This window comes from Chlorocebus sabaeus, chromosome X (assembly GCF_047675955.1).
Source record: "Chlorocebus sabaeus isolate Y175 chromosome X, mChlSab1.0.hap1, whole genome shotgun sequence".
NCBI classification, from domain to species: domain Eukaryota; kingdom Metazoa; phylum Chordata; class Mammalia; order Primates; family Cercopithecidae; genus Chlorocebus; species Chlorocebus sabaeus.
Genome location: NC_132933.1, coordinates 124,580,681 through 124,652,769, shown reverse-complemented (window position 1 = coordinate 124,652,769; position 72,089 = coordinate 124,580,681).

Sequence of the window (72,089 nt, the reverse complement as noted above, 5' to 3'; positions counted from 1 at the left end):
TATTAGTGTACTGTTTTTTAAATATTCCCCCAAATTCCCACGCGTGTGACAAGTTGTGTGCCATTGGTAGCAGAGAGAAAGAAGGCAGGGCACAGTTAAGAGGATGCTTTTATGAGAGCATTTTGCATGTTGACAATAAAAAAATTAAAAAGCCAAGTTCATTCATTACAATATAGGTAAGCATTACTGAGAGGTAGAAAATTGGATTCCTCACTCTTGCCAAAAATATTGTAAAAGGTATCCAGATTGCTCCAAAGCAGCAAGAAGACTTTTTGGAGATACTTTTCTGCTTTTCTATATGCTGAGGCTGCCCTCTTAGCAGCACAGCAGATGAAGGAAGAGGAATAGAAATTGCATTGAAAGTTGCTATTCAGCTAAGTTTTGCTTTCTGACCATTTCTTTGTCCTCCAGTGCTCTGAAGTCAACTAAAAGACCAATATACCTTCTCTGTTAATGGAATTCTTTCTTTTTTTTTTATTCTCCCCTTCACCATGAAAAGACATTTTATAGTACCTTGGGTCCCTTTAGCTTTTACTATCTGTGGTCTCCAAAACTCTGCTAACTAGAAAGGTAGCCTAAAGTGTATAGAACTAGGCCTCTACCCCAAGGAATTTTGTAATCCGCAAGGATAGCCAAGTCAAACCTTTCTAACAAAGGGATTAAAAGCCAGAATGGTTATAAGAGTTCATTTAGTCTATTCACACAACAAAATTACCATCTCTATTTTCAGACCACCAAGGATGATGAACCCACAACTGATTTTACCTTTCCAGAGAGTGTAAGTTCAGCTCTATTACAAGGAATCTCCTTTCATTGTTTGGTGTCTTCAATTATTGGAAAACATTAGCTTACACTAAATATAAATTAGTCTTCCTTTAATTTCTACCCGAGAGTACTCTCTGGTATGTAAGAGGATAATTTCCCTCCTCTATAGAATAATATATCCACAAGTATGTATACTCCTGCACACAAATCATGTTAATCACCACCTCAGATGTTTAGTGTCACGGAGTAATATGGCATCAAAATTGTGTGTATTAATTTTTTTAAGAAAAATATTTTAAATCAAGTGAAAATTCAGCATCCTAAATAGAGTATTCTAAATGTAATTTACATTTTGTTCAATAACAACTTTCAATGCAATTTCTATGCCTCTTCCTTTAGATTATCACTATTATTAAAATAAATCATTGTGTTGTTCTCTAATATATTGATGCCTTCAGGATTTGTGGAATTTGGTGGAAAAATGTGTACCTATACTATATGTTCCTAGGATGTTTACCTTTGGGTCTTTGTTTATTTTTTCTATATATATTTTTCCCCATTGTTTCTAAGTATCAGATTTTGAAGTCCTGCCCTTGTCACCTTGTCTGCCTTTGCCTCTGGCTGAAACTCTGTGTTTTTTAAAAAATTTTTTCTTTTGTGGACAGGAATACTTCTTTTCTTTTTCTTTTTAAAAATATATTTAAATGGTTCAAGTACAATTTTGTTACATGGACATACTGCATAGCATTGAAGTCTATGGTTTTATTGTACCCATTACCCAAATAGTGAACACTGTAATTCAAGTAGTTTTTCAACCCTCACCCCACGCGCAACCTCCCTCCTTTTGGGATCTCCAATATCTATTATTCCACTCTGTATGTATGTGTGTACCCATTTTCTAGCTCTCACTTGTATGTAAGAACATGCAGTATTTGACTTTCTGTATCTGAATTATTTCACTTAGGATAATGGCCTCCAGCTCCATCCATGTTGCTTCAAAAGGCACGATTGCATTCTTTTTATGGCTGTATGGTATTCTATGATGTGTGTGTGTGTGTGTGTGTGTGTGTGTGTGTATACATACACACCACATTTTTTAATTCAATTTTCTGTTGCTGGACACTTATCTTGGTTCCGTAACTTTGCTATTGTGAATAGTGCTATAATAAACATATGAATTCAAGTGTCTTTTTGATATAATGATGTCTTTTCTTTTGGGTAGATACCTAGTATTGGGATTGCTGGATCTAATGGTAGTTCTAGTTGTAGGTTCATACTGTTTTCCATAGAGGATGTACCAATTTACATTCTCAGCAAAAGTACATAAGTATTCTCTTTTCTCTGCATCCTTGAAAATGTTAGTTGTTTTTTGACTTCTTGATAATGGTCATTCAGATTGGTGTGAGCTGGTATCTCATTGTGTTTTTAATTTGCATTTGGCTGATGATTAGTGATGTCAAGAATGTTTTATGTCCTTGTTGGCCATTTGTATGTCTTCTTTAGAAAAGTTCCCGTTCATGTCCTTTGCCCACTTTTTAATGGGGTTCTTTGTTTCGGTCTTGTTGAGTTGTTTGAATTGCCTGTAGATTCTGGATGCTAGTCCTTTGTTGCATGCATAGTTCACAAATATTTTCTCCCATTCTGTAGATTTTCTGTTTACCCTGTTGATTATTTGTGCTCTGCAGAAGCTGTTTAGTTAAGTCCCATTTGTCTATTTTTGGTTTTGTTGCATTTAGCTTTGAGGACTTAATCATAAATTATTTGCCTAGGCCAGGGATCAGAAGAGGTTTTCCCTAGGCTTTCTTCTTGGATTTTTATAGTGTCATGTCTTACATCTAAGTCTTTAATCCATTTTGAGTTAATTTTTATATATAGTGAAAGATAGGAGCCCAGTTTTATTGTTTTTCATATGGCTATCCAGTTTTCCCAGGAAAATTTATTGAACAGGGTGCCCTTTTCCCCAGTGTGTATTTGTGTCAACTTTGTCAAAGTTTAGTTGGTTGTAGGTATGTGGCTTTATTGCTGGGTTATCTATTCTGTTCCATTGATCTATGTGTCTATTTTTATACCAATACCATGCTGTTAGGGTTACTATAGCCAGTAATATAGTTTGAAGTCAGGTAATTTGATTCCTCCAAGTTTGTTCTTTCTGCTTAGGATTGCTTTGAATATTCAGCCTCTTTATTGGATCCTTGTGAGGTTTAGGATTTTTTTCCTAATCTATGAAACATGCCATTTGTAATTTGACAGGAATTGCATTGAATCTGTAGGTTGCTTTGATCAATATTGTCATTTTAATGATATTAGTTATTCCAATGCATGAGCATGAGATGTTTTTCCACTTGTTTATGTTATCTACAGTTTCTTTCGGCGTGTTTTGTAATTTCCCTTATACAGATGTTTCACCTCCTTGAGTAAATATATTTCTAGGTATTTTTAATTTTTTTATTTCAATAGTTTTTGGGGAACAGGTGGTGTTTGGTTACATGGATAAGTTCTTTAGTGGTGATTTCTAAGATTTTGGTGCACCCATCACCCAAGCAGTGTACACTGTACCCAATGTGTAGTATTTTATCCCTCAACACCCCTCACCCATCCCCCCAAGTACTTAGTCTGTTGTATCATTTTTATGCCTTTGCATCTTCATAGCTTAGCTCCCACTTATAAGTGGGAACATATGATGTTTGGTTTTCCACTCCTGAGTTACTTCAATTGTAATAATGGCCTCCAACTCCATTCAGGCATTCGCATTGCTGTGAATGCCATTATTTCCTTCCTTTTTATGGCTGAGTAGTATTCATGGTGTGAATACATACATACATACATATATATATATACACACACACACACCCCAAATAGACACCTTATTTTTACATTGCTATTGTAAATGGGATTAACTTCTTAATTTGGCTCTCAGCTTCATTGTTATTGGCATATAGAAATGTAACTGATTTTTGTACATAAATTTTGTATCCTAAAACTTCCGTGAAGTCATTTATCAAATCTGGAATCTTTGGGAGAGTCTTTAGGGTTTTCTAAGTGATACTGACTTCATAGAATGAAGTAGGGAGAATTCCTTCCTCAGTTTTTTGCAACAGTTTCAGTAGGATTGGTAGCAGTTCTTATTTATATATCTAGTAGAATTCGGCTGTGAATCTGTCTGGTGCTGGGCTTTTTCTTGTTGTTGGGAGATTTTTTAAAATCATTGATTACATTTTACTATTCTTTACTGGTCTGTTCATTATTTCTATTTTTTCTGATACAATCTTGGGAGGTTGTGTATTTCCAGGAATTTGTACATTTCCTCTAAGTTTTCTACTTCGTGTGCATAGAGATCCTCAGAGTAGTCTCTGGTGATGTTTTGTATTTCTGTGGTATCAGTTGTAGTAATCTTCTCTTTTTTCTTGGTTAATCTAGCCAGCAGTCTATAAGATTTGTCTTTTCAAAGAACCAGCTTTTCATATCACCGATAATTCGTATTTTTTTCTTGGTTTCAATTTCATTTAATTCTGCCCTGATATTTGTTATTTCTTTTCTTCTGCTAGGTTTGGGTTTTTTCCCTTATTTTTCTAGTTCCTTGAGGTGTGACATTAGGTTGTTAATTTGAGATCTTTCTATCTTTTTAATGTAGGCATTTAATGCGATGAACTTCCCTCTTTGCACTGCTTTTGCTGTATTTCAGAGGTTTGGCATGTTGGGTCTCTACTTTCATTCTTTTCAAAATTTTGTAAAATTTCCACCTTAATTTCATCCTTGAGCCAACAATCATTTTGGAGAAGGTTATTTAGTTTCCTTCTATTTGTATAGTTTTGAGAGTTCCTTTTGATTGATTTCTAGGGTTTTTTTTTTCCACTGTGGTCTGAGAAGGTACTTGATATGATTTCAGGTTTTAAAAAAATTTTTTTTATTATTATTATGCTTTAAGTTCTAGGGTACATGTGCATAACGTGCAGGTTTGTTACATATGTATACTTGTGCCATGTTGCTGTGCTGCACCCATCAACTCGTCAGCACCCATCAACTCATCATTTACATCAGGTATAACTCCCAATGCAATCCCTCCCCCCTCCCCCCTCCCCATGATAGGCCCCGGTGTGTGATGTTCCCCTTCCCGAGTCCAAGTGATCTCATTGTTCAGTTCCCACCTATGAGTGAGAACATGTGGTGTTTGGTTTTCTGTTCTTGTGATAGTTTGCTAAGAATGATGGTTTCCAGCTGCATCCATGTCCCTACAAAGGACACAAACTCATCCTTTTTTATGGCTGCATAGTATTCCATGGTGTATATGTGCCACATTTTCTTAATCCAGTCTGTCACTGATGGACATTTGGGTTGATTCCAAGTCTTTGCTATTGTGAATAGTGCCGCAATAAACATACGTGTGCATGTGTCTTTATAGCAGCATGATTTAGAATCCTTTGGGTATATACCCAGTAGTGGGATGGCTGGGTCATATGGTACATCTAGTTCTAGATCCTTGAGGAATCGCCATACTGTTTTCCATAATGGTTGAACTAGTTTACAATCCCACCAACAGTGTAAAAGTGTTCCTATTTCTCCACATCCTCTCCAGCACCTGTTGTTTCCTGACTTTTGAATGATCGCCATTCTAACTGGTGTGAGATGGTATCTCATTGTGGTTTTGATTTGCATTTCTCTGATGGCCAGTGATGATGAGCATTTTTGCATGTGTCTGTTGGCTGTATGAATGTCTTCTTTTGAGAAATGTCTGTTCATATCCTTTGCCCACTTTTTGATGGGGTTGTTTGTTTTTTTCTTGTAAATTTGTTTGAGTTCTTGGTAGGTTCTGGATATTAGCCCTCAGGTTTTTAAAAATTTATTGAGACTTGCTTTTTGGCCTAGCATATGGTCTATTTTGGAGAATGTTCCATGCACAGGTTAAAAGAATGTATATTCTGTGGTTGTTGGGTAGAATGTTTGGTAAATTTCTGTTAGGTTCATTTAGTCTAGAGTCCAGTTTAAGTCCAGAATTTCTTTGTTGGTTTTCCGTCTCAGTAATAGCTCCAGTGTTGTCAGTGGGGTATTTAAATGCCCCCACTATTATTGTACTGTTGTCTGTCACTTATTTTAGGTCTAGTAGGATTAGTTTTATTAATCTGGCTGCTCTTGTGTTGGGTGCATATATTTATGATTTTATAGCTTCTTGTTGAATTGATCTTTTTGTCATTATACAATGACATTATTTGTCTTTTTGTACTGTTGTTTTGTTGTTATTGTTTTGTTTTGTTTCCTTTGAGATGGAGTTTTGCTCTTGTCACCTAGGCTGGAATGCAATGGCGCAATCTCGGCTCGCTGCAACCTCCGTCTCCCGGGTTCAAGTGATTCTCCTGCCTCAACCTCCCAAGTAGCTGGGATTACAGGCGCCAGCCACCATGCCCGGCTAATTTTTGTATATTTAGTAGAGACAGGTTTTCACCATGTTGGCCAGGCTGGTCTTGAACTCCTGACCTCAGGTGATACACCCACCTCAGCTTCCCAAAGTGCTGGGATTACAGGCGTGAGCCACCGCACCTGGACTATACTGTTGTTAATTTAATATATGTTTTATCTGATGTAGGTATAGCTACTCCCGCTTGTTTTTCGTCTCCATTTGCATGGAATAATATCTTTTTTTACCCCTTTACTTAGAGTCTGTAAATATATTTACCATTTAGGTGGGTTTTTTGTAAGCAACCTGTGGTTGCTTATTGGTTTTTTATCCTTTCCTCCAGTCTATGTCTTTTAAATGGAGCATTTAGTCCATTTACATTCAAGGTTAATATTGATATGTGAGATTTTATTCCTGTCATAATGTTAATTGTTACCTAGTTGCTTTGTAGTCTTAATTGTATCATTGCTTTATAAGACCTGTGAGTTTTATACTTTGAGGTATTTTTTACAGTATCACTCTTTCATTTCCATGTTGAAAACTCCTTTGAGCATTTCTTGCAGAACTAGCCTATTGGTGACAAATTCCCTTCGCATTTTCCTGTCTGGGAAAGAATTTATTTCTCTTTCATTTATAAAGTTTAGTTTATCAGCATGCAAAATTCTTGGCTGAAAGTTTTTTTCTTCTTTAAAAGACTGAAAATAGGACCCCAATCTCATCTGGCTTCTAAGGTTTCCTCTGAGGATTTTGCTGTTAGTCTGATGGGATTTTTTTTTTTTTTTATAGGTGATTAGATGCTTTTTTCATGCTGCTTTTAGGATTTTTAGCTTCATATTGACTTTTGATAGTCTGGTGACTGGATGCCTTGGTGAAGTTCATCTTGCAAAGTATCTTCCAGGTATCCTCTGAGCGTCTTTTATCTGGATGTCTACATCTCTAGCAAAACCATGGAAGTTTTCTGAATTACTTTCTAAAATCAGTTTTTCAGACTTTTACTCTTTTAGCTTCTGCCTCAGCAATACCTGCAACTCAGAGTTTTGATTGCTTTACAAAATCCCGTGTTTCTCAAAATCTTAGTCCATTTTAATTTTTTTTCTTTATTTTTGTCTCACTGGATCAATTCAAAAGACCCATCTTCAAGTTCTGCAATTCTTTATTCTGCTCGGTCAAATGTTAAAGCTTTCAGCCATATTTTGTAATTTCTTCAGTGAATTTATTTCCAGAAGTTCTATTTGGTTTATTTTTTAAATAACTGTCTCTTCAGTAAATTTTTCACTCATATTCTGAATTGGTTTTCTGATTTCCTTGTGTTGGTTTTCAACTTTCTCTTGCGTCTCATTGAGTTTCCTTACAGTCCATATCTTGAATTACTTATCTGTCATTTCAGAATTTTCATTTTGGTTAGGGTCCATTGCTAGAGAGCTAGTGTGATCCTTTGGGGGTGTCAAAACATTCTTTTTACTTGTACTGCCAGAGTTCTTATGTTGGTTTTATCTCATTTGGAGAAACTGTCACTTCTTATTTTTAAATTTACTTTTGTTTTACTAGTACCCCTTGAGGGTTGGATTGTAGTCTATGTTGGGTAAGCTCATTTGGCTTTGCTTCTGGGTGCTTTCAGGAAGCCAAGAGTCTGTAAGAATTCTTTGGTTATTGATAACCTTATTGTGGTGGGTTTTTTTCAAGTGCTGCTTATTTATAGGTTGTAGTAGTGGTGTACTGTGTTTGTGTGCAAGCTTGATTTCTCCTGCAGAGATGGGGAGGTAGAAATCTCAGGAAGCTTATCTCATTCCCTGCTATGTGCATTTCTATCAGCAGGTGTTTTACTGGGTTGTGCGGGTGTGTTTTATTGGGTTGGCCACCTGCTTGGCCATTAGGTGGCGCTTCCAGGAGGGACACAGCTGTGTTGGTGGCAGTGGGACTTAGGCTTGGCCTTTGTTAATCAGGAGAAGTACTTGGATGTCCCAGGCAATGGGTGGGGCTGTGGAACTCCAAAGGTTCCCCATCCGATGCTCTGCCACCAAAACAGGTGGAGGGGGCAAGACTGGGCCTAGCTGGGTTGAACAAGCGAATATCTAGGTTCACTAATGGCAGGCTCAAGTGTTGACCCCAGCATGAGTAGCAGGCAGCTCTCAGGCTGCTAGGGCAAATTTCCAGGGAGAGGCACAGGTGCATCTTCTACACCAAGGAGCCCACACAAGGATAAGGGCAGTCCCGAATCCACAGGCCAACAGGCAGCAGTGGGACCAACCTAGATCCCACGTCCCTGACCCAGGGAGTCCCCCTGTGGTGACCAGCAGCAGACCCAGTCCCAAGCAGTGTGTGTTCAGATCACAAAGCCATCCCAAGACAGGAGACTCCCTTCCCAGGGCAGAAACTGAGGCTCTGAGACCACACTCTTCCTGGTCCAGTCCCACAAAAGGAAGGGCACCCAGCTCCGGCATCACAGCATGAAACTGTCATTTCTTACCTTTTGGGGTTCTGTAGCCACTCCATATCAGGTCACAAATCTCATCCCCATTCCCTTGGACATCATGCTCAAGTCCTGGGAGGATGGGACTAGGCCAGTGGACTTGCCCTCAGACCCTCAGACTCAAGTACTATCTTCAGTAGGGATAGGTGGGCTGGTCCAAGGCCACTAGTGGAACACTAGGGTGGGGCAATGGTAGCAGCACTGTGGGCCTGCCACCAGGAAGGTCAGGCCCCCTTCATGGGAATGGCCACGCAGGCAGATATGGGGGAGGCTGGAACATGTGTGGCACATGGTTCAAATGCTCTGTGGCCCCACAGGAGCCCACAGCAGTGGTGGTGGAACTTGTCCTTGGGGCACATGCGATCACTGGGCCTCCCTGTTCCCTACCTGGCCTGGTATCAGGCAGCGGCAGCAGTGGCCTTATGGCAAGATAAAGAGCCTTGGGGGATGAGCTCCCAGAATGGTACTGTGGTGCAGCTGCCCAGCGCTTAGAAGCCTATGGGACTGGAGCAGTGCCTGTGCATAATCTCCAGGTGACTACCTATACCAGTATGGAGGTCTGAGGGGATTGAGGACCTCTCCTGTAGTTCGTATTGTAAATGTCCATGGCAAGAATGAGGAGCTCGGAGGGTGGGATGGGCGGGGCGGGGAAGTGGGGGGGTTCTCCCACTTAACCCTTTCTTGGGTCCACAGGCTGCTCCTGGCTTCCAGCGACCCTGAGCACATAGCCCTTCTTTTCCTTCCTTTACCCTCAGTGTCTCCTGTTGCTTCTCTTGAATTCCAGTGTTGTTTCTCAGCCAGTCCATTCAATGTGTAAATATCTATTCAATATTTTGGTTTCTCTCTGTGGAAGAGGCATGGCCCAGGTGCATCTAGTCAGCCATCTTGAGCCTCCTCCACCTTTTTAAATTTGTTTAATTTTAAATTTTTATGTTAGTTTTATTTGTTTTACTTAATTTTTGTTTTTAACTGACAATAATTGTATATATTTATGGGACATAATATGATTTTTATATATGTATACATTATGGAATGATTGCATCAAGCTAATTAACATTTATCACCTCACATACTTATCACTCTTTTGTAATAAGAACATTTAAGATCTATCCTTTTAGGAATTTGAAATATACATTATTAACAAGGGGGCTAATAATGTATTAATAATCATGCTGTGCAATAGATCTCAAAAACTCTTTCCTCCTTTCTAACTAAACCTTTGTATCCTTTAGACAACTTCTCTCCATTCCCCACCCCAGTGCCGCATCTTCCAACTTCTGGTAACCACCCTTCTACTCTCTTCTCTTATGAGTTTAAATTTTTTAGATTCTACATATAAGTGAGATCATACAGTATTTGTCTTTCTGTGCCTGGCTAATGCCCTTAACATAATGTCCTTCAGATTCATCCATGTTGTTACAAATGATGGGACTTTCTTCTTCCTTAAGATTGAGTAATATTTTATTGTGAACATATTCTTTATCCATTCATCTGTTGATGGACACTTAAGTTGCTTCTATATCTTGACTGTTGTAAATAGTACTGCAATAAACATGCAAGCGCAAAAATCTCTTTAACATACTGATGAAACCCTGTGGTTCTAATCTTATGTGCTTTTAGAAGTTATATAGCCAAACTCATTACAAAGGTATCTAACAGTGCCACTGAGTGGGAGTTTCTCATCAAAAAAATGTATAAACGTAAATGTATGCTGTGGCGGACAGACCTTGAGGTGGCTTCCATGATTCTTGCCCCATGGTGACCAAGCCTTTTTGTAATCCCCTCCTGAGTATAAGCAGAACTTGTTTCTAAACAACAGACTATGGCAAATATGATGAGATCTCACTCCCTTGATTAGGTTACAATATCTGGCATAGTGAAGGGATTTTGTAGATATGATTAAGGATTGTAAATTAAATAAATTGATTTTGAGCTATCAGAAAGATTATCTGGGTGAGTCTGTCTTAATGAGAAGAAATCCCACTGGGCCCTCCCTAAGGTTAAAGACTCTCTCTCCAATGCTGGCTTTGAATAAGAAAGCTGCCATGTTATGAGAGGGTCTATGATAAGGACCATGTGGCCAGAAACTACTGGAGGTCTCTAGAACCTAAGGGCAGCCAACAGCTGACAGCCAGCAAAAAACTGGGACCCTCAGTCTTATAGCTGTAAGAAAATGAACTTATCCAACAACTTGAAAAACTTGGAAGCAGGTTTTCAGTCAATCTGGTGATGAGCCACAGTCATAGCTGACACTGATTGCAGCCTTGTGAGACCCTGAGCAGAGAACTCAGCTAATTAGAGACATCTGGCCTGCCACAACATCCACCATCTCTCCTGACTCCAAGTTTTATATGGGAGTGCCAAAGGGCTGTTTTATGTGATATCGTGCAAATGCTCTGTCAGTGAATACAAAGTGTCTTCCAAGTTTTCCCTTTCTTGCTTTGGTCCACTTTAATGGCATCTCACCCTAGGCCCAAGATGCTTATTATGTTATATGAACACATATAAGCCACATTCACCGGTGTTGTCTCCTAATGCTGGTCCTGATACCAATCAAAGTGATCAAAAATTGGCATTGTGTGAATGACACAATGAAGAGTGTGTAACTGGGGACCCCACCTGACTCCCAAAGGAGTGCAACCTTATACAAGTCAACATTGGTTCTTAGTACTCTTCTTGCTTTAGAACTCAGTTTCTGATCCATGAAGATTGCCTAAGGCTTTGTCCCCAGGAACATCAGCATCACGCAGGAGTTCGTTAGAAATGCAGACTCTCAGGCCACACTCTGAACCTACAGGATCAGAGCCCAGGTTTTAACAAGTGATGTGTATACGTATTAACATCTGGAGAAAACGGAGCTAAGAAACCAATACCTGAGATATATTAACATCTTCTAAATCTTTCACAAATATATAAGCTGCTGCAAGCTATATTCACCCTATCACTTTAAATCATCCCTGCATCTTCCAGAATTTCACAAACACCCCTTTTGAAGCAAACTTGCATTTCATTTTTCACTACACAAGGTTATACTAGAAGCTATTGAGTTTTTCACTATAATCAGCCCTTTGTATCTAGCATAAAACTGGACATATTACCTCTCATTATAAGTGCAAAACCATTTTTATATCTCTTTAAATTCCTATTAAGAAGATTTAAAATGTGAATACCTTTTAATCCAACAATTATACTTCAAGGAATTTATCCTGAAGATATATTCTCACAAGTGCAAAAGGGCAGATGTTCTTGGATGTTCACTGCAGTACATTGATAATAGTACTGACATCTAAATATTTAAATGTCCATCAATCAGGAACTGGTTAAGATAACTTATGATATATCCATATAATCTGCACCTTCACAAAGTATGAAGAAAATATGCCTGTGTCTGATAAGGAGAGATGTCTAATAAATATTTTAAGGATAAAAAGTAAGTTATAAACTTATATGCTATTATTTGAGTACATAAGTTATATATTTAAATGTATGTATCTACATGTATATAATTTTGTATACATTGAAACTCTGTAGTTGGCATTATATGTTGGCTTATCTAATCTTTATTTTCAACTCTCTTTTCCCCTATCTTCCTCTTCTGTGGAGGCTCTAAAAGGTAAGAACCTGATTTCCCAGACACCCTTCCAGCTAGGATTGACCATGTCAAACCTCTCTGGCTAATGATGTGTTATCGAAAGTCTAGCATTAAAGTCTCTTTCCCTTCTTTTACCCTGCCTGTAATGCAGGGTGAAAACTGGAGGTATAGCAGCCAATTGGTGACCATGAAGCAGCAAATATGAGGCCTAGAACCAACATGCTAGCATGAGGGGAAAAAAGCAATGTGCGGCTGGACGCAGTGGCTCACGCCTGTAATCCCAACACTTTGGGAGACTGAGGCAGGTGGATCACCTGTGGTCCGGAGTTCAAGACCAAACTGGTGAAACCCTGTCTCTACTAAAAAAAATATATATATATATATTAGCTGGGCGTGGTGGCAGGCACCTATAATCCCAGCTACTCAGGAGGCTAAGGCTGGAGAATTGCTTGAACCTGGGAGGCAGAGGTTGCAGTGAGACGAGATGGCGCCATTGCACTCCAGCCTGGGCGACAGAGCGAGACTCCATCTCAAAGGAAAAAAACAAAAACAAAAACAATGTGCTTGAGTCTCTCATGGCATCCTAGGTCAACAACAGCAGCACTAGGATGCCTACCTCTGTGTTTTTTTCAATGAAAGATAATTAAATCCCTGGATATGTAAGCCACTACATGGAGGTTTTTGGTGGTAGTGATAGTGATGATGATTGATGATGATGATTACAATGAAACTAATTTCTAATGGCTACAAGTGTGAATTTTGAAGAATGGGGTAAGAGGCAGAGGAAGTACTTCTACTTTTTAAAATGTTTACTCTTTTGTAATGTTTGACATTTTATTCAAAGAAAATGACACATACATAAAACGAACTGACTTTAAATTTCTGGTATTTATTCAATATGGATAATATGAGAAAACGTTGAATATGTCCTCCCGTAACAGAGTGGTTGCTAAAAGCACAAATATAATTACGTTAGTGATTATACAACTTAGTTGACAAATGAGTGCTCCTCTCAGGGAAAGAAGGTAATTTCGTGTCTCTTGTTTTAAAGGAAATTAGTTAACTATCCCAATTTATAGAATAATGGTAATGATGGGGCTTCATATGGTTGAATGATAATGCCCTTCCCCCTTTTGTTCTTTTTGCAATGTTTGAGGAAAAATGAAAATAGGGCCCTAAAAGAAGAAATGAGCTAAGTATCTAGGGAATTGTTCTTCATGAAGTCTTTTTTTCTCAAGCAGTAGATACAGGTTGTGTTCTGTAAAGGAAAGGGTTAACTCAGCATGTCTGGATTGCTCAAACTCTGCACATTCCCATGAAAGGTCAGGTTTTGGGGTCAGCCTTGGTTGGCTCTTGGGAGCTGAGCTCTGAGCTCTTGGAATGTTCTGCGTATACCAGTCTGACTAAATAGTTTATGCTAACGATGTGATTTATTTTTGCTGTTTTTGCTCTGGGGGTCTGGAGTCTGAGAAGGTGACATTAGTTGTGTATGCCTATATAATTGACCCCAATAACAATCCTGGACAAAAAAGCTTGGAGGAGCTTCCCTGATTGGTATGTGTTGTCTCACATTATTGTTGGGAGAATTCAGTGCATCCTGCATAGCTCCCCTGGGAAGGACACTTGGAAGCTTGTGCCTGGTTTCTCCTGGACTTCACCTCGTGAAAATTCTCCATTTGCTGATTTTAATCTGTATCATTTTGCTATAGTACACCATAACTGTGCCTATAAATGCTTCTGTGTCCTGTGAGTCCTCTAGCAAATAATCTAGCATAAGGGTGGCCATGGGAACCCCTGAGATAGTTACCTAAAGTTAAATACCGAGAGCTGTAAATAACTAATAAGTTGTTTGATGCTAACTAATTGTGAAGGTATAAGTATCCCCTCAAAAGATCCTTTTCTTCCAGAAAATGGATTGAGATATAAAGGCATATTCTGAGAAAATGTATAAATATGTGTGAAGTAGAAATAGAAATCCTAGCAACTAATGATTATTGAGATTGACATGAATTATGTTTTCTAATATTTTGGTTTAACTTTTTAATTAAAGCATTTAATTTGGCATTAGATAAAATAATTGGATTGGAAAATACATTATTCCTCTAGTCAGTCATGTCAATGGGATGTAATAGAGAATCTATAGTCAAGGTCACTAAAACAATAAGACAAAAGTATTCAGGGAGAAACACTCTCAAGAGGTAAAACTTTGTGCCTAAATGAAAAATAACTTCATAGTCTAAAAATATTTCATATGAATAAAGGTTTAGATACCTTTTAGTTTTGTGAATTATTTACCGCTCTTACAGCCCCTCTTTGATTTTGGTTCATAGATTGTCACATCTGTTTTAAAATTATATACATTTAGCAAAAGAAAAGCAGCACAAACATAATCTTAAAATATAGAATAATGTGAATATTAAATGTACCTCCTCCTTAAGCTTAACAAAATTACTTATTTGCTTGTTTTGTTTATGATTTATTTAACTGGCCTTGTTCCAGAAAGTTTAGCAATTGGCTAAAACATTTTCTAAAGGAAAAATTCTATGTTTACTTAGAAAGTGAGGAAACTGAGACATAAGATTGCTTAATGAGACATATTAAAATACCTGGAAAGAATATTACCTTGTTTATAGTAAATTATATAAATAAATAATTTTTAACATATTCTGAGAGGCTGGTATAAAACTAGCAGAGGCCTAGAAATAATTATCTTGGCGGCTCAACACGTAGTGTCATAGTGTACAGGAAAATCAAACTTTTTTTCTCTGTACTCACAACACAGAACACTTCAATTTGGACACTAGATGTGTGAGGCTTTTTTTTTTAAATTTCACATATCAAGCAATTCTCTAATTATCTGCAGACACCAACTGATGTCTTATAATTTCATTCAATTCTGACATTATCTACCTGAAGTTAGTATAGACCCCTCCCATGAGACTTGCCCCCACTTCAGATACCAGTCACAAATGGTGGGTTCTCAACTTCTGTCCAACCTGGCTACAAATTGGTGTTCCCACAATCCACTTCTCAGATTCAGTCATTTGCTAGAATGGCTCACAGAACTCAGGAAAACACTTACTTGTGTTTATTAGAAAGGATATTACAAAAGATACAGATACACAGCAAGAGAAGGAGGTTGGAAGGGTCCCGAGTGCAAGAGCTTCTGTTCCTGTAAAGTTGGGATGTGCCATACCTCTGGCACATAAATGTGTTCACCACCCCAGAAGCTCTATGAGCCACCATACTTTTGAGATTTTTATGGAGATTTCATCAGATAGACATGATCAATTATTAACTTAGTCTCCAACTCCTCTCACCTCCCTGAAGAATAGGGAGTAGGGCTGAAAGTTCCAAGCTTCTAATCATGGATTGGTTTTTCTGGTGACCATCCCCATCCAGGATCTCACCAAGAATGTGTCATTAGAAAAAAACATCCTCCTATCACCTGGGAAATTCCAAAGGATCCAGGAGTTCTCCTTTTGACCTTCAGGAACCAGGGTCAGAAACCAAATAGTAAAGCAAAAGATGGTCCTAGCATTCCTATTGCTTAGAAAATTACAAGAGTTTTAGAAGATCTGTGTCAGGAACTGAGGGGCAGACACCTATATATATATTTTATTATTTCGCACATGGCATATGTAGACATTCATCAGTTCATTTCTTCATTGAATATTTCTTCAGTTCCAATTGTGTGCCAAATCCTGTTCTAGCATTAAAGATACTAACAAAAATATTTTTCTTCATGGAATTTATATTCTATTAGAGGAAACGTCTGGTGAATAACTCCACAAGTAAAACATTCTATATATCACATGGTGCAAAGTGCTACCTAGAAAAATAAAGCAAGAAAGACATTTCAGGACATAGGTCATGTGTTTTACAAATTTAAATAGCATGAAAGTAGACTCAGTCACACTGATGTATATGTGTATACTTGCTTGGTAAGGTTATCAAAACCACATTTGTAGAATCAGTTTAAAACTAACTTGAAATTATGACACATAGTAAATTTGTATCATGTTAGATCAAGTTTGGTATAATATGATTTACCAGTAGAATATGTAATACAAGAATAAAGTGAAAGAAACAGATTTGGTAGAAGGGAGGTTGCTATGGTTTGAATGTTTGTGTCTTCTCCAAAATTCATGTTGAAACTTAATCCCAAATACAACAGTATTATGAGGTGGGACCTTTAGGAGATGCTTAGGCCATAAAAGCTCTACCCACATGGGTAGGATTAGAGCCCTTATAAAAGGCTTCCATCTCTTTTGCCCTTCCATCTCTTCCACAATGTGGACACAACATTCATCTTCTCTGGAGGATGCAGCAAATGGCACCATCTTAGAAGCAGAGACCGGCCCCTCACCAGACATCAAACTTTCCAGAGCCTTGATCTTGGACTTTCTGTCTCCAGACCTGTGAGAAATAAATGTCTGTTGTTTATAAATTATCCAATCTCAGGTATTTTGTTTAGAGTAGCACGTGTGGACTAAGACAGAGGTAGAGAAGTAGTATTTGTTAGAATGATAAGCTTTTTATGTGGTGACTTGTACTGAAATAACATAAAAATGTCTCTTTTTAAATCAGAGGAATGTCTACACATATATCCTCAAATAACAGCTACCTTGCAACTGAATAATTTGGGGGGCAAAGTAATTCATATCAAATTGTGATAAATGGACCAACCTACATTGTTATTCAACTGAAAAAGAGGAATGCATATCTTTGGTAGGCTGCCTTCTAAAATGGCCCCTCTCTCACCTCCTAGAATTTTCACTTTTGTCTAACTTTTTCCCTTTAGTATGAACTGAACCTAGTTATGATGACAAATAGAGAACAGCAAAAGCAATGGCATATGACTTCTAAACTTAGGTTACAAGACTGACTTCTGTCTTGCTGACACTCACTTCTCTTTCACTTGCTCACTTTGAGAAAGCAAGCTGCCATCTTGTGAGCTGTACTGTAGAAAAGAATATGTGGCAAGGAACTGAGGGTGGTCTCTGACCAATATCCTGCAAGGAATTGAGACCATCAGTTCAACAGACTGCAAGGAAATTAATCATGCAAACAACTACTGATTCAGCTTGGAAGTGGATTCTGCTCCTGAGAGACTGTGGTCCCAGCTGAACCTTAATTGCAGCCATGTGAGAGTCTGAGCTGGAGGACCCAACTAAGCCATTCCTGGATTCCTGATACACAAAAGTAGGAGATAAAAAATATTGTCATTTTCAAGTCACTGTGTTTGGGGAAATTTTCAAAGGCACAATAGATAACTAAGACATGATTGTTCTCTTAGATTTCTAAGGCAACGTATATTTTATCACACCTAAAACTTTAATGTGGTATGTGTGCTGCCTATTACAATGGTTCAAATGATCATGTAATTTAAGAGTGCTCAAGATATTGGTATGTACACAGTTGATCAATTAGAACCTGTTGCTGCCACTAAATGATCCAATCACGATTGGAATATTAACAGTTTTAAAGTTTAAAATGCTAAAATGTAAGATTTTTGTCAACTTTCATTAAATACTACAAATTCAGTGATGAAGGGGAGACTAGTACAGGAATAGAGATGAATTGGTAGAAGACTTTCACTTTGTAAAGTCAAAAATAATAGTAACTAATAATCTATAATTTTAATTTTATAAAACCTGCATGATATGCAGTCATTTCAAAGTAGACCTACACTGAGGAAACATTGCACCAATGATAAAAAGAGAAAACAGGAATGATAAAGTAGTTTATATATGCTGCAGACTGCGAAGGTAGAGGAATTAGAAAAGATTTTTTTCCAGAAACAATTACAAAACTGACAAGAATAAGGTATAGTAGTTTTAATTGCTTTAATATGCATAGAGTGCCATTATATATTTTTGAAAGATAATATTGATTTTTTGCTTGGATTCTTATTTATAATATTCTTAACTACATTGCTACCTATGATTTTACCAGGGAAGCAAGTTAGCCCTTTGCACAAAATATATAAAATCTCTCTTACAAGATGAACCTGGTATTTGCCATTCACCCTGTGAACTGTTCATCCTCTGTATCCATTCGTGACTTCTCCTTCCAACTTGTGATATTTTTCAGTCAATAGAAGACCCCATCTGCTACTTTCACTTAACTATTAGCACCTTATCGTCTTTTCTCTTTCATGTCCAAGATTGGAACATTCATTTATACTGGACTTGATTTTCTGCAGTTTACCTTGCTGCTAACAGGGAGAAAAGCATACCTGTATTATATCACCCCTAATTCATGGATGAAGTGTGGAATTCTCATGTAACAAACCTAGAATAATTGAGTCACACCAAAAGCTCCTTGCAGATGGTTATTAACAGGCAATGGTCAGACATTATCTAATAAAGTAAAGCAACTTATTTTTATTTGACTCTATTCTAAGAGGTAGACAGACCTTTAAACCCAGTAACATTCAGGTGAATCTAAGTCAAATCTAAGAGAGCTTACGTAAGACAAACTCCTAGACATCTGCTATATGAGTCATAGAATCATTGTTTATATCCTTTTATTTCAAACTACCAAATCTCATTTTCTGTCAGAAAATGGTGCAGAGGTTTATTTGTAACCCATATAGTCTACAGGGAGGTAAGGCACTCTCAAATGGGAGTCAAATCCACAACATTACAGGCTGAGTAAAAACTTGTGTCTTAGAAATATAAGTTGAAAAAAAAAGCTTATTGCCATTTCCAACAAAACAATCTGTATTAAACATGCTGTTATTTTATTTTTTACTTTCAGAAGTGTGTCATCAATTTTCTAGAATAAATGTACCTGCTGATCCCCTGTGTGGATGCATGAAAATTTATAATATCAACTGTATTAATTTTCTATGACTGCCATAATAAATTACCACAAACTTGGTGGCTTAAAACAACAGAAATTTATTCTCTTGCAATTCTGGAGGCCAGAAGTCTAAAATCAGTATCATTGGGCAGACGTCAAAGTGTTGACTGGGTCACACTCTTTCTAGAGACTCTACATGAGAGTCTGTTCCTTGACTCTTACAGCTTCTTGGCCAGGGGCATTCCTTGGGCATTTCTGGACTTGTGGCTGTATCTTTCCAATCTCTGCCCCTATTGTAACACTCTGTTTCTTCTCTTTGGTCTGTGACAAGCATCCCTCTGCTTAATATCCCTTAAAAGGATATTTGTGATTACATTTAGATTCGACCTGGATAAACCAGGATAATCTCCTCATCTCCACATCCTTAATGTAATTTAATATGCAAAGACTCCTTTTTGCTATATCCAGAGATAAGGAACTGATATCTTTCATTATTCAGCTTACCACATCAACCAACTTTAAATTATAAAGTAGTACTCTTTAACAGTTTGATTCATCACACACCCACATCACTGATTAATAAGATTCATTTGGGAGCTACAAGTTTTAAAATAGATTTGGCTTTCACCAATTCAGGGGGAAAATGAATTCCATAAATGGAAACACTTCATGGGAAACACCTGATATTGAGGGTCATGTCATTATCAACTTAAATACCACAGTTATTTCAACAGCTGAGTCAGTGCCTATGAAACACATTAGCTGGAATGCAACCAAGACCATAAGCTTCTGAATCACTAAATTAAGAGCATCTACTTTTATTAGAATGCGGAAGCAAACAGGTAGCTTCTTCAAAACCCAAAGTGACAAAATAGTGATTAGATGCAATTATCTATATTTTAAAATGTGGCTGTTTGCATTCACCTTTTAGTGAGTCATGTAATGACTCACTACATACTTTCTTTAAATGATAAGTTCCATTAATAATTCCATTCACACATCTTGGATTCATCCACATAATTTTAGGAACAAAGCTATTCTCTATCTCTTACATATATATGTTTATATGTGATTAGTACATTGCCTCTCTCTTCCTTCATCTATGTATTTACATATGTATGTATGTGTCTATCTACCTATCTACCTAGTTACCTACGTAGGCAAACTATACGTGTAGTTCTACAAGTAATGTTTTTAAAAAATTAATATATAATAAACATCTAGGTCTGTTCTTGTAACTAGTACATAGTACAGTATTGCATTTTATATGCTAAAACTCCATTATTTTACCCCATTTTTGATATTACAAACAATGCTAACTCATTTTGATAAATGCCCTTTTGTAAGATGTGTAAATACTCCTGCTATTTTGTAGTTTTTTTTACTTATGATATCTTTTAGCATAAAAGATCTGTTTAAATTTAGGTAGTAATCTTTCTCAAATTCTCTTTTATGTTTTCTGAAACATTTTCTAATTTAAGAATTCATTTCTCACGCTAAATTAGAAAGAAACCCAATCTTTTATATTTTCTAGTAATTTCAAAGTTTTGTTTTCATATTTAGATCTTTAATCTACAAAGTATTTAACTTATAAAGTAAATGATGTGAAGTAGAGATATAATATTCTTTATTCATATGAAGGGCCTGGTCTTAATACCTGGTCTCATACCATGTATACTCTACCCACCAATGTGAAATGCCCCCTGTCTCTTTCATTGATTAATTTGTCATCCATGTGCTGCTAATACCAATGTCTAAAATGAACTTCAGATTTTAGCTCCATTAATATTTCCTCTTGGACCCATATATCAAGATCCAAAGTCTTCTATAATAAGCTCTGATAATTCCAACTACCTCAGCAATATAGCACAGATTATGATTTATTTTTATAAGTTTTTTTAAATTTTTAAATTTTTTATTTTTTTTGAGACGGGTTCTCGCTCTGTTACCCAGGCTGGAGTACAGTGGCTTGATCTCAGCTCACTGCAACCTCCGCTTCCCGGGGTTCAAGCAATTCTCCTGCCTCAGCCTCCCGAGTAGCTGGGACTACAGGCCCACGCCACCATGCCCAGCTAATTTTTGTATTTTTCAGTAGAGGCGGGGTTTCACCATGTTGACCAGGATGGTCTCAATCTCTTGACCTCATGATCCACCAGCCTCGGCCTCCCAAAGTGGTGGGATTACAGGCGTGAGCCACCATACCTGGCCTCTATTTTTATAAGTTTTTATAAATTAATATGTGCCCAAAATAGATAGTAAATAGCTTTGTAAGGACAAGAGGATAGAATTCCCAATATATACAGTATCTGATAGAATGTAGGCATGCAATGAATATTTTGAGAGTGAATAAATCAATGAATAAAAGATTGAATGACGGTTTTGATATCTAATAAAGTTTCCCTCATTTTTAAGCTGTTCTTGTTTAATATTCTTCATTTAATTGTTTGATAATTTTGGAGAGACATGATGCTTTAACAAGGCTGAGTCTTACCATTGAAGATCATAGTGTATCTCTCCAGCAATTGAAGTCTATTTATTTCCTTTGATAAGGGTTTTTAGTAATTGTTTTATTTTTCTTCAAATAAATTTTAACCATTTGTGTTTTCCCAATTAAGTAGTGATAATAATATTTCACCATTATTATGATGTTTGTTGTTAAGTTTCTGCTAAGTCGTTTTTATCAAGCTAAGAAATTTTCTGTCTACACTGAGCTACTTGTACATTTTTTTAAAGTTTTTAAATTTTTTAATTTCTATGGGTACATGGTAGGTGTATATATTTGTAGAATACATTAGATGTTTTGATACAGGCATGCAATGTGTAATAATTCACATCATGGAGAACTGGGTATCCATCCCCTGAAGCATTTACACTTAATATTACAAATAATCCAATTACACTCTTTTAGTCACTTTAAAATGTACAATTAACTTATTATTGACTATAGTCACCCTGTGTGCTATCAAATAATAGGTCTTATTCATTATTTCTATTTCTTATACCCATTAACCATGCCCAACTTCCTCCCATACCCTCACTCCCCTTCCCAGCCTCTGGTAACCATCCTTATCCTTATCCATGAGTTCAGTTGTGTTGAATTTTAGATGCCAGAATTAAGTGAGAACATCATGTGATGTTGGTGTTTCTGTGCCTGGCTTATTTCACTTAACATAGTCATCTCCAGTTCCATCCCTGTTGTTGCAAATGACAGGATCTCATTCTTTTTTATAGCTGAATAGTATTCCATTGTGTATGTGCACTACATTTTCTTTATCCATTCATATGTTGATGGACACTTAGGTTGCTTCTGAGAGAGGGGAAAGAAAGAAAGAAATCAACTAGGCAGATAGGATGAGAGCCTTTGGCAGAATTCCCTTCTAACAAAAAGCGACCCAATAAGTCGTTTCTCTTTCAGCAAAGAGCAGCCTGAAAGATCAGGCTGCAAACACAGATAAGGAAGGCAAGTTCTAACACAGAAAGGGACCTCCCATGTAATCAGCAAGTTTTGCTGACATACAGTGGACCCCATTGAGCATATTCCTCTCCCTTCTTGGATATACTCAGACAAGGAAGCTTGCAAAGAGTGGGGGGGTGCCTGCAACAGCACTGATAAGAAGAGCTACCCTGGACCAGGCACGTCCACCTTCGAGGGTTCTGCCCTACCTTTTTACACGTGTGCAGTAGGAAGAGATAAGCAACATGGAGTAACTTATGCTAAAGAGCCGACATGTACACTAGAAAGGTTGGGGTAGGGACGGTCAGAAATTCATGCCTTATTCAAATGACACACCTTACTCAAATGACACAGGTAGTCCTGACCAGTTTTTTGTGCCTTATGTAAATGAAGCACCCCTCCCCTCCAGCTCATTTATAAAAACCCTTGCATTTCACTGTAAAACAGCAACCCATTTTTCCATGACCCCTCTCTGCACCAGAGAGCTTTGGTCCTTTTGCTTATTAAACTTCTGCTCTAACCTCACCCTTAATATCTTGCCGTGAGACTAAGAACTTTGGGTGACACCCCAGACGACGAGACCAGTTTCACTTCCGAATCTTGGTTATTGTGAACAGCGCTGCAACAAACATGGGAGTACAGATATCCCTTCAATATACTGATTTCCTTTCTTTTGGGTATATATTCCGCAGTGGGATTGCTGGATCTTATGGTAGCTCTATTTTTAGTTTTTTGAGGAACCTCCAAACTGTTCTCTATAGTTATACTAATTTACATTCCTGTCAACAGTGTAGGAGGGTTCTCCTTTCTCCATATCCTCACCAGCAGTTGTTATTGCCTGTCTTTTGGCTATAAGCCATTTTAACTGGGGTGAGATGATATCTCATTGTAGTTTTGATTTGCATTTCTCTGATGATCAATTACGTTGATCACCTTTTCATACGGCTGTTTGTCATTTGTATGTCTTCTTTTGAGAAGTGTCTATTCAAATATTTTGCCCATTTTTTTATCAGATGTTAGAATTTAATATTTAATATTAGAGTTGTTTGAGCTCCTGTGTCTTCTGGTTATTAATCCTTTGTCAGATGGGTAGTTTGCAGATATTTTTCCCATTCTGTGTATTGTATCTTCACTTTGTTGATTGTTTCCTTTGCTGTGCAGCACCTTTTTAACTTGATGTGATCCCATTTGTCCATGTTTGCTTTGGTTGCCTGTGCTTGTGGGGTATTGCTCTAGAAATTTTTTGCCCAAACCAACGTCCTGGAGATTTTTCCCAAAATTTTCTGGTATGAGTTTCATAGTTTTAAGTGTTAGATTTAAGTCTTTAATCCATTTTTATTTGATTTTTATATATGGTGAAAGGCAGAATTCTAGTTTCATTCTTCTGCATATGGATATCCAGTTTTCCTAGCACCATTTATTGAAAAGACTGTCTTTTCCCCAGTGTATGTTCTTGTTGCCTTTGTTGAAAAGGAGCTCACTGTAGGTGTGTGGATACGTTGGTTCTCTATTCTTCTCCATTGGTCTATGTGTCTGGGTTTATGCCAGTACCATGCCGTTTTAGTTACTATATCTCTATAGTATAATCTGAAGTCAGGTAATGTAATTCCTCCAGTTTTGTTATTTTTGCCTAGGATAGCATTGGCTATTCTGGGTCTTTTGTGGTTCCATATAAATTTTAAGATTTTTTTTCTATTCTTGCAAAGGATGTCATTGGTATTTTGATAGCAATTGCATTGAATCTGTAGATTTCTTTGGGTTGGTCAATTTCTTGATCACCATAAATTTTCTTGGTAGATTTGTTTATTGAATACATTTTACAGATTTTAAGTGTTAAACCATTTTTGCATCCATTAAACAATCTGTTTGTCATGATGTATTAATGTACTATTTAATTTGTAAAATATTAATTTTACTTATGTTTTTGCATAAATAATATTGGTGTTTATGGTGTGTGTGTATGTGTGTGTGTGTGTGTTCAGGTGATGCATTTAGTCAAATGATGGTATAACATCGCTGCTGTCCCTATACAAAGTTTGTAAGATATTAATAGTAGGGAAAACTGTCGAGGGAGAATGGATATATGGGAACTCTACTTTCTGCTCAATTTTTCTGTTAACCTAAAACTGCTCTAAAAATAAAGTATATATAATATATATTTATATATATACTTTGTATTAATGTATATGTACTCTCTATATATATACACACACATACTTAAAATATCTATATTTTAGCTGTCTCAACAAAGGAAAAATATAAAGTATATTAATTAAAAACAACTGCCAGACATGCAAAGAGATAGGACTAAAGAACTGAAAATTAAGAGATCATATATTTAAAATAAGATAAATTGACAGGTGATATAGTTAGTAGAGTTTTTAGACACTATCTTTAAATAGGATCAATATGAACAAAAATGGATTAAAAGGTGGATAATTTTACTAAATTACTGAAACTTATAAAATTAAATCAAATGGAAATTAGAAAATAACAAAACTGAAATTAAGAATAAAGTGTGTGTGATTAAGAGAAGATTAGACACAGTGGAGGAGGTCATTCACTAAATAAAGATAAATTAAAAAATATTCAGACTGAAGCAAGAGAAAAAGAATACAAAATAAATAAGAATGTAAGAAATATATATGAGATAAAAGTATAAGGAATATATATATACATACACACACACACACACACACATATACGTAGCCCAATCTATCTCCCCCCACCCCATACATGTGTATATATAGAATCTCAAAGGAAAAGTGAGATAAAAAATGAGGCAAAAGCAATATTTGAGGAGTTATTGGCAAAAATATCCCCAAAGAGACAAAGGATAAGACATCTCAGATTCTATATCTATAAATCCAAAGCAGAAAAAAACACAAAGAGTACCACACCTATGCATCATGGTTAATCTTAAAGGGAGACACTGAAAATAATTATTTTTAGAAGAACATCAACAAGACTGACAGCTTACTTTACAACAGAAACAGAAAAATGGTAGTAAGAAGAAAATAGTGAGCTATTTGAAGTCCTGAAAGAAGATAGCAGCTAAATATAAATTGTATAACCTGCAAAACTTTCCTTCAAAAAAAAAATAAAATGATTTTCAAAGACAATTTAAGATTTCTGGGAGTTGGGGGAAGGTTAGCAAACCGACATCAAAAGATATACTAAATATTATTATTTAGGCAGAAGGAAAACTCTTCCAAAAGGAAGTATAATAATACAGAAAGGAATGAAGTGCACCAGGGAGGAAAAATTATGGGAACATTTGGAATGCACATCAAATTTCCCCAAAGATAAGTGTTTACTTTTCTGTTGTATTAAAAATATATATGGAATTAAAATTCCAAGGCTGGTAGGCATCTAGGTGGATCCAGGCTTCCTCTGTCTTTCTACCTCATGACAATCAACGTTGACAACCTTTACAATGGATTAATTATACCATTCATCACATCCACATTCCATTTAAGAGAAAGAATGAGGGAGACAGAACAAACTTCTTCTTGGTTCTGACTGAAATAGGAATGATCCTGTTGTAATTGGAACAAACCATTTCCATATATATCCCATTGACCAGAACTTGGTTACATAGACACACTTGGCTGCAAAGCAAACTGGAAAATGTAGTCTTTATTCTGGGCAGCCATGTATCCTACTAAACATAAGCAATTATATTAATTACATTAACAAATTGAGAATGGGTAAACTTGGGGAACACCTAACATCCTGGGAACCCAAGTATCCATGAATAACTTTTTCCCATATGGAATCATATCTATCTGTTCCCAAGGAAACAAACCCCACTGTACCGTATAGTTACTATGTCTCAAAATCTGAGCTCTGTGGGTGATTGGTCATCTTGTCATTCAGATTTATGTATGGTACTGGTTTTCCAGACATGTTATCAGACCCATGGTTATTTAATATTAAATGATGAAGTATTAATAGAACAACCAAGATGAATTTCCCATTCAAAAAAGGGAAAATAGGAAATACAGATAACAATCACTGATTTTTAGCCATTATCAAACCATTATCGAATTCTATACCATAGCAATGCAGTAAGTTGACTGGAAGTTGCTCTGGTTGTGTTTTCTAGGATAATGTTTTTTTCTTTATTCCTCTGTGGTGCTTCTTTTTGTCCCATGTGACCGTATTTGAAGCATAGTAGCTGAGCTTTTGCAACTAGCTTCTTTCTGTGTAGCTTTAGAGGCCTGGGGATTGCTTTAAGGGTTAAACAGTCACAGGATTTTTCAGTCTTGGTTTGTATTTTGGTTTGTTTGTACTCTTTGGGATTTTTATGGTAAAAAAAAATTACTTCAAAAACTTAATTGGTTTCTGGCCTATTTGTTTCAGGCCAGTTCCATATTTAGACATGTATTTAAGCCTTGAGACTCCAGTCTTTTATTTACTAGCCTCTACATTCTACCAAACTCCTGTCCCTCAGCCTAATAGCAGCTCCTTGTGGCCATCTGAAACTGTAGACTTTGATGAGAAGAAAAAGCTCTTAATCCTCCCCTTAATTAGAGGTTCTCAGCATTTTTTTTTTTTTTTGGAAGAATGTCAGTCTTATATTCTGCTAAAGCTGTCCTTTGGAGACACCACTTACATAGAAGGCTATTTTTCACTCATATAAACAAATTCTGGAAATGAATAATTTAAGGGTCTATAATCTGCATATATTCCAACACTTTCTATCTTTTAACTCCATTAAAATCAATATGTGTCTTCTGACTCATGGTCCATAATGACTGTTGAGATCTAGCCATCACATCTGCACCTCAGCCAGAAGAATAAGGAACTTTACTGGACGCGTCAGCTTTAAACTAGGCAAGAGGCTGGGTGCGGTGGCTCACACCTGTAATCTCAGCACTTTGGGAGGCTAAGATGGATGGATTGCCCAGGAGTCCGAGACCAGCCTGGGCAACATGGCGAAACTCCATCTCTACAAAAGTACCAAAAAATTTAGCCGGGCATGGTGGCACATGCGTGTAGTTCCAGCTGCTAGGGAGGCTGAGGTGGGAGGATTGCCTACACCCAGGAGGTCAAGGATGCAGTGAGCCATGTGCATGCCACTGTACTCCAGGCTGAGCGACAGAGTGAGACCTTGTCTCAAACAAAAGAGAAAAGAAAAATAAATAAACCAGACAGGCATTAATGATTCTATTACTTCAAAAAAGAAACAAGTCAATGGGCATTGGGAAAAAACTAGCAGTCTTTCTCTTGCTTATCCTTTATAATAGCTTTTGGTTATTTAATTAATAAAAATTTCTGCATATTTATTCTACCTTACTACTGGGAAAACATCCATCATTTTCATATTTAATATATATATGGCTTTTCTAATTATGATTTTTAATTAATATGTCTATTTTTTACTTATTTCTGAGCATTCTTCAACAGTAAAGATATATAAGTAGAGATTTTACTGTTTATATATTTTGATACGAAGTGCTCTGCCTACATTGTTTTATAAATAATAAGTTCCCTTCTTATTTACTTTTTGGTCAAAAGATTAATCTAGTAGTATATTTCTTCACTTCAGTGTTGTTAAGAATTTTGCTAAACTAACTCATTTACTAGTGCTAGGAGAGTTTTTGTAAATTCCTTCAGATTATCTATGTAAACAATCATGTCATCTGCGAATAGGGTCAGTTTAATTTTTTACTTTTCAATCTGTATGCCTTTTATTTCCTTTTCTTTTTCTTGCTTTATTGCCCTTATTAGAATTCCCAGTAATGTGTTGAATAAGAATAATGAGAGCAGTTTTGCCTTGTACCTAATCTTAGGGGGAAAGCATTCAGTCTTTCACCACTAAGCATGAGGATAGTTATAGGTTTTTGTAGCTTCTCTTTAACAAGTTGAGGAAATATCCTCCATTCCTAACTTGCTTAGTGTTTTTAGTATGAAGAGGTGGTGGATTTTGTGAAATGATTTTTCTTCCTCAGTTGATAGGATCATAGAATTTTTCTTTTTTAGCCTGTTCTTATGATGGATTCCACTGATTTCTGAATGTTGAATCAGCCTTCCACACTTAGAATAAATTCCACTTTGTCAGGGTATATACTTCTTTTTATACTTTGTTGGATGTGACTTGCTGATATTTTGTTTAGAATTTTTGAATGTACATTTTTGAGTTATATTGGTCTGTGGTATTCTATTATATAGCCTTTTTCTCATTTTAGGATCAGGCTAATACTGATGTCATTACATGAGTTGGGAAGTGTCTCCTCTTATTTTGGGGAGAGTTTGCTTCCCTGGCTGTAGCTACTTATCGTAGTGTAATTGCCCTGAACTGCTCCTCCCATATGTATGTGGTGTCTCTGAGTGAAGAAGTACAGCTTTATTCCATCCTCCTCCTCAATGTTTTTCTTCATTTTTCTTCTCTTTTCTTGTTTTCTTTTCACGTCTCTGCTGTCTTCTTTCTTTCTTTCTTTTTTTCTTTTTTAAGACAGAGTTTCACTCTTGTTGCCTAGGCTAGAATGCAATGGTATGATCTCGGCTTACTGCAACCTCCGCCTCCCAGGCTCAAGCGATTCTCCTACCTCAGCCTCCTGAGTAGCTGGGACTACAGGCATGTGCCACCACGCCCAGCTAATTTTTGTATTTTTAGTAGAGATGGGAGTTTCACTATGTTGGCCAGGCTGGTCTCGAACTTCTGACCTCAAGTGATCCACTCGCCTCGGCCTTGCAAAGTGCTGGGATTACAGGCATGAGCCACTGTGCCTGGCCTGTCTTCTCCTTTCTTCCCCTCTTTTGCTCTCCCCAGTAAGAGCTGCTGTCTTTTTTTTTTCTTTCTTTCTTTCTTTTGACAAAGTCTTGGTCTGTTGCCAGACTGTAGTGCAGTGGCACGCCCACAGCTCACTGCAGCCTTGACCTCTCTGGATCAAGTGATCCTCCCACCTCAGCCTCCCGAGTAGCAAGGACTATAGGTGTGCACCACCAGGACTGGCTACTTTTTGTATTTTTTTGAAGACAGTATTTCGCCATGTAGGCCAAGCTGGTCTCAAACCCCTGCGCTCAAGCAGTCCTTCCACCTCGGCCTCCCAAAGTGCTGGGATTACAGGTGTGAGCCATTGCACCTGGCCAAGCTGCTGTCTTCATAGAAGAAATCATTCACTAACAAATCTCGTATTAGTCAGGAGAAAGTCAGGGTGATATATTCTCCAAATTCTCTGTCTTCTTACACTTCAGTCTGTTACCGTTACAATCCTTTGGCTGAATCTGAGAGCCAGAGAGGATGGGAACTTGGTTGAAGTAGACCATAGAAGTCATCCTCTCTAGGTTATGGTCAGGACAGAGAAGGGCAGAGAGTAGCTTTAAAAGGGCACAGCTGGCCGGGCATGGTGGCTCACGCCTGTAATTCCAGCACTTTGGAAGGCCGAGGCGGGCGGACCACCTGAAGTCAGGAGTTCGAGACCAGCCTGGCCAACATGGTGAACCCCGTCTCTACTAAAAATACAAAAAAATTAGCCAGGCGTGGTGGTGGGTGCCTGTAATCCCAACTTGTGAGGCTGAGAAAGGAGAATTGCTTGAACCTGGGAGGCAGAGGTTGCAGTGAGTTGAAATCATGCCACTGCCCTCCAGCCTGGGTGACAGAGTGAAACTCTATCTCAAAAATAAAAATAAAATAAAATAATTTTTTTAAAAGGGCACGGCTGTATTTGTTTTTTTTAAAAAAAAAAGTTTGCATATACAACCTCATTATAAGTGTGTTTAAATTTTTCAATCTGTATATTAAATATAAATTAAATGTATTATCTTTCTTATTTTTAAATAAAAATAAATGTTCTAATATTTTCATATTCCAATAGATTACCTAAGGTTCCCTAGGGTGTGCTTAATTTACTTTGGGGATCATTATTCTAAGTGATATTTCTGCCATCAGAATGTCATTTTCAAATTAGCCAGCCGTGGTGACACGCTCCTGTAGTCCCAACTACTTGGGAGGCTGAGGCATGAGAGTCACTTCAACCTGGGAGGCAGAGGTTGCAGTGAGCCAAGATCACACCACTGTACTCCAGCCTGGGCGACACAGCAAGACTCCATCTCAAAATAAAAATATCATTTTCTATTTTATCTGTCACACTATTAACTAAATTACCATATACCTCCTTTTGCTTAAAGTCTTTACTTTCTCCTCACCGCCTAAAGGATAAAACTCAAATTCTTTATACATTGCCCTCTCATAACCTGTAATCTTTATATTGTTCTCCTTTTCTTCCATGCAGCCTCACCAAATGATTCACCTTTCTCAAATCAAGACATACCCCATTATAATCTTATTTTTGTCCTGTCATTATTTCTTCTTGGAGTGGTCTTGTTCTTGTGTATCTTCCTACTCCATTTTCTACTCATCTTTCAAGACCTATTCAAATGTTATTACTTTCTCAATAAAAGTCTTCCTCGGGTACTCTGGGCAATAACAGAGCTTTTCCTTCTTTCTCTATGTTCCTACAGAATTTTTTCACATCATTTTTATGGTGTATTACTTGGAACTGAAATAGTTTATTTGTATGACTCTCCTAATAGACTGATAGACTGACAGCAAGGATGTTGTCTTAATTTATCTTTGTATATTCAGGATGTAGATCAACAATTGATATATGTTAAGGCCTCAAAAATGTGGAATTAATTCATCTATACATTGCCTCAGTTATCATTTTTGAAAACCCAAATCTATAAAATGTTGAATAAATTGAACTGAATCTTTATTTCCCAAACATTTTTTCAATCAGTGATGAGAAATGATGTTAGATTTATTCTATCTCTGTTGGAAAGCTAGTGTCTCTAGAGAGCTACTTGAAATGCCACATCTTGATGAGGAGAAGCCAGAATGTGCTTTGTTTAATTAGTCATACGTGTTATTGGTGTAAGAAGGTTGATAGTTGGATTTGTGTTATCAATTTGCCATCCCCAGTCTTATTTGTATTCCTATATTTGTGATATCAATTTCTTTCATACCATGTCTGCTTCTTCATGGAAACCAAATGCAAGGGACATTAGAGAATGAAAATATAAAGCTAAGAATTTCTGATCTAATATTTTTTAACTTGAATGTTGCTAATGTACAAATTCTGCTTATGTTGTAAAGCATGCTCAAAATGTAATTTACAATCAAATCATGCTATAGTGATTTCTGTTCTCATGTGATTGATCTCTTTAACATCATAAAAATTCTAAATAATTTGTTACCAAGTAATGATTTGTGAAAACAGATGGTATGTTAAAGTAATAATGTCTTATATTCTTAATTTTCAAAAGGCAAAAGTGAGGAAAGAAAACCAAGTAGAAACCAAGAAACTGATGTGAAGAGAAAAAGCATGACATGCCCACAGATTAGTAACTTTTTATAGTCATTTAAATGCCAGAAGGGATGGATGAATTATTAATAAGTACTCAAAATTCCTTATCTGTAGGTTTTTCAGTTTACACTCTCTTGATTCACTGCCTAAAGGGAGTTTGATAGCAAGAGTAAGATCCCTAAATCTATAGCCACACAATACTTCCCAGAGATAACTTACATGCTCCTTGTGGGTAATATGGACATCAACAGAAGTCTCAAAAGACTACCTCTTGTGAGTGATTTTGATTTCTATCCACTTGCTTCACAGTCTAAGTTTACAACAAAATGTTATCTTTTCAGGAATATTTAGAATGTGTCTTTACATATAATATTTTCTTTTCTTTCTTGCCTTTAATGTACAGTTATAGAAAATGGGGACAGTCTTTTAAAAAATGTCTCTAGTTATGAAAAAGTAAATGGAAGGTTATTTAACAACATTCATAAATTTTGAACTACGTATTAAAAGAATATGCCTTCTGAGTGAGGAAATATTTGTAATGGAAAGATTAAATTAGGCTCCTTTTCTTTCATTTCCCCAAGTAGTATATTAATTTTGAAATATGTTCAACTTTCAGTCATATAGTATTTATTAGCTATTTATTAAGCACAAATGTTGTTCATAGTACTAGTTTAAATAATAGATTAAGGAAGATGAAGGTGTACAAGCAATGTAAAAACTATTTTTTTTAATACTTGGTGCTCCCTTAAACATCCTTTAATACCCCAAAGCCTTATGAAGACCTACAAACTCATCAAGTTTACATACAATCTGCTGACCTCAAGATCTCTGTTTACTCTGAGGTCTGCTACGCACTACCCTCATTACAATCTACTTTGAAATTCTTAATAATAAATGCAGTCTTTCTGGTGAGACAATAATTATAAGTATATTGTATTTCATTACATTTAAATAATTCAGGATATCATAATATATTATGCTTGACTATAATTCCTCCTCCATAAATGTATTCACATTGTTTCATGGATTATTTTATCAGGCTATCTAGTTGTCACCTTGGAAATTAGAAAGATTGACCCCAAATTGACCATAACCAAAGCAAAAAAGTTTTGATGGTAAAAGGAGGAGGCAGCAATGGTTTATGCCTTTATAAAGCAACCCAATTAGGGTAGGGCCTTGCATAGTTCTATTTTGAAAAGTGGATTAAACGAATATTGCAAAAGAAAATTTGCATATGCTTGTAAATATTACATATTTGCATACTTTTGCCTACATATCTGCTGTTTTGCATTTTCTAAACTAAAAGCTAACCATGATAGTACTATAGTGTAGAAATTACATGTCTACACTTCATTTAATGTCGAAGCTCAGAGGATCTTACATCTGGGAAAAACAATTCACCTTATCCAATCAAACTCTCTCATTTGACACATGGGGAAATAATCTTAACATAAATCTTATCCCCACAAGAGACCATTATTTTAAAGTTGTTATAGACGCCTATTAACAGATACAAAATATGGAAGAAGAAGAAAAGACATAAAAAATCTCTAGTGTAAAATCAATATCCCTTAAAAATGAATATTTCAATGACATGAGATATATCAAAAATATCTCATTAGAAGTATTTGTCATTTATTATCAACTAAACAAATATTCTTTATGATTGAATGTTTACTATGCGCCAGGCACAGTGCTAAATTCTAGGGATTTCAGGAGATTAAATCAGTTTGTTCCTGTCATTATTCTTACAATTTAGAAGGAAAAGTAAACACGTATCCACCTATGAATTTTTTAATTGCTATGAGAATTTAGATATAACATTTAATTTTATAAAATATGTTTGGTAACCTTGTATTCCTTTATGATTTGCAAAAACCTTTCATATACATATACTCATGTAATTCTCACAACTTTGTGAGGTTGGTATTATCATCACAAGAATTGTAATTACAGAAACCAAAAGTATGATTTAACATACATGTTTGTAATCAAAAAGACCAAATTCTTGTGAGGAAGATAATGTGTTTTTAACTAAAAATAAACATGTTTAATTCTTACAAGAGGTTTATATAGTTAAAAGCTGGATGCATCTTATACTGTATGAGTTTTGACATTATTTTGGAAAGCTATCTTTTATTAAAAGAAATAAGTTTCAACAATATCAAGGCATTGTTACTGCATTCTAGGAAATGATTGGGAAATGGGATTTTAGTTAAACTAAAGTTACCATTTAACTAAAAATCCCCTCTACGTTAAATGGAGCAGCCTAGGGCAAGGACATAGATGCATAAGCTGTGGGAATATGTGGCCCAAAACCCTCTCATGAGTGAACAATTATATTGCTTGCACTCACAAGTTATTTCTTCTTAGAAATATAGCACTTACCAACCACAAATCTTTAATATAGTAAACATAGTGTCAACTCCAAAGTTGAAAGAGAGGTCAGAAATCATAAAGTTAAAGTTATTGCCTCTGGCATCCTAGCCAACTAAGTAACCTGAACAACCGTTTGAGTGAAAAAAGGACAACAAAAAATGCTGGAAAAATATTTTTTAATAAAATAAATGTAAGCTAAAACCCAGAGGAAAAATACATTGAGAGATAGCTTTCAATTTGATAATATCTGACAAATGTGTGAACTTGAACTTTGATTTTCCAACTCTTTCAAGACTTGTGGAAGAATAGGCAAAGCACAAGGGTCATCCAATTTGGTGTGTCTAATAGGAAATACTCCCAACATAAAGCTGGGGTTCCCAGCAGCTACACCTTCAAAGTAAGGATATACTAGAAGTAAATCTGCCTTCCTCCCTCTGCACCTTCAGAATAATGCAAAGAAATATGTCTAATTGATCTTTGGCATTGAGTTCAGGGGCAAAAAAATAAATCTTCCTTGAAAACTTGTAGCCAAAACATTGGTCTTACGTGCATCTACAGCCTAAATTCCTACTACATTGGTAGTTTGAAAAACCTTTATCCAAGAATTTAAAGTATCCAAAGCTGGTAGAACTTCCTGATAGCTTGCAGAAGAAAATGAAAATATTTTCTGGAGAAACTCACCGAAAGCCCAATCTTCAAAGAATTTTCGAAGATAAAGTCTCCAGAATTATGAAGTCAAATTCAAAAACCACTAAACGCAAAAGGGACTAAAGTGCCATATATGAAAGCCAGCAAGAGCATCAGACTGTGGAGTCAAACCTGAAAATACTCCATATATTTGAATTACTAGAAGAAGAATATAGAAGTAAATATAATGATAGGTTTTAAAAAGAAAAGCAATTAAATATGATAAAAATACGGAAATATAAAAAGGAACAAAAGACCTGAAAATATCCTTATTGGATTTAAGAATTAAAAATAAAATATTGAATATTAAGAGCTCAGTAGGAATGGAAAACATGTTCAGTACAATTTAACATCATTTTTAACTTAAAAATGATTTTAAAAATGCTAGAAGGAAATATTTAATTAGATTAAAGATACCTTCAAAACCCCACAGTAAAAACCATAATTAATGGAAAAATATGAAAAATGTTCCTTTTAAGTTCAGAGACATATTACTTCTATTTAACAATATATTGAATTTTAAAGCCAATACAATAAGTCAAAAAAAATTAGAAAAGGAGAAAAATATCATTTTTTTCTCAGATAACATTGTGTTTGAAAAAACTCAAATCTACAGATTATTACATTCAACAAGAAAGTTTATAAACTGCATGATAAAAAAATAAATATGAAAAATTAATTGCATTCAAATTAACAGTAGCAAGCAGATACAAAGTGTAACTTTTTATTTTTTTTTGTATTATACTTTAAGTTCTAGGTTACATGTGCACAATGTGCGGGTTTGTTACATATGTATACATGTGCCATGTTGGTGTGCTGCACCAATTAACCTGTCATTTACATTAGGCATATCTCCTAATGCTATCCGCCCCCCCACCCACAATAGGACCCGGTGTGTGATGTTCCCTTTCCTGTGTCCAAGTGATCTCATTGTTCAATTCCCACCTATGAGTGAGAACGTGCAGTATTTGGTTTTCTGTTCTTGCAATAGTTTGCTGAGAATGATGCTTTGCAGCTGCATCCATGTCCCCACAAAGGACACGAACTCATCCTTTTTTATGGCTGCACAGTATTCCATGGTGTATATGTGCCACATTTTCTTAATCCAGTCTGTCACTGATGGACATTTGGGTTGATTCCAAGTCTTAGCTATTGTGAATAGTGCTGCAATAAACAATAAACATATGTGTGCATGTGTCTTTATAGCAGCATGACTTATAATCCTTTGGGTATATCCCCAGTAATGGGATGGCTGGGTCAAATGGTATTTCTAGTTCTAGATCCTTGAGGAATCGCCACACTGTCTTCCACAATGGTTGAACTAGTTTACAATCCCACCAACAATGTAAAAGTGTTCCTATTTCTCCACATCCTCTCCAGCACCTGTTGTTTCCTGACTTTTTAATGATCGCCATTCTAACTGGTGTGAGATGGTATCTCATTGTGGTTTTGATTTGCATTTCTCTGATGGCCAGTGATGATGAGCATTTTTTCATGTGTCTGTTGGCTGTATGAATGTCTTCTTTTGAGAAATGTCTGTTCATATCCTTTGCCCACTTTTTGATGGGGTTGTTTTTTTCTTGTAAATTTGATTGAGTTCTTTATAGGTTCTGGATATTCGCCCTTTGTCAGATAAGTAGATTGCAAAAATTTTCTCCCATTCTGTAGGTTGCCTGTTCACTCTGATGGTAGTTTCTTTTGCTGTGCAGAAGCTCTTTAGTTTAATGAGATCCCATTTGTCAATTTTGGCTTTTGTTGCCGTTGCTTTTGGTGTTTTAGACAAGAAGTCCTTGCCCATGCCTATGTCCTGAATGGTATTACCTAGGTTTTCTTCTAGGGTTTTTATGGTTTTAGCTCTAACATTTAAGTCTGATCCATCTTGAATTAAAAGTGTAACTTTTTAAATGTTCAAGTTTATACTCAGAGTAGATGATAAATCTATATTCACAGTTAAACAAGTATTAATGGAATGGAGAACCATGTAGCCAATGCTTTAGTCTTAAACTGCAATATTGTTGGCACTGCAGCAACTCCCCATGTGCTACTTCCTTATCACAACCTTCTCCCTAAATGTAACCACAATCCTGGTTTGGGTGTTAATAATCCGACATTCAGGTCAGTTTGATTCTTTCTACCAGGAAATAGGGATCTCTAGGGAATCCCAAATTATTTTCTCAGCTACTGGCTGTTGAATTACCAGGACATACTTTTATTGGTTTGCATCCACAGCTATCTTTGCCCCTCACCACTGTGACAGCAGTTGGTTGCTGTACCTCCCTCATTTTCCCTCTCATTCCTGGATCCAGACCAAAGAAGTGATCCTCAAGCTAATCATTTTGGACCATTTTTATAAACTGATGATAGTTGGATCAAATAATTCAAAACCCTTCACTAAACACTGTATGATATCAATTCTAATTTATTATTATCCTCATCCTGGGTAGACAGTAAAGGTATAGTAATTCAGTATTTTCCTCTTTTTAACAAAACATTGGGAGATACAAGCCAGACATGACTCAGAAATAATTTAATATCTAATTTCAGGAGTGTTGGGTTCCTTTTCATAGAAGCAGAGGCAGATGGGAATTCTTGAATAAGTTATTTATTGAAGGAGTACTCTCAGGTGAAAGAAGTGAAGGAAGCAAATACATCAGGCATTTATACGTCAGGTACATATAAATCAAGCAAGAGCATGTCTAATGGGGAATCCAGATTGAACCTGACTCTGCAGGGAGCTCTGAAGCATGAATTGTAACACAGAATAGTTACTGCCTTGAGGCGAGGAGGGCAGCCTTTTGTATGCCAATACCAGTCATTGGTCGGTGGTTGTCCCTGGGAGCAGGAGTGGGTGGGAGGGAAGAGGAGGAGCTGAGAGGGAGATGTTGTTTCCCAGGCAAGGTAAGGGCAATTTTCTGGAGAAAGGCCAGCTATGAATATCAGCAGTCAACCCTCACAACAGCTGAGGGATGAGAGCCATAGGCAGGTAAACAGAATCTTGGTGTGGAACCAAGAAGGTCTACTAGAAGGAGAAAGAAATTTTCTAGAAATACTTTTAGTGTTTATTAGACCGTGGAATTGGTATATTAAAAGTTGCCTAGTTGGAATTCTGTATAACATATTGCTTGATATATCGCAAGCATATTTCAATTTACTGGAACAAAAGATATTGGGTTTTTAGAATAACTCCTGTTTAAATTGAGACAGGATCTGCACTTTAAGGGCATAACTACGAATAAGATTTCACTGAGCAACAATAGTTATAACTTGAATGACTGGTGATTGTCAACTAGAAGAAACTGTAACAATACAAATTGCAACATTTTGATATATTTGACAGAATAATGAGGACGTGGGGCATTTCAAGACTTTCATATAATCTTTGAAATATTATATTTATAAAATAAAAGTAAATCACATTTATCTGACCGAAAAAAAGAGAAAACTTCATAAAGGGAGATATTTCCCCAGAGAACTGTGAGTAGAAACTGTGAGTAGAAACTTACAGCTTTTCCCTCAAAAAAAAAAAAAAAAAAAAAATCTAAAACCAGCATTTACTACCCACCCCAAATCATATACGATTTTAAAAAGACCTACTTCTAATGAGTTTTATGATTCTTTATGAGCAGAAGAGAGCACTAATTATTATAATTGGTAACAGTTAGTCTAAAACTACTCAATCTTAAGCTGTGGCTAAGGCTCCAGCTGTTGCCCAGTCTTTTAATACAGGGACCTTAACTCTTAGCAGCTTTCCTTTCCTGCTGCTTCATGTGGCCATCCTTCCATACTGCCTAATGTAGGATCTGGACGCCTCATGCTTCTGCTGTTTCTGATGACACATTAATGCTGCTCTACCCCACTGTTATTACTTCCATTCATGACTTTGCTCTATTAAAAGTATTAGTAACTTCACTTGGAGTGTACAGTGGAGGGGATCAGTATTTGTTGAGTAGCTTCTAGAAAATAGGAAATGTACATATATTTTAATGAAGTAGTAATTTTCATCTTAATGATTTTCTTAAATAATCTTATAAAATATTTCTTCTTCTACAGCCATGTAAATTCAACTAAAGATAAGCTAAATAACTCACAGAAAGTCAAACAAATAATAAATGACTGGACAGGGGTTTGAGCCCAAAGGCTGGCCTTTTAAAAAAATCTGTGCTCTTTCTAGTACATAAGTTGTTCTCAAACTTACAACATCATTATGTTATGTTGGTCCTGAACCAGAAATGTCAGCATCACCTCCACTGTTAGAAGTACAAATTCTTGTACCTTATTACAGATGTACTGAGCTGGATACTACTGGATTTGGGCCCAGAAATCTATGTTTTAACAAGTCCTTCAGATGTTTCTGGTGCACACTGAAGTTTGAGAATCTCTGTCCTATGCTGTATTGCTTTTTTCAATGGAATGAAGCAGATGAAGTCTTAGGTCAGGCTTCAGATACTTTCTCCTCTTAGAAATTATAGGCTTTGTGGCCGGGCGCGGTGGCTCAAGCCTGTAATCCCAGCACTTTGGGAGGCCGAGACGAGCGGATCACGAGGTCAGGAGATCGAGACCATCCTGGCTAACACAGTGAAACCCCGTCTCTACTAAAAAATACAAAAAACTAGCCGGGCGAGGTGGCGGGCGCCTGTAGTCCCAGCTATTCGGGAGGCTGAGGCAGGAGAATGGCGTAAACCCGGGAGGCGGAGCTTGCAGTGAGCTGAGATCCGGCCACTGCACTCCAGCCCAGGCGACAGAGCGAGACTCCGTCTCAAAAAAAAAAAAAAAAAAAAAAAAAAGAAATTATAGGCTTTGTGACCCCAAAGATATCCTTTAGCTTTAAACACTGTTTTTCAAGGTTTTGTTTACTTTGGTTTTTTTTTTTTTTTTTTTTTTTTTTTGGAGGCTCATAAACAGGTCTATTCCCTGGACATCATCCCATATCTCTCTTTCATTGCCACAGCTTTCATTTACTGCTTAATTTATTCATTTATTTATTGATGTGTTCTTTCATTCAGCCACTTTTATTTGAAAGCCTTTTATGTGTCAGGTACTGTGCTAGGCAAGTTAATGGCCCCTCAAATAAAGTCCATGTCCTAATCCCCAAAAACTTTGAATATGTCATGTTGCATGGCACAGGGGAATTTAGGTTGCAGATTAAATTAAGATTGCTAATCAACTGACCTAAAAATAGCGAGATTTTCCTGGATTATGTGTGTAAGCCCAATGTAATCACAAAGATCCTTAAAAGAGAGAGAGAAATATGTGACTATAGAAGAGAGAACTAGAGAAATGACAGTATGGGAAGTACTCAGCTTGATGTTGTTGGCTTTGACAGTGGAAGAAGGGGCCATGAGCCAAGGAAGGCAGGCAGCCCCTAGAAGCTGCAAAAGACAAGAAAACAGATTCTTCCCTAGAGTCTCCAGAAGGAATGAAACCCTGTCAAACCTTGATGTTACTCCAGTGAGACCTGTGTCAGACTTTGGACCTCCAGAGCTGTAAGACAATTCATTTATTTTGTTTAAAGATACTAAATTTGTATTGATTTATCATAGCAACAACAGGAAACTACTACAGGTACTCTCTTGGTTATTGGAGATGCAGCAGTAAGCAAGAGAGATTCAGTCCTAGCCCTCAAGTAAAGGGGAAACAAACACTCTATTAAGGGAGATAAACCAAATAATTTGTTGTGTGGTAAATGTTATGCTAGATAGCACTTGCCTGGAGGAAAAGGACTTTAAGTCTAGAACGAACTTTAAATAGAAGCTAAATATGCAAAGAGGGGGGATAGGAAATGTGTTTGTGGAACTGCATGTGCGAAGAACTAGAGGTAAAATAATCTGTGTTTTAAGAAATGTCAATGACGTTTAACCACCTCACAGTCCCTAAGTTATGTATGCAGAGGAGATATAGCTTCTGTAACCCATGATAGAAGAGACAAATAATTACAGACATTTAAAATTCAAACTTCTGTATCTTTTTTTTTTTTTTTTTTTTTTTTTTTGAGACGGAGTCTTGCTTTGTCGCCCAGGGTGGAGTGCAGTGGCCGGATCTCAGCTCACTGCAAGCTCCGCCTCCCGGGTTTACGCCATTCTCCTGCCTCAGCCTCCCGAGTAGCTGGGACTACAGGCGCCCGCCACCTCGCCCGGCTAGTTTTTTGTATTTTTTGGTAGAGACGGGGTTTCACCGAGTTAGCCAGGATGGTCTCGATCTCCTGACCTCGTGATCCGCCCGTCTCGGCCTCCCAAAGTGCTGGGATTACAGGCTTGAGCCACCGCGCCCGGCCCTGTATCATTAACTCAATAATCCATGGCTAAATTATTCAGTAGGTCCAATTTTTCTCCCTTATTTCCTAATCTCATCATTTATTCATTTGACTATTTGATATCATCTTTGTGAAAGACTATGTAAGAGAAAGGAAGGGTGACAAAACTAAAACACGAAACAATCTATCTTTAATTACAACTAGTCGGAGTAATTACAGGCACTCACTGAGGAAAGACAAAATTTAATGAAAACTGAAATTTACCAGTTCTCCATTATATTTCCAATTAGCAAGAATAACAGAAAATAAATTTCAAGTAAAATATCAATTTTATTCTAGCAACAGCAACTGTAGTTCATCAAAATATTCTGGTGCTCCAGAGAAATATGCGAAAGTAATTAAATGCCACAACATATTAACCAATAGGATGAAGAACAAGTACAACTCCTTTATTTAGCATACTTCACTTAGGACTTTAAAAAGGAAATGGGCTGGGTGCAGTGGCTCATGCCTGTAATCCCAGCACTTTGGGAGGCCAAGGCAGTAGGATCACTTGAGGTTAGGAGTTTGAGACCAGCCTGGCCAACACAGTGAAACCTCGTCTGTACTGAAAATAAAACAATTAGCTTGGCATGGTGGCACATACCTGTAATCCCAGCTACTCAGGAGGCTGAGACGGGAGAATCGCTTGAACCTGGGAGGCATAGTTTGCGGTGAGCAGAGACTGGGCCACTGTACTCCAGCCTGGGCAACAGAGTGAGACTCTGTCTCAAAAATAAATACATACATAAATAATAAACAAAAAGGGAACGACTTTGTTTAGAATGAAGCCTTTTATTATTAGGCATGGAAGATGGTCTCTTAGAGCAGGTGCCAACAAACTATTTCTAAAAAGAACCACAGAGTAAATATTTTTTGACTTTCTACGTGCAATGTTTCTGTTGCAAGTGTTAACTCTGTCATTGAATTGCAAAGACAGCCTCAGACAATATTTTCTAATAAAACTTTACTTACAAAACAGGTGGCAGGACAGTAGCTTGCTAATTTCTCTCCTAGAGAATTTTCCTTCCCTCCCTCCCTACTTTCTTTCCATTCCCTTCCCCTCCCTTCCCCTCCCCTCCCCTCACTTCCCCTCCCCTCCCCTCACTTACCGTCCCCTCCCTTCCCTTCCCCTCCCCTCCCTTCCTCTCCCCTCCCTTCCTCTCCCTTCCCCTCCCTTCCCCTCCCCTCCCCTCCCTCCCTCCATCCCTCCCTCCTTCTTCCTTCCCTCCCTCCTTCCTTCCTTCCTTCCTCTTTCCTTCCCTCCTCCCCTCCCTCCCTCCCTTCCTTCCTTCCTTCCTTCCTTTCTTCTTTTTTCTTCCTTGTGTGGCAATGTATTTTTCCATTGAGAGAAGCAGAAAGCCAGTCTCTTCTAATGTAAACTACTAACTCCTGTCAGACAGGGTTACACAGAAAGCAAAATAAGGAAATATTGAAGTTTTCTTTTCGTTCATTAAAAATGAAAAGTTTTACTTAAAAGCAACCACGGGTCCCTTAAAAACCAGTTCTTTTTTTTTTTTTTTTTTTTTTTTTTTTTTTTTGCCAATGTGAGTGTGTGGGAAGAGAAGCTGTTTTTCTGAAATGCTTGTAAGTGATCATATTTTGTAGCTACAGATTTTGAAAAGCATTTAAAAACAGTTTCACAGTGTACTCTCCAGGATGACATCTTTCCTTTGAGGCAGAGGAGTGACTTTTCTAAAAAGTGTTTCCTAAGTAGTTCCTCTTCCCAAGGCAAAGGTACCTCATTCTAATCTCTTCGCTACCTCTTGTCCCTCTTCATCTTCCTTTATTTTTCCAAGTTATTTGTGTCTCCTGATACAATTTCCCAATATTTCATTAAGTGGTCTGGACCAAATGCAATATTTTATTATCTGTTGACATCAATTTTGAAATCATAAAAGAAAAACTTTCTACGTTACAGGACTCAAATTTTGTCTGGGTTTAATTTCCATTACATGTTCTAATTTGAACTCAACCACTTCTCCCTGGTTTTTATTTTCTTTTTAATAAAAGGAACATGAAAAACTCAAATCTACATGGTTGGAAGTAGAGATAGAAAGGGTGAAGATCGGTTTACTTTCAGTTATCAACAATTAAAAATAAAGAAAAGAAATGGTACCCTGGAGTTTTACTACAACACCCAGAGTAGCAGGAGAGAGGTTTCGTGCTTACTATAATCTTTCTTGATATTTTGCCAAACTGCATAATGTAATTTGAACTTTCCAGGCCTTGTTAATAATTCAGAAACCTCATGTTTGTATATAAACTTCCTTTCAGAGAACTCAAATCTCTTTCATAACATTTTCTCTAACCACATCAATATTCTACTTGGAAGGCTTAGTTTTTTATTTTCTTACGAATGCTACAAATGAGAAAATGAGGCATAAATACTCAGGATATTTGACATGCATTCTTAAGTCTGAGAAGTGGTTGAATTAAAACTGTGATGAATCCCTTAAGTCCCAAACTAATTACTAATTCAGCTTTGATTTTTGTTTTTCTAAGGTTAAAAGTAATCGTTTATTCTTTAGGATGAGATGCTTCCTCTTGAATCCAGGGCTGAATTTACCTCTCTGTCTAAAACAACTTTTAAAATGGAAAAAGACATATATTTAAAAATGGTTTACAGACACTATATCAAGTAGCACAGGATAGTGATCCCCAAAAGAAGGAAAGCAAATGGTGTGAGCCTATGATTGCCCAACTTACTGTCTGGAGATAGTTCTTAAGCCTAGCACAGGAATGGGGAGATAAAGCAGAACCTGGAGGTCACCCGGAGTTGAGGAAATGAAGCTAGGACTCTGGGAAGGCCAAAACAACTGGAATTTGCTGGGCTGTATATCAGAGAAAAAAGAGTTGCACAATAAGAGAACTTCACGGATCTGCAGAGGGTTCCCAAGTCTTCTGCTACGTATAGATGAATACATATTTCTGAGGAAATTACCTGAAGTGAAGGGAGGAACTATTTTGGAGACATTCCTCTATGAGTCTCTGTTAGTCCGCCAGGGCTGCTGTAACAAAATACCACAGACTGGATGGCTTGAGCAACAGAAATTTATTTGCTCACAGTTCTGGAGGAAGTCCAAGGTCAAGGTGCCAGCAGAGTTGGGTTTTCCTGAGGCCCCTTTTCTTGGCTTGCAGATGGCTGCCTTCTCACTGCTTCCTCACATGGTCTTTTCTCTAGGCATGTGCAGAAAGAGATCTCTGGTTTCTCTGCCTCTTATAAGGACACCCATCAGTCCTTTTGGATTAGAACTCCACCCTTATGACCTCATTTAATTTTAATTACCTTTTTAAAGGCCTTATCTCCAAATACAGTTGCTTTGGGGGTTAGAGTTCAAAATATGAATTTTATAGAGACATAATTCAGTCCATAGCAGTCTGTTACATTTTTGCACATCTTACAGAGTCAAGAACTGCCTTTGTTCTGGTATATCTTATTAAGGATATTTTTGTTGTTGTGAACTGCCTTAGAAGACATATATAGTTTCTTCTTTGGAAGGAAAGGACAGATATGCTTACTGCCCAATATAAAAGATCTAGATTCTGGGTTTCTCTCCTATAATACAACCTACAGCATGTGTAGGAGTTGCCTGGCCCTCTTTACATTGCCCTATGAGAATTGGCAAACTGTCTTCTCTTAACATCCCTGAAATTGTGGCAGGCTAAGTTCTCAACTTGTGAGTAGGGCAAAAGCTCACTCTTTCAGAGACCTTCAAAACTACCTGCTATGGTTTTGATACCGAAACTCATGTTGAAATTTGATCTCCAATGTGGCAGAGTTGGAGGTGAGGCCTATTGGGAGGTATGTGGGTGATGGAGGCAGATCCTTCATGAACAGATTAATGCTTTCCCACTAGGGTGAGGGAGTTCTTGCTTGAGGGAATGAATTAGTTCCTGAGGGAGTGGATTAGTTCCCACAAGAGTGGGTTGTTAAATAGAGTCGGGCTTCCTTTGTTTCTCTCTTGTGCTTTCTCTCTTACCATGTGATCTCTTTTCACATGCCCACTCCCCTTCTGCTTTTCACAATGAGTGGAAACAGCATGAGGACCTCAACAGATGCCACTGGCCAATCTTGAACTCTTCAGCCTACAGAGCAGTGAGCCAAATAAACCACTTTTTAAAATGAATTACCCAGCCTCAGGTATTCCGTAATAGCAACACAAAAATGTACTAAGACACTCTCTAAAAGAAATAGAGAGAACAATCACCGTATCTCCTACAGGGCCAGGAACAGTTCATGCTTCCACCAGTCAAAGTGGAAAAGCTTGTAAATCACAAGGTATAAAAAAGAGTACTCAGAATGACATTGCTACAGTAATGCAGAAAGATAGGCTATAAACTAAACCTGCTCTGATCGTCTAGCACAGCTTAAATGCAAGTCGTGAAAGGATCAAAGTGTTTCAGAGTAACTTAATTGCAACTCAGAAGAAAGTTCAGGAGTTTCCAGTACCTAACAAGGTAATATTTGCAACTTTTGGATCAAATAAAAAAGTACCAGGGTTGCAAGGAAGCAGTGATGTATAGCCCGTAATAAGAATTAAAACAAATCAATAGATATAGATTCAAAAATTACACAAATGCTAGAATTAGTAGGTAAGGACTTTAAAACAGTTATAACTGTATTGCACATGCTTAAGAAGACAGAGGAAAGATTGAACATGTTGCTTGGAAACAAACGCATAAAAACAAAAAATACATTGGATAACATTAATTAGAGATTAGCCACAGCAGAAAAACCAGCTCCTGGATTCATTGATTTTTTTGAAGGGTTTTTTGTGTCTCTATCTCCTTCAGTTTCGCCCTGACCTTAGTTGTTTCTTGCCTTCTGCTACCTTTTGAATGTATTTGCTCTTGTGCCTCTCGTTCTTTTAATTGTGATGTTAGGGTGTCAATTTTAGATCTTTCCTGCTTTCTCTTGTGGGCATTTAGTGCTATAAATTTCCGTCTACACACTGCTTTAAATGTGTCCCAGAGATTCTGGTATGTTGTATCTTTGTTCTCATTGGTTTCAAAGAACATCTTTATTTCTGCTTTCATTTCGTTATGTACCCAGTAGTCATTCAGGAGCAGGTTGTTCAGTTTCCATGTAGATGAGCGATTTTGATTGAATTTCTTAGTCCTGAGTTCTAGTTTGATTGCACTGTGGTCTGAGAGACAGTTAGTTATAATTTCCGTTCTTTTACATTGGCTGAGGAGTGCTTTACATCCAACTATGTGGTCAATTTTGGAATAAGTGTGATATGGTGCTGAGAAGAATGTATATTCTGTTGATTTGGAGTGGAGAGTTCTGTAGATGTCTATTAGGTCTGCTTGGTGCAGAGTTGAGTTCAATTCCTGGATATCCTTGTTAACTTTCTGTCTCATTGATCTGTCTAACATTGACAGTGGGGTGTTAAAGTCTCCTGTTATTATTGTATTGGAGTCTAAGTCTCTTTGTAAGTCTCTAAGGACTTGCTTTATGAATCTGGGTGCTGCTGTATTGGGTGCATATATATTTAGGATAGTTAGCTCTTCCTGATGAATTGATCCCTTTACCATTATGTAATGGCCTTCTTTGTCTCTTTTGATCTTTAATGGTTTAAAGTCTGTTTTATCAGAGACTAAGATTGCAACCCCTGCTTTTTTTGTTTTCCATTTGCTTGGTAGATCCCTTGGTAGATCCCTCCATCCCTTTATTTTGAGCCTGTGTGTCTCTGCATGTGAGATGGGTCTCCTGAATACAGCAAACTGATGGGTCTTGACTCTTTATCCAATTTGCCAGTCTGTGTCTTTTAATTGGACCATTTAGTCCATTTACATTTAAGGTTAATATTCTTATGCGTGAACCTGATCCTGTCATTATGATATTAGCTGGTTATTTTGCTCGTTAGTTGATGCAGTTTCTTCCTAGCGTCGATGGACTTTACATTTTGGCATGTTTTTGCAATGGCTGGTACCAGTTGTTCCTTTCCATGTTTAGTGCTTCCTTCAGGATCTCTTGTAGGGCAGGGCTGGTGGTGACAAAATCTCTAAGCATTTGCTTGTCTGTAAAGGATTTTATTTCTCCTTCACTTATGAAACTTAGTTTGGCTGGATATGAAATTCTGGGTTGAAAATTCTTTTCTTTAAGAATGTTGAATATCAGCCCCCACTCTCTTCTGGCTTGTAGAGTTTCTGCCGAGAGATCTGCTGTTAGTCTGATGGGCTTCCCTTTGTGGGTAACCCAACTTTTCTCTCTGGCTGCCCTTAACATTTTTTCCTTAATTTCAACTTTGGTGAATCTGACAATTATGTGTCTTGGAGTTGCTCTTCTCGAGGAGTATCTTTGTGGCGTTCTCTGTATTTCCTGAATTTGAATGTTGGCCTGCCTTACTAGGTTGGGGAAGTTCTCCTGGATGATATCCTGCAGAGTGTTTTCCAACTTGGTTCCATTTTCCCCATCACTTTCAGGCACACCAACAGACGTAGATTTGGTCTTTTCACATAATCCCATATTTCTTGGAGGTTTTGTTCATTAATCTTTTTACTCTTTTTTCTCTACATTTCTCTTCTCACTTCATTTCATTCATTTGATCTTCAATCACTGATGATCTTTTTTCCAGTTGATTGAGTCAGTTACTGAAGCTTGTGCATTTGTCCCATAGTTCTTGTGTCATGGTTTTCATCTCTATCAGTTCTTTTAAGGTCTTCTCTCCATTGAGTATTCTAGTTATCCATTCATCCATTCTTTTCTCAAGGTTTTTAGTTTCTTTGCACTGGTTATGTAGTTCCTCCTTTAGCTCTGAGAAGTTTGATCAACTGAAGCCGTCTTCTCTCAACTCGTCAAAGTCATTCTCCATCCAGCTTTGTTCCATTGCTGGCGATGAGCTGTGTTCCTTTGGAGGGGGAGATGCACTCTGATTTTTTGAATTTCCAGCTTTTCTGCACTGCTTTTTCCCCATCTTTGTGGTTTTATCTGCCTTTGGTCTTTGATGATGGTGACGTACTGATGGGGTTTTGGTGTGGATGTCCTTTCTTTTTGTTAGTTTTCCTTCTAACAGTCAGGACCCTCAGCTGCAGGTCTATTGGAGTTTGCTTGAGGTCCACTCCAGACCCTGTTTGCCTGGGTATCAGCAGTGGAGGCTGCAGAAGATAGAATATTGCTAAACAGTGAGTGTTGCTGTCTGATTCTTGCTCTGGAAGCTTCATCTCAGGGTGTACCCAGCCGTGTGAGGTGTGATGTGTCGGTCTGTACCTCAGTTACAAATGCAGAAATCACCCGTCTTCTGTGTCACTCACACTGGGAGCTGGAGGCTGAAGCTGTTTCTATTCGGCCATCTTGGGTGCCCCTAAGAACATTCTTTAGAGTGAACTTTGAATAATCTAACTCCTGAAGAGCAATGAGACCTGGTGAATTAATAACTGAAATCTGAATTCTGCTCACTATCTGCTTCTGTTTTCTTTTTTGACTTTTCTTTTTCTTATATATGTGATAAGGGATTTACATTAGAAGATTCTCATTTCTTGAACATTTGTAGAAGTCTAGATTTTATTTAGTTTTCTATCCCTAAAAACTGTCAAACTATCTGACAACTCATGGATAATTCTTTTTATGATATTTAGGAATGGGGTAAAATATGGCCTTTACAGTCATCAAGTCTCTTGTAAAACTGGAGTTCTAAGGTTTTATATCAATAACTAGGTATTTTATTAAAGTTCATAAGATATTGAATGAAATAAAGATCTCACAGCAATTTAATGGGAGTTTTGTTGTTCAGGCTCCATTCCACCCAAAATTATTCTTTGAAATTCCAATTAAACATTTTTAAAAAGAGTGTTCACTTTTAATTTCTACATTGATAGGTAGACCTAGAGGGAGATAAATAAAACCTGTTTCAGTGCCAGGCAACAGATGGCAGATAAAAGATATTATCATATACCTTCAACCAGGCAGGATAAATTGTACAAATATATTTTAGCAGCTGCTAAATTAAACAGATATATGGGACAGGTAAAAACAAACAAAAAAATTCCCAGTGATCCCATGGAGACTAATTAAGAAATTGTGCAGTTGTAAAGCTATATATTTCTGTAAATACCAGCCTTTTCTATGTACTTAATTGTTCCTTTTAAACTTTTAACACATCTGAGAACTGTTATCCTGTGTCTTGGTGCTCTATCTTAAGGAACCACTAAAAAGTCCACAACCTCCCTGGGGGAAAGCAAAACTCAGGTTGACTGAGACCAGGTCAGTTTCTAGCTAGAGGACTGACTGTTCTCAACACTGAAAGATATATCCTAATTGACTCATGGAATTGACTTGCCATGCTATAAGGTTTGAAGTCACACTGAACAACAGAGTGATATTCTGAGAAGAATAATGGTCCAGGCATAAGAAAACATGCCTTACTTCTAGTAGTAACAATTATGGGAGGCCTGTAAGTCCCTGAGCATCTCATGACTCAATTTCCTTATCTCTGCACAGGGGGAAATCATTCCTGCCCTGCCTATTTCACAGGCCTTTTATGGAAATTAGTAGAACAAAGAGAAGAAGTTGACAATAACTAGGGAACAATAAATTATTTATAAATTATTCTAAATAATTTTAGGTTTATAGTCTCTAATGTTATAAATTTGAGCTATATTTTCATTTTATTATTTATTTTTAATTACTTTTATCATTTTATCATTTTATCATGTTCTTATTTTACCATCTATCATTTTATAATTAAACCTACCCCTTTGAATTTTATAAGGAAAATTTTCTATTTCTCTACAAAGGAAACTGATAAAGGGGTGGCCCAAGTTCAAAACTTCATTCATGATAGTCATCAATTTCTCTTCTGTGTAAGGAAGACTTTTCCCAACCATTTGAACTTCCCAGAAAATGGAATATTCTGTTTGCTAAGGTAATGAGTTTTACTTCTGTGGATATTATAGAAAGGGTTGGTATTCCTTTGAAAAGAAGGAGGTAAATAACATATTAAATGAGCCCTGGCTGCCGAAAGCGTCCATGTCACACAAAAAAATTCCAAAGAACCCTAGACTCTAAGTGATTCTCTTTCATAACAGGGCTTAGCCGTGATGTGCAGACAAAATTAAAACTTGAGAAAACTGGGGAGACAAGAGGATAGGGAGGCCTTGCACGAACTGGATGTTTCTATGAGCTGGAAAATAACAACGTATTGCATCATCCTCTGGGTGCGATTTGTGAACAATGTGTCCCCCAGGTGACAATGGCAGTAAACATTCTGGTGTCCATTTTAAACAGATAAAGTAAAGCAAGGAGCCACTGCCCTGGAACATTAACCAAGCTAAGTGAAATTCTGGTTAAATTCACTACTGGCAGACTTAAGGTCAACATAACAAACACACACACATGCACAAATTCTTTGATATTTTGCAAAGGTAATAATTACTCCTATTTCAACACATTTAAAATATTAAATTGTGTATATTTTCAATGTCAATATGTAGCTGTAATTAATAATAAAAATTAAATTCCCACATCTCTGCATAATCCAAACAATGAAACACACCTGAGGTAATGTATAAGGCACTTGTGTTCATTGAAGAAGAAAATCTTCCAGCAATTATATTTTGGAAGAAAAGCAAATATTCCCTAGAGGTATATGTCCCAATATTTTCTTCAATTTTAAATAGCATTTCTCCAAGGTCACAAAAGTGGATAAGCCTGGATTTGCACTAAGTCTTTCATAATTAGATCACAGCAGTGTCTGAGGGCTGTATGGCAGGAACCACTGTAAGGAATTTGCTTACATTGTTCCATTTAATCCTCCATAGCTCCATTAACTCAATACTATTATGATCCTCTTTGTAGATGGGCAAACTGAAGTTAGAGGGATCCAGAGTCTCCCAGTTAGGATATCACAGATCTAGGATTCTCCCCACACAGTCCGACTCCATAGCCAATGTGTTTAATTCTTGCATTCCACTGCTTTTGGAAAGTAAAAGAGGTACTTAAAATGACATGTACATAGAAATACTATGATCAGCTTATCTTTTATCACAATATGGAAACATAAATCCTTCCAATTCTTCAAACTTTATCTTATTTTTCATTTGTATTAAGTTAGTTTCTTAGGAACATGGTACACATTCATGATTTTAAGAATATCCACTCACTTGAACAGCATGTTGGGTTATGTAAACTTACGTTCTCTCAATGTGTGAGTACGATACTCTTTCAGATAGGAAACTATGCTGTTATATATAGCCTTACAGTAAAAGCCTCTCATATTTAAAGGAAAAATAAAGCCAACAGCTTAAAGAACTGAAAGGCAAGTAAACTGCACAAATGCATTTTCACAATATTACGGACCCTTATTTCACTTTTTCAAAAATAAGTAGGGGTAGTCATTTAGCAACATTTCCTGAAAACCCCAAACAACAGTCTATCTGGTAATTGCTTCTTGTAAAATGCGTAGCCTACAAAATCACTTCTGTGGGATTACTGCCAAAAATATATAACCTGAAACTAACCATGAGGAAACATCAGAATGAGTCAAATTGGGAGACATTCTACAAAATAACTGCCCAGTACTCTTCCAAAATATCACACTCGTGAAAGAAAAAGAAAGGCTGAGAAGCTGTTCTGGATTAAAGAAGACTAAGGAAACATGACAACTAAATGCGACATGTGATCCTGGACTGAATCATCGACAAGGAAGAAAGAAATAGTTTTTGCTAACAAAAGATATCATTGGGACAATCAGTGATGTTTGAATCAGATTTGTGGATTAGCTGATAATATTATAGGAAAGTTAATTTTAGAGTTAGGTAATTGTACTGAGGTGATATAAGAGAATGTCTTTGTTTTAAGGAAATCATTAAAGGTAAAAGTGATTACTTTTGTAACTATCAAATATTGCAGAAAAATTGTATGTGTGTGTGTATGTGTGTGCATTGTTCATATGAGACCAATTTTGCATGCCTTAACACCGTATTAAATTACATGTGGATTTATCAGATTACAACAGCCAACATGTTCATATTTGAAGCATTGGACATGCATTAGCATCTTAGAAGATATGAATACAATATTAACAACGGTGTTTCCTTACTCACTTTATAAAATCTGACTCTTGATGATTATTTCTCTGTAAGCCACATCTGTAGGTTGGAATTCTGTTACACCCTAGAGGTTAGCTTGTCTTCTCCAAGCAACAACATGAGAAAAGTGGGGTCTGATGATATTCCATCAATGCAATTAACCTTTCAGCTCTCATTCCTGTTAATCCTAACCCCCGGACTCACTGGGTCATTTTATAGCCAGCACTGAGTATGCTGGAAAGCTCATGAGAAACTGGACTTTGATCCCTGGATGATTCAGATTCTGTCAGTGTACTAATCTTGATAAGCCTTCTACCCAGTTGTGAGTCTCAAATTCTTGGAAACCTCTCACCATAACCTCAAAGTAATTCATGGCACATTGTTTCCAGGAACATACGAATCCTCAGATTAAAAGAGGCACACTAATGCTCTCAACCCTCTATAGCTTTGTCTAGTTAAAATAAGTTAAAAATTTAAAATTCCCACCTTACTACTCTGTCAACTTCTTAGGTACTAGACTAATCCATATGCTTTGACAGTTTCTCAGGGATACCTTTTGAAAGAAATATAGAAATATTTGGTCAATTATTTGGTCAATATTTCAATCATACTATAAAAGTGTTAGTAAATGAGGACCTTATATTTGTTAATGTATCATAAAAATAAATAGATCTTTATTGATTCTTCATTGGGAGTGAAAATCCTTTCTTAAAGTAATCCCAAGGTCTGCTGACTATGAAACTGATTCTCCATATAATGTGAATGAGTATAGATGAAAGAGAATTCTAAATACTTCCAAGCCATGTCTTCTGAGGAAAATATTCCATTTTACAATATGCTACTGACTAGAAAACCCTTAATTGTCCTTACTTTGAAAAATAGACAGGTTAACTCTTAAGCTATTAAGAAGTTAAGAATCATCTTGACTCTTGTTTGATAAAGACTACCAAAGAGACACTACAGCAAACAATAAAAATCTAAAAGGGGAAATTCCATTGAAACACCTCAAATGCTTAATAATTTTAGTAATTTCTTATTTTAGTATAAAACTTCACTATGTTGAAAAAGTTTTACAAATATTTTCTACAACACAGGTCAGAAGTAGGCTTCAATCCCAGCACCACTCCAACTTCAATGCAAGGACACTCTTCTTTTTGGCCCATTGTGGTTCCTGAACATCTTACATTGGCATGCTTTTATGTGTGTCAACATTTATGTTAGGATCACAGGGTACATGTGCAGGTTTGTTACCTGGGTAAATTGTGTGTTGCTGAAGTTTGGTGTATGAATGATCCCATCATCCAGGCAATGAGCATAATACCCAATAGGTAGTTTTTCCACCCTTGCTCTCCTCCCACTCTACCCCCTCTATTAGTCCCCAGTGTCAGTTGTTCCCATCTTTATGTCCATGTGTACTCAATGTTTGCCTTCCACTTATAAGTGAGAACATGTGGTATTTGGTTTTCGGCCCCTGTGTTAATTCACATAGGATAATGTCTTCCCGCTGCATCCATGTCGCTGCAAAGGACCTGATTTTATTCTTCTTTATGGCTGTGTAGTATTCCATGGTGTATATGTACCACATTTTCTTTATCCAGTTCACCGTTGATGGGTGTCCAGATTAATTGCATGCCTTTGCTATTGTGAATAGTGCTGTGATAAACATATGAATACATATCTTTTTGGTAGTATGATTTATTCTTCTTTGGGTGTATACCCAGTAATGGGATTGCTGGGTTGAATTATAATTCTGTTTTAAGTTCTTTGAGAAATCTCCAAACTGCTTTCCACAGTGGCTGAACTAATTTACATTTCCAACAACAGTGTATAAGTATTCCCTTTTCTCTGCAACCTTGCCAATACCTGTTATTTTTTGACTTTTTAACAGTAGCCATTCTGACTGGTGTGAGATGTTATCTCATTGTGGTTTCGATTTGCATTTCTCTGATGATTAGTGATGTTCAGCCTTTTTTTCATGTGTTTGTTGGCTGCTTGTATGTTTTCTTTTGAGAAGTGTTTGTTCATGTATTTTGCCTACTTTTATAAGGGTGCTGTTTTCTGCATGTTTAATTTTTTAAGTTTTTTATTCTGGATATTAGACTTTTGTTGGATGCATTCTTTAGGTTGTCTCTTTACTCTCTTGGTAATTTCTTTTGCAGTGCAGAAGCTCTTTAATTTAATTAGTTCCCACTTGTCAATTTTTATTTTTCTTGTAATTGCTTTTGGGGACTTAGTCATAAATTATTTGCCAAAGCTAATGTCCAGAATGGTTATTTGTTAGGTTTTCTTCTAGGATTTTCTAGCTTGTAGGTGTGTGCTTTATTTCTGGATTCTCTATCCTGTTCCATTGGTCTGTGTGTCTGGTTTTTTACCATTACCATACTGTTTTGGTTACTGTAGCTTTGCAGTATAGTATGAAGTCAGGTAGTGTGATGCCTCTGGCTTTGTTCTTTTTATTTAGAATTGATTTAGCTATTCAGGCTCTTTTTTCTTTCCATATGAATTTTAGAATAGTTTTGTCTGAATCTGTGAAAAATTACATTGATAGTTTGATATGTATAGCATTGAACCTGTATATTGCTTTTGCAGTATGGCCATTTTAACAATATTGGTTCTTCCTATCCATGAATATGGGATGTTTTTATATTTATTTGTATTATCTATGATTTCTTTCATCAGTGTTTTGTATGCCTTTATACCTACTAAATTTTGCTTATTTCATTTCCTTGTTCTGTAATTCTCTTGTTAATTCTACCCTTTCAAATTCTTGGTTTCTGCCAAACTCTTATCTATCCTTCAAGGATCTATTACAATATCACCTCCTTGTTGACTACCTGCTCACCTAAAATAAAATGAAAGGTTCTCTTATGGGCATCCCACAGCACTTTTACGTATACTGCCTATGGAATATTTCACATAGTCTTGTATATGGTATGCATTTGTATTTCAACTTCATTCCTTTGCATGTGGATATGTCCTATATCAGTTAGCTTTTGAGGCATAACAAACGAAAACTTGGTGGCTTAAAACAATAGCCATTTATTTTTTCTCACAAGCCATTTTCAAGAGGATTGTCATTTTAATTGAGTCATAAGAGTTATTTATGTATTCTGGGTACCAGTCCCTTAGTAGATAAGTGATTTACAAATATTTTCTTATTCCATGGGTTTTATTTTTGTTTTCTTGATGGTGTCCTTTGAAGTAGAAATATTTTTAATTTCAATGTAGTTCAATTTATTTTTTTTCTTTTGTCATTTGTTCTTTTGGTGTCATATCTGAGAAACTATTTCCTAACCCAAGCTCACAAATATTTACTTCTGTATTTTCTTCTAAGAGTTTCATAGTTTTAAACATTTAGGTCTATGATCCATATTGAATTAATTTTTGTATATGGTATGCATTTGTATTTCAACTTCATTCCTTTGCATGTGGATATGTCCTATATCAGTTAGCTTTTGAGGCATAACAAACGAAAACTTGGTGGCTTAAAACAATAGCCATTTATTTTTTTCTCACAAGCCTGTGAGGCTACTGGGCAGTTCTGATCCTGTCTATCTTGCCAGATCTCTGCATTTAGCTGGAGGCTCTTTTGAAACCAAATGTCCTAGGATGGCCTCACACATGTGTCTTGTGGTTGTCAGGCTAGTTCATCTAGTGTGCCTCAGCTGTCCACATGGTGTTTCATCTTCCAATAGGCTAGCCTAGACTTCTTCACATGGTAGGCTCAGGTTCCAAGAACAGCAAGAGAAGACAAACTCAAATGAACAAGCATCTTTCAAACCTCTGCTTGTGTCCTGTTGGCTAATACCCCATTGGAACCACAAGTTGCATGACCAAGCCCAGAGTCAGTGTGTGTTAGTACACTTTTGCTATAGTACTGACACCTCAACCCAGGGTATTACATAGTCATACCAAAAGTTCTGGTGTCTCCAGTGCTTACTTCCACAACTAGCATAGTTATTCTTTAGCATCCGATGCAAAAGAATGTATTAGAGTGCAATTCCTTATATCACTGCCACCTGGTAATATCTGTCTATTTCTCAGCTATATCTCTACAGTTACTTTTGTGTATGGTGCAAGATAAGGGTCAAATTTCATTGCTTTGCATGTTGCTATCTAGTTATTCCAGCACCATTTGTTTAAAAGACTATCCTTTCTCCCATTAAATCATCTTAGCACACTGTGGTTAATCAACTGACTATAAATGTAAGAGTATATTCCTGGACTTTTAATTCTATTTCATTGATCTATATGTTTATCCTTATGCCAGTACTACACAGTTTCTGTTACTATAATTTTGTAGTAAGTTTCTAAATAAAGAAATGTGAGCCTTCCTAATAAAGCTGTGACTATCCAAATACCTTGTATTTCCATATTAATTTTAGGCAGCAAATCAACACTTGTTGATTCCTTCAAAAATTCATTCAAGATTTTATGGAGATTATGTTAAATCTGCAGATCAATTTGTGGGCTATTGCCATCTTAAAAATGTTAAGTCTTCTGATCCATGAATGTGGGATATCTATTCACTTTAGATCTTTAGTTTATTTCAGTGATGTTTCATAGTTTTCAGTGTTTAAGTCCTGCACTTCTTTTGTTAAACTTATCCCTCAGTACTTTATTATTATGATGCTATTGTAATTGAAATTGTGTTTTTTAATTTCATGTTTGGAAAGTTAATTGCTAGTGTATAGAAATGCAATTGCTTTTGTATGTTGCTCTTTTATCTTGCCACTTTGCTGAACCCATTAATTAGTACTAATAGTTTTTTCATGGATTTGTTAGGCATTCATACATAAGATCATGTCATCTGCAAACAGAGATAGTTTTATTTCTTCCTTTCAATGTGGGTATGTTTTATGTTTGTTTCTTGCCTAATTGTCCACATGAGTGCCTTATAATGTGCACACAAGATTTTGCTTCCTCACCCTAGATTTTATTCTGTGTAGGTCTAGATTTTTTAGTCACTTCCAGTAATTGACAAATTGTCATTCTTACACTTGAACAGAATTATTCCCAAATATTATCATTGCCCTTCAGATACAATACTTTTATGCTCATAGTGTATCTTTCCTTTTAGACACCCTCTGATTAAAAGAAGTTTTAGAAACAGTAGGAATTACAGTCTGCTTACAATCTATGAATACCTTATAGGCTTTATTCTAAAAATAATCATACCTCCTTCAAAGTAGAAAAGAGACAACAACAAACATAGTATCCCTAAAAAGTGCTAATCATGGTGTGTCATCAGCCTATGTTTGCCTCAGTGTTTCCACATTGACTAATACAGATTTTGTTAGTAATCGTGATAGTGGCCAGTAACTTCCACATGCTTTATGCAGCACAAAAGACAATTATAGATAATGATTAAGAGAAGTCACTGGATATGTACATTATACTAGACAACTCATTCTTTGGATTTCCATTTTCTCATTAGTAAAATGGTGATATAAGGGCTCTGAAAAGATTATAATAGAGAATAAGGAATAAAATGCATTTGAAGTGCTCAGCATGGAATTTGGCACATAATAAACATATTATGCCTCTTTAATAAGAATAATAATTTTTATTATTTGTATTATTACTATTATTATTACTATATTACTTAATCTCACAACCAACTTTCCTGCTGCCAGGTTGTATTAGTCAGGGTCTAATAAGGAAAACAATATTTCAGGGGAGAGTGCAGAGCAAGATGGCAGAATAGGACTCTCTAGTTATCGTCCTTCCACAGAAACATCAATTTGAACAACTATTCATGCATGAAAATTCCCTCACAAGAGTTAAAGAAACCAGATACACAGCACCTGGTTGTAGCATAATAATGAAAAAAGGTGCATTGAAGAGGGTTGGAAGGACAGTTTTTTTTTTTAAGTATTTCAGTAGAGATAATTTAATACAGGGAACTAACTATAGAGGTTGTCAACAGGGCAAAGTGAGGAAATCCAGAAGATAAACACTACAGGAAGTGCCTAACTATCATACGGGATTTAAAGGAAAAAAAGTATTTTAGTTGATCTCAGGAGAGGTGAGGCTATCCAAGCAAGAACTGAAAACCTGGAGGAGAAGTCTACCATGGAGGGTAGGGCCCAGGAGGAGCTAGAAGCAGACAAAAGAAAATGCCCAGCAGGAGCTCAAACAACAAAAGACAGGAAGACTCTGCTGGAGATGCCACCCTAAGCAGAGAAAGGGAAAAAAAAAAAATCTGATTTCTCTCCTACTCCTGTCTTCCAATGTCTTGTCAAAGCTACACATTGGCTAAACCTAACCAGAAGCTATGTTGCCTAGGACATGTAGTATGCAAGTATCTGATCCCTAAGAAATAGCGAACAAGAGCCCAGATCAATCTGAGAGCAAGCATGCAGACGTCTGGCACAGAGGCTAAGTAAGTTTAAGAATCTTGTCTGATATCACTGCAGAGTGAGAATTTGGCTTGTTAGTACTCTCTATCATAATATGCAACCTCCCTAGATTCCTTAAAAAATGAACAAACAAACAAACACTGAAGGATGCTTGGAATAAACCAAAAATACACAATAATTTAATAAGTAATTGACTTGGTAATTGGTTGCACTATGCTTTCTTTTTAATGCAGGCTCAGATTGTTTTACTAGTACTAAAATCATACAAATCATACAACTAATCTGATTATTTCTGTCGTTGCTTAAAAGAGCCTATTATAGCTGCAACAATAGATAAAGAGAAAGCGGAAGCTGGGAGAGAGAGAGATAACTCAAGTACAGTGAGTTATGTTAATTATTCTCCTCAGTTTATAGTGTACTGTCCCATACAAGGACCCAGTTTTGTCTTTACTAATAGACTTAATACTTGACAAATTCCCTTTTTTCTTAATACCCTGTTCTCACCTTTCTTCTCTTGCCTGAGGTAACCATTTAGGTTGAATCTTTGTACAGGCATACATTGGAGAGATTGCGGGTTTAGCTCCGGATGATGACAATACAGCACATTTCACAACAAAGTGAATCATATGAATTTTTTGCTTTCCCAGTGCATAAAAGTTATGTTTATACTATACTGTAGTATATTAAGTGTGAAATAGCATTATTATGTCTAAAAATGTACATACATTAACTAAGAAATAATTTATTGCTAAAAATGCTAATGATCATCTGAACCTTCAGTGAGTCCTAATATTTTTGCTGGTAGAAGGTGTTGCCTTGCTGAGTATGGCTGGTGACTGGTCAGGGTCGTGATTGTTCAAGTTTGGGTGGCTGTGGCCACCCAATGTCTTAAAATAAAATAATGAGGTTTGCCATGTCGGTTGACTCTTCTGTTCATGAAGATTTCTCTGTAGCACATGATGCTGTTTAATAACATTTTACTCAGAGTAGAACATCTTTTAAATTTAGAGTCAATCCTCTAAAACCCAGCCATTGCTTTATCAAATAAGCTTATGGAATATCCTAAAGCCTTTGTTGTCATTTCAGCAATGTTCACGGCATCTTCACTAGGAGTAGGTTCAATCTTAAGAAATCACTTTCTTTGCTCATCCATAACAAGCACCTCCTCATCCATTCAAGTTTTATCATGAAATTGCAGCAATTCAGTCACATCTTCAGGCATGACTTCTAATCCTCTTGCTATTTCCACCATATCTTCAGTTACTTCTTCCACTGAAGTCTTGAACCCCTCAAAGTCATCTGTGAAGTTTGGAGTCACCTTCTTCCAAACTCCTGTTAATGTTGATATTTTGAACTCCTCCCATGAATCATGAATGTTCTTAATGGCATCTGGAATGGTGAATCATTTCCAGGAGGTTTAAATTTACTTTGCTCAGATCCATCAGAGGAATCACTATGGCAGCTATAGCCTTGTGAAACGTATTTCTTAAATAATAAGACTTGAAAGTCACAGTGACTCCATCCATGGGCTGCAGAATGGATGTTGTGTTAGTAGGTATGAAAACAACATTAATCTGATTCTACATACCTATCAAAGCTCTTAGGTGACCGGGTGCATTGTCAATGAGCAGTAATATTTTGAAAGAAATCTTTTTTTCCTGAGCAGTAGGTCTTAACAATGAGGTAAAATATTCAGTAAACCATGCTGTAAACAGATGTGCTGTCATCCATGTTTTATTGTTCCATTTATAGAGCACAGACAGAGTACAATTAGCGTAATTCTTATGGGCCCTAGTATTTTTGGAGTGGTAAATGAGGACTGACTTCAACTTAAAGTCACCAGCTGCATTAGCTCCTAAGAGAGTCAGCCTGTCTTTTGAAGCTGTGAAACTAGGCATTGAGTTCTCTCTAGCTATGAAATTCCTAGATGGCATCTTCTTGCAATAGATGGCCCCTGTTTTTTAGTGTATCCACCTTTATGAATTATCTTAGCTAGATTTTCTGGATAACTTGATGTAGCTTCTACATCAGCACTTGCTACTTCACCTTACACTTTTATGTTATGGAGATGGCTTCTTGCCGTAACCCGCATGAACCAACCTCTGCTAGCTTCTAACATTTCTTCTGCAGCTGCCTCACCTCTCTGAGCCTTCATAGAATTGAACAGAGTTAGGGTATTGCTCTTGATTACGTGTTGGTTTAAGGAATGTTGTGGCTGGTTTGATCCTCTATCCAGACCACTAAAACATTATCCATATTGGCAATAAGGCTGTTTTGCTTTCTTACCACTTGCATGCTCACTGGAGTAGCACTTCTAATTTTCTTCAAGAACTTTTCCATTGCATTCACAACTTGGCTAACCATCTGACACAAGAGGCCTAATTTTCAACCTCTCTTGGCTTTTACTAAGATGCCTTCTTCACTAAGCTTAATCATTTCTACTTTCGATTTAAAGTGAGAGACTTGTGACCCTTCCTTGAACACTTAGAGGACATTGTGGGGTTATTAACTGGCCTAGTTTCAATATCATGTCTTAGTAAATAGGGAGGCCTGAGGAGAGAGAGAGAGATAAGGGAATGGCTGGTCAGTGGAGCAGTCAGAACACACACACGACATTGATTAAGTTCACTGTTTTATATGGGTGTGGTTTGTTGTGCCTCAAAACAATTCCAATAGTTAACATCAGAGATCACTGATCGCAGATTACCATAACAGATACAATAAGAATGAAAAAGTTTGAAATGTTGTGAGAGTTGCCAAAATGTGACACAAAGACCGAAAGTGAGCACGTGCTGTTGAAAAAGTTATGCCAATAGATTTGCTCAATGCAAGGTTACCATAAACCTTCAGTTAGTAAAAGAAATGCAACATCTGAAAAGTACAATGAAGTGGAGTGCAATAGAATGAGGTATGCCTGTATATGTTCTTGCAAAACATGTGTTCTTTTGTGTGCATATACTTTTATGTTTTAATTTATATTTTTAACAGCTTTGAGTGTAATTGATATACAAAGAACTGAACATATTTGATATAGACAGTTTGATGAGTTTGGACATATACATACAGCTGTGATACTGTCATCACAATCAAGGCAAAAGCTATGTTCGACACCTGCCAAAGTTTTCTTGCATCCCTTTGTTTTTGTTTTCGTTTCGTTTTTTGGTCAAGGGAGAGTGGATAAGAATACTTAACATGAGATCTACCCTTTTAACACACTATGAAGTGAACAATGCCACATTTTTAACTATAGACATTTTGTGGTACAATAGATTTTTTTTATTTAATTTTATTTAATTTTAAGTTCCAGGATACATGTGCAGGACGTGCAGGTTTGTTACATAGGTAAAGGTGTGCCGTAGTGGTTTGCTTCATCTGTTGCACCTATCAACCCATCACCTAGGTATTAACCCCTGCATGCATTAGCTATTTGTCCTGATGCTCTCCCTCCCTGCCAGCATCCCCTACAGGCCCCACGGTGTGTTGTTCCCCTCCCTGTGTCCATGTGTTCTGATTGTATAACAAATCTTCAGAACTTACTTATCTAGGCTGGACACCATGGCTCATGCCTGTAATGCCAGCACTTTGGGAGGCCGAGGTGTGTGGATCACTTGAGATCAGGAGTTTGAGAGCAGCCTAGCCAACATGGTGAAACCCTGTCTCTACTAAAAATACGAAAATTAGCCAGGCGTGGTGGTGCGTGCCTGTAGTCCCAACTACTTGAGAGGCTGAGGCACAAGAATCGCTTGAACCTGGGAGACGGAGGTTGCAGTGAGCTGACATAGCGTCACTGCATTCCAGCCTGGGTGACAGAGAGGGACTCCATCTCAAAACATAAAAATAAAAAAAAAATAAGAAGAAGAACTTATCTATCTAGTATAACTGAAACTTTAAACTCATTGAACATCAGCTCCCTGTTTACCCCACTCCCAGTTCTCAGCAACCGCTATTGTATTCTCTGCTTCTATGAGTTTGACTATCATAGATACCTCATGTAGGTGGAAACAGGCAGTGTTTGTGTTCTATGACTGGCTTATTTCACTTATCATGTCTTCCAGTTTAATTCATGTTGTTGAAAATGGCAGGATTGGCTGGGCGCGGTGGTTCACATCTGTAATCCCAGCACTTTGGGAGGCTGAGGCGGGCGGATCATGAGGTCAGGAGATGGAGACCATGGTGAAACCTCATCTCTAATAAAAATACAAAAAATTAACCAGGCGCGGTGGCAGGCTCCTGTAGTCCCAGCTACTGGGGAGGCTGAGGCAGGAGAATGGCGTGAACCTGGGAAGTGGAGCTTGCAGTGAGCTGAGATCACGCCACTGCACTCCAGCCTGGGTGACAGAGCGAGACTCCATCTCAAAAGAAAAGACAGGATTTCCATTTTAAGGGCAAATAATATTCTGTTGTATGTACATATTACATATTTTAAAATCCACTCATCTGTCAATGAACATTTAGATTATTTCCATATTTTGGCTATTGTGAATAATACTGCAATGATCATATGAATGCATATATCTCTTTGAGATCTTGATTTTGATTTTTAAAATATATATCCATGAGCGGGATTGCTGTATAATATGGTAGCTCAATTTTCAGCTTTCTTAGGTACCGCCATACTGTTTTTCATAGTTGCTGCACCATTTTGCATTCCTAATAACAATATACAAGGGTTCCAATTATCCACACCCTCACCAAAACTTATCTTCCTTTTGTTATGATACCCTTCCTAACAGATGTGGTATTTCACTGGAGCTTTGATTTGCATTTCCCTGATAATTAACAATGCTGAGTGACTTTTCACGTACCTGTTGGTCATTTGTATGTCTTCTTTGGAGAAATGTCTGTTCAAGTACTTCACTTATTTTTAATTGGATTATTCGGGGATTTATTGTTGTTGACTTTTAGGAGTTCCTTGAAGATTCTGGAGGTTAACCTCTTACCACACATACAGTTTGCAAATATTTTCTTCTATCATATGCAGTGGTGAAATATTGAAAGATATTTTTCTACGATAAGGAATAGGCTAATTATGCCCACCTTGGTCGCTTCTATTAAACATAGTACTGGGAATCCTAGTAAGAGCAATTAGGCAAGAGAAAGCAATAAAAGTAATCCAAGTTTGAAAAAAGAGATAAAATTGTCTGTTTCCACATGACATGATCCAAATGTAAAAACTCCGAAGATGCCACAAAAAAAGTTAGAACTAATAATTTCCTAAAGTTGCAGGATACAAAATTAATATACAATCATTAGTTGCATTTCTATCCACCATTTAAAAATAAAATTGTTTTTTAAAAATACCATTTTTAAAATCATCGAAAAGAATAAAATACTTAGGAATAAACTAAATGAAGGTGGTAAAAGACTTGTACAGCAAAAATTACAAAACATTGATGAAGTAAATTAAAGGAGACACAAATAAATGGAAATACATCCCACATGTATGGATTGGAAGATTTAATATTACAATATCATTTTATGTTCCAATAAGTGAGCTTTTCTTGGAAAAGCTTTCTTTTCTTTTCTGAGCTTTTCTTGCTTTAATAACATACTCAAAACATATGGTTATGTAGATAACTATCCAAAGTTATCTAAAGATTCAATGTGTATATATATGTATAATGCATGTAAAAATAGCATGTTTTACTTCTCATTTTGCTTATTAATTTTTGACACTAACCTCCATTTATGCTTTTAAGATCTACACATGTTGCACTTTGTAGATTTAATCTATTGCTTATAACTGTTAATAGTATTCCAAGTTGTGCATCTACCATATTTTACCTGAACACTCCCCTAGGGATAGACACACAGTCTGCCTCCATCTTCCAGTGATGCATCAACACTGCATTAAACATCCTTGTGCATGTACCCTGATGCATCTCTATGAAATTTCCTTATCATGTAAACTCAGGCTCAAAATTGCTAAAGCTTAGTCTTTGTGTGCACTTAATTTTACTAAGTAGTGTGGATTGCTCTACTAAACAGATGAACTGATCTATAGTCCTAAAAGCAATGATAAAGATGACTGTCGCCAGATCTCTGAACACATTTAACACAATGTAACTTTCTAATTTTTGTCAGTCTAGTAGGTGTAGAGCGATCTCATTTTCTTTTGATTTCTATTTCTGTAGTTGACAATAATGTTTAGAGTCTTATCACATGCTTGTTATCTTTTGAGGTTTCATTCAGTAAATTTCTTGTTATATTTCTTTTCCATTAGTTTTTGCAATTGGAATTGTCTTTCATTCTTTATTTGCACATAATTGTATACAAAAGATAAAATCCTTCCTTATTTCAGACATGGCAAATAATATATTTTTCCATTTTGTCAATTGTGAATTAAATTTGTCCAGCGTTTTTTGTTTAATAGAAATCCTTAATTTTCACATAATCAAATTCATAACACTTTTGCCATATTGTTGGTGTTTTGAAATGAAGTTTTTCCTTTCTATGAATCATGCCCTTCTAAATGTTTTAAAATTAATGTTATTATTTTGTCATTCAAATTTTGTCCTTTAATCTGATTATAAACCGGCATTTCATGTGGCAGTAAATAATCAATAATCCAGTTTTATTTTATTTCTTATGGTGATCAAGTTTTCCCAACATCCTCTTTATAGCAATCCGTTTCCCCCATTGACACGTGTTTCATAATTGTGTCAAGTTCCCTTCTATGTCTGTCTCTGAATTCACTGTGGTATTTCATTTGCTGAGCTTTCCTTGCTTTGATAACATATTCTTTTTAATTCTGGACTTAGTTTTATGTCTTAATATCAGGTATAGTCAGTCCTCCATTTTCAATCTTCTTTTTAAATATTGACCTATCTATTCTGGATTTTTCTTCATCCATACAGTGTTTGGAGCAATTTTATCAATTATCTTAAATATCATGCTACAATTTTAACTGGGATACTATTGAATTTTTAAACTAATTTGTGGAGAATTGCTATCTTTATATCTATCAAAAGCATGGAATATTTTATATTTTTATTGGAGTTTTAAAGTTTCTTTATGAATATCTTATTTATTCTTGTTTAAACTAATTTTTAGATTACAAATAGCAAGTCACTATTTCATCAGATGTTCTCATTAGCTACTACTGACTATTTTTATAGGATAACTTTGCTTTCAACAACACAACTGATTCCAATAGTTTGTCCGTAGTCCGTTGGTTTTTCTGGGTTAATGATCTTTTCATTCACAAAAAATACCAACTTTATTGTCTTACCTTCTAATCTTCCAACTCTCTCCTTCAAAAAGTCATAAGTTTCAGGTCTTCCTTTTCAAGAGATGATTTCAAGACTTTTTGAGAGCTTTTTGAAAATTGTAAAGAACCTTCTATTTCACCACAATATGAACAAGAATTCTGATTAACTTCAACATAAAAGTATTGTACAATCCAATTTAATACATGGGGTTTTTTTGGTTTTTGTTTGTTTGTTTTTTTGTTGTCTTTTTTTTTTTTTTTTTTTTTTTTTTTTGAGACGGAGTGTCACTCTTGTTGCCCAGGCTGCAGTGCAATGGCACGATCTCGTCTCACTGCAACCTCCGCCTCCCGGGTTCAAGCGATTATCCTGCATCTGCCTCCCAAGTAGCTGGGATTACAGGTGTGTGCCACAATGCCCAGCTAATTTTGTAGTTTTAGTAGTGATGGGGTTTCTCCATGTTGGTCAACCTGGTCTCAAACTCCCGACCTCAGGTGATCCACCCACGTTGGCCTCCTAAAGTACTGGGATTACAGGCGTGAGCCACCGCACCTGGCCTAATACATGTTTTTAATTAAACTAGGTAAATGACTCATGGCTGAAGTAAGAGCATAAGCATTAACAATTCAGGATCCCACGATAATAATTTTGTTCAAGAAATAATTACACTTCCTTTAAAATTCAAAAATGTGCGGGCATATAGGAAAATTGCAACGAAGTCAACGAATACAATTACACGTTTTAAAAACAATAATTTAGGAAAAAGATACCAATTTTCATCAGTTTCAGGGACAAAGTTGTCTAATAAGAAATAAATTGGTAGAAACAGAGGGTATATGGGAATTCTGTATTTTACACTCAACTTTGCTGTGAACCTAAAACTACTCTAAAGAATAAAATTTATTAATTAGAAAAAGAAAATAAATCAGTGATTGGCCTTTTCATGCCAAATATCTCTCACTAAACTTGGAACTTAAAATATTTTTTAAATAATTGTCATTATCCACCTTCAAAAAAAACAAGAATAGGGCAAAGCTATTTAATAACTCCTTCATTGATCTTTACATAGAAGAGTATTTCTCCGTGGAAATGGGATTACTAGTGTCGAAATGAGTCTTTTTTTGCTTAGGTATGCACAGATTAATAAATATATGGCCATTCCTAAAATATTTCCTAATAAAATTTTTCTGAATTATTCTAGAGAACTCTGAGCAAACTGCAGTGGTCATAAAAGGTATTTGCAGTCAGTTAAAACTGTAGGTAGAAATCTAATGCAGAAGAATTCAGTACCATTAGGTAGTTCAGCATTTACCACTTCGCAGGTAAAAATCTGTAAGATTACTTCCACAGATTCAAGTTCCTTTAGTACACAATAGCTTTAAATAATCACAATGATATAACCAGAATCCAGTACTGTCAATTCAGTCCTCCTCAAATTTAAGCATATGTGATTAAATTTATTGTATCAGTAACCCTGTGGACTCAATGCCAGTTATACTGTGCATATTCAGTATTTGAGAAGTGGCTTGTTATCCAGCCTAAGGGAAAAAATCATGGATTTAAATTATTTCTCCTAGATCTTGACACTAGGTTTTCCTACATTATATAGGAAGTTGTTGGTGTCTGTAGTCATGTTGCCATAGTATTTGCTTGCAGTGCCACCCAGGACAAAGTTATTTATCTCTGAGCATCAATTTACTTTTCTATTAATAGTAGCTGACACTAAAATTGTACTTTTATGTGCAAAGAATTCTTATATATGTAGAATTTGATATTTGTAATAAACCCTTTCTTAGATCTTATTTTTATTCTCAATTTTAATAGTGGATACTGAAACACTGATACTAAAGTGCCTTGCCCAAGATCACACACTTGGTCAGTGGCTGACATTGGACCCGGGCTGTCTGATTCCAGAGTGAATAGAACTTATTCCACAAGGTTGTTGTGAAGATAAAATGCTATAAACTCTATAAAGCATTCATACCATTTATAAGGCCCCAATAATGATTACTAAATGTTAACTAATCAGGATATAATAGTATGTGTATGCAGGGGATGGGAGGGTTGGGCCTTAAGTTTAGATTTTTGATGTAAAATAAAGTATGGTTATCCATATAGACATAAAGTCATTGCATCTTTCTATGCTAAGATATTAATTTGTTATAATAAAACATCTAAATTATACTACGATTTTTGTAATCACATTTTGACATTTCTGCATTTTAAAAACTTCCAATGTACATTAAAAATGGAAGCCCTTACAAATGAAATACTATTGGGCAATAAAAAAGGGTAAAGTACTGATATATGCTGCGTGGATAAATCTCAAAAACATTATGCTAAGTGAAAGAAGCCAGAGATCAAGACCACATATGATATGACTCCACCTGCATTAAACGTCCTTAAATGGAAAATACAGAGAGAGAGAATAGGAGTGGAAATAGGAGTGACTGTAAATAGGCATGATGTTTCTTTTTAGGGTGATGAAAATGTTTCAAAATTGGATTGTGGTGATGGTTGCACAACTCTGTAAATATGCTGCAATTTATTTAACAGTACTCAAAATAGGTGAATGTTATAGTATTTCAAAAAAGCCTTTACAGAATATGGAAGTACCCTAGGTCTTGCATAGCTTCTGTGAACATCTGCAATTAAATGCTTGGGTGCCCTTAAGCAAACCCCTTCTGTTTCCTCATTCTATCTAGCAGAGAACTTCATCGATTATCTAGCAGCTCTACCCTGGAGGATTGGAGTCATGTCTGGTTTTGCTCACCATTGTATCTCCAGTAGGAACTTTAATTTGGCTTTAATTTTCCCTAAAATACAACATCTGCTTGTCTACAACAAGCAGTACTATTGCTATGATTTCCAAAGTCTAACTTTATCAATTTATATCTGATTGTGGGTCAGGGCCACCATCCTCCTAACATCCAAACATCCTAACATCCAAACTGAATGAAAAGTGACATGACTTAAAAGAGCTGAAAAAGTATGATGCTTATATGTCCTGAAAATACTGATGATGAACATTTCTTTAGTGTTTATCTTTTTAAACAGTTTTAAATAGTTTGGGAATTTTTATCAACATTATATCTGCACCAAATAAGTAAGAATCTTTAGGACCTTTGGTTAAGAGATTAAACTTCTATAGGAGAGTAAGAATAAATATGTAAGGAAATACAGATATTTCTACTCTAGTGTATGGATGGTGAATATTTACATCACTTGGAATCAATAGAAAACAATATGTATATATATCTGTATAGATATATAAAAGTGGGTTTTCCAAAAAGAAGAAAAGATAGAGTTCTGATTTAGAAAAAAGCAAGGATGAAAATGCAGTTTTGAACCTACCCTCCTATTAGGGATGTCTCCATAAAGGAGAATTGCATTCTTTATTTAGAACTCTAACATTGTGTGGATTTCCCCCCCTCATTTAGCTCATTTCTGACTCCCTTATAAGTACTTTGGAACAGTTAACACCAAAACGAAGAGATACTGAGATCAGTAACATAAAATGACATTTCTAGAATTCTATATACTTAATTAATCTAAACAAGGCAGTATGGAATAAGGATGAGAAATAAATTTTCCTTAGATTGTATCTATATGAATAAGAAAAAGTAGCCATGGAAGTACACACATTTAATGAATACCCAACAATTTAACAAAACACAGAGGTTAGGTTCTCTTATTTATTACATCAAACCAGATACTTTTATTTTTAATCCAACCCTTCTATGTCTACAAAGATATAAAGATGTAGTTGCAAATAACTTTATTTAATAAATGTTTTGTCAATGTTCCAGAATTGGTTGGTATAAGATCATAATGCATAATCAGCCAAGAATGACATTTTTCTTCTTGGAGCTTCTAGCATACATATATCCTGCATCACTTATCATATAGTGTTTGCAGGCATTCTTTATATTGCTGTCTAGTTTTATTATTCATTCTTGTACAGTGATTTATCATCCATTGTCATGACTTATGCCCAGTCTAGATTGACACTCCTTGTGGAAAAGGACTGGGTATTATATTTCTAAGCATTCTCTGCTGCCTCAAAACCAAATGCTGCATGTATGGCAGACCATCAATACTATTTGTTGAATGACTGCAGGGAAGTTGCTTTGCTGAGCATTCCTGTTCAGTTGACTGGGAGAATAAACTGATGCAGTGTTCGTTTTATAATAAATAAGAGATATTTTCTGCTTGCAGTTGCATATTCAATAAATAAAATATATTCCTCTTTTTTGGCTTTATCTGATTTTTTATTTTAAATCACAAAAACTTACTTTAGACATTTGCTGAATTTTAGTAAAAAATTATTTCTGACCTACTGACATGAGAATAATGGAAAGATTCTAATTCATTTCAAGGCAAATTAGAGAACTGACTACTCTTTTTCCTTGAGACCTACTTTCACATTCTGACACACATTTACTAACACTCTCTTTCATATATATATAGGATAGAAATTATGGAATCAAATATTTTACCTAGAAATAAATGCAAATTACAACCTATTAAGACCTGAGATTTGCATTAAAATATTTGTTTTAGAACGTCTAATTTTAAAGTATTCATAAATATAAGCTATGGAAATTGTGTTTTCAACAGTTGCTTTCTTGAAGTTTGTTTTCTGGAATTTGAATGATGAGTTGTAGTTTTTGTTCATAAAGACATATACATGTAAATATGTTAAATTTGGATTTATGAATATCCAAGTTCAAAATATTCATATTTTAAAACTAATGATATACCTTAAGTACTTCCAGTTTATATAAGTATGAATTTCAATATATTATCACTGATTTGAATATATAGCCAATAAAAAGTAAATGTTTTCTACCCCTTAAAAATAGTTTATTTCATGCTTGTTTCCTAACTTCTAATTATAGATTGCATGTCAAGTAAATCAGCATCTCCCTCAAATCCAATAGTCTACCTTTTAAAACATTTCAAACATAAAAACATATTAAATACTTTTATATTTTTAAATGAAAACAATCTAATATAATCTTTGTGTAAGTCAGAAAAGCCCTAAGAAGAGAGAAAAAATTGTAAAATGCAGTTTCCATATAGCATAATAGAAATAACTAAGTAAAATTTTAGTAAATCACACTTCAATAGATGTACTGAGAATATGTGAAACTTAGCTTATTTTCTGTTTATTTGTATTTATATTTATTTGCATTTTAGAATACATATAAAATGTATATATAGACATTTAATGCCAATACTAAAATGTTTTACAACTTTGTTGCAATAAACAATTATTTAAATACTATATCATATTTAGTATTCAATTTTTCTCCTTGTCTAACTGAAATACAAAATCTGCTGAAATCAAGCACTGTATCTTTTATTTCTATATACTTCCCACAGTACCTTGCAGGAGCAAATGTTTGATATCTGTTAATCTGATTTTGATCACCAATCTCAGAAGAAAAGGAAAAAAAACTCCCTTATTTTATAACAAAGATGAATTAGTAGAAAATGTGTCATTAAATAATAAAATAGGGTTTTGTCTTCCCTTTAATTTGCTAAAGTATTCCTCTGAGCATTGTGACAAACTATTGAACAATATAATTGTGATATCTCCATTTAGAATTAGGTGGAATTCTAAACTGAATAAACATATTACTTTGAAGGCATTATGCTTAATTTTAAGTGCTATAATATACAGAAGAGGCCAATCAGATTGACAATGAATCTCAAGGGTGGTTGTGAAAGCCAAGGAAAACAAATAAATGAAGAATTCCACACTTTCTTGCACAATGAAAGACAGCAATACCTCAAGGTATTCAGAGCCATCAAAACTCAGGACATGAGAAAGTCCTTTAAACCAAGAGTAATAATATTGCTACTGGATATATGTATTTCTTTCCCCTAAGGACTTTGGCTTTTGTCATTAATTGATTATTACTTAACAGATGAATACAAGTGTAATAAAGATGACATTAGAGTAATAAGAATCATGCAGAGAAACAGAATTAAATCACAAGCCAATAATACAACCAAATCTTTATTTTGGGAATGCAAATATCATATCATTAACTTGTAAACATTGCAAGTACTACACTTTTAAACTTGCATTACTGAACACTGGATAAATATTTGTCGAATGAATTGGATGTATTAATAGCTTTCTTTTTTTCTGTTGGTTTCTCATGTGAACAAAGATAAAATCATCTCTGAGGCATGTCCTTGTCAATGCCTATCACATAAAATCCTTTTTTAATTATAAAGTAAAAATATGTAACAAAATGTATGTCATGTATACACCTTCCCATTATATTTTATAATAAGTCAATGCTAATAAATGCAGGAAAT